Raw genomic sequence first — 72,089 nt, 5'->3', positions numbered from 1 at the left:
AAGTTGCCACGGTCAAGTCCTAGACCGTGCATGAAGATCGTGCCAATCGCCGAAAGTTTGCAGAAGTTGCCACGGTCAAGTCCTAGACCGTGACATTCAGGCCGTGTCAATCGCCGAAAGCTTGCAAAGTTCCTTCCAGCCAAGTGTTTGTTTGCCACGGTCAAGTGTAAACCATGGCATGAGGATCGTGTCATTCGTCGAGGGTGTGCAAACGTTGCCACGGCCAAGTGTGGACCATGGCATTCCATCGCGGCATGTTTAACTTAGTCATTCAGGGCTGTCTCGACCACTTCGCATTCCGGAGAGTGTAACTTCCATGAAACTTGTCCGAATTGAGTGATTCCGGTTGAAGACGACAGAGGACTCATTTATCTCCAACTTTGGTGAAGGAAGCTTCGATGCTTGGGAAGTGGAAGGCTTCCTGGAGGGTTCATCTTTGCAATGCATTTACACGATCAGAGAGAGCCGTCTATACATGTATCCATTCCGGAGACCGTATCTTCCTGCCCATAACTTCGAATTGAATGATCTCGGATGTTTTGGAAAGACGACTCAAATGTCTCTGATTCTCATGAAGGTCCCGGAAACTGAATCGGCCTGGAAGTACACCGTCCTTCGCATTCGTCAGAGCTCATCGGCTTGGTCCAAAACAGCAGCGAGACAGGGATTTCTTCCGACGAGCTTAACTCTCTGATCACGCGTCCGAATTCCATGATTCTACTTGCTATGAACCCGTGATCCAATCCTCTCCAACTTCTATGAAGCACCTGACATCTGAATCGGATCGGAAGGTTCCCCGGACAGGCAAATTCGGAAACGTGTCTGCACCCGGAGATTTTGGCCGAGAGATTCAATATCCGGTACGCGTTTTGGCCGATAAAGTCTACCCGCGGTACGTGAAAATGGCCGATAAAATCCTTCCTGGTACGTGAGAATGGCCGAGAAAACCTTAAACCCAATTTTACCACTTTTCAAGCTTTGATCATCATTCCACCTCCTGGATTTATCTTTTCAGCTCCAAATACACCTGATAAACACTCAAAACATGCAAAGACTCATTGGGACCTAATGCATCTCCTAAGTTCTAAAACAAACCCTAAGGACCTAAAATGCATGGAATAAAACATGATTTAGAATGAATTATGCAACCTAAATGATGCAAATTATGAACATATCAACTGGAAGACAAGGACTTAGACATATTAGAGGAGCACTTAGAAGACTTTACAAGAAGGTTCCAAGCCAGAGACGCCACATCCTCAAGCTCGGCCACCACAACCGCACAAGCGGCCAACCGGAACCCTTCACACCAAGGTAAGCTTTTCAATTATTATATTGTTCTTGCAGGTGATCTCAGCGCCCACAACGGCTAAGTACAACATCAAAACGCGTCAGTAGTTTAGTTTAAAGAGTCTTAAGCAAACTTTCCATTTTTGTATTAAATGAAACGATGAGTTTATGTTTTCGTAGACTAGGTTTGTTTCTTGTTATTTCCTTTAAAAGTCCTGTTGTTTTGAGTCTTTTTCTTTTCTTTGAGTCGAACCCTAGAATGTTCAAGCTGACGGACTATTTATAAAGTCCCACACGCAGCTTTGTCGTCACCAACCTTTTTCCCATTATCAATAAAAGAACGAACTTTCTTCTAAGTTTATTGAGAAGCGTCTTCTCATCTTGTTCATTGCTTTCTTGTGAGATTCAAGCAAGCGTGGGCTCCTACACCGTATCAGAGAGTCACCATCCCTCTGTGTCGTGTATTCAGTCCACCAACATACCATCTCTAGATCCCACACGAGAGGGCGACCGCCTGCGTGTCAGATCCCCATCTATCGATCATATACCGAGCCAAAGAGAGGGCGACCGCCTGCTTTGCCTCTCCACCACCTTGTTACCCGTGAGATCCCCCTGGTTCTTACATCAGAACTTCATCTTAGTTTTTAGGTTTTACTTTTATGCATTTGTAGAAGCTTTTCACGCTAAACACTGTTTTCAATAAGAGAAGTTTTTCTGCAGCTTTTGCTTCTTTACTTTATTGCTTTTTCATTCTTAAACCAATGATGATGTCAAGCTTAGCCATGTCTGAGTAGTCACCTTGTTGGGTGAAGGGACCATCAAAAGGGATCCCATGTTCGATGACATCTAGGTTTTTATGTTTAAGGATTTCAAGTTTTTAAATGATTTTAAATGTTTCTCCCATTCATCCCAATCTCAAAGCGGCGGTTCTTTGGATTGATCACCTAGAGGCCGATCCAAGGTTGAATCTGAGCCACGAGAGAGTTGTATCTGGATTACCTGAACTGGATTTTATGGACGTCCCCGTCATAGGAGAAAAAAGCTACCTACTGAGGTTACGTAAGCCGATAGTTATTCTGATCTGAAATGCATGATCTTATTCTGGCATGAGGGGGAGAGTTAATTGCCGAGATTAAGTGATTAGATGATTAGGGTGACGAGAGTTGGTTAATCTTTTAAATGTCTATCCTAGTTTCAGAATCATATAAAATCCTTACCTAGATTGCCTATGTCATAGATCATGAATCCTAGAGATGAACCCTAAAAGCCAGCGCCGTTTTTCATATAGTTTTCAATCGATTTTTCAAGCTTTTTAATTTCCTGCTTAGTTATTTAGATTCAATGACAACCAAAACCTCTTTTTAATCTAATTATGTCTACTATTGTTTTTGGCATCAGTTAGGAGTTCTCAATACACAAATCCCTGTGGATTGATCCCTAAGTACTACTGCGTTTGGTGTGCACTTGCAGCTTTGTTTAGGGTAAAACTTGTAGTTAAAACATTCGGTTAGGGCTGACGTGGAGGCGATTTGGGCGATTGAGAAGACGACTAGGGTTTAGGTTTCGTAGCTTGCAAGGCAGCGCTCCGCCGCCTCTCTCTTTTCCTGATGGAGGAGATGGCTTCGCCGGCGGCACCATGGAATCAGGAAATTAGTTCTGTTGAGTCGATTCAGGTTGAAACATGGGCAAACAAGATTCGACATAGAAGATCTCTTAAGAAGTACGATGTAGAGATTTCGATCAAAGATGGTGTGGGATCAGCGATGGTTCCTGAAGAGGTTATCAAGGATTCTTCGCCTTTATGGGAGGATTTTTTGATTGGAAGATTTCTGGCTACTGCTCCTCATGTAGCTAAATTCATACTATTGTTAACAAAATTTGGGCGAATGGTGACAAATCTCAGATGGTGGATATTCAAGTCATTAACTCAACGACGATGAAGTTCAAGATATCAAACCCGGAAACTCGTAATCGAATCTTGAGACGGGGATGTGGAATTTAGCGGAGATCCCTGTGGTCATGTCGAAGTGAAATCATTTCACAGAAGACAAGGCACCAAAGATTAAATCAGTACCACTGTGGGTTCATCTGCGCCATGTTCCGATGGACTTGTTCTCATGGAAGGGTTTAAGTTTCATAACTAGTGCAGTAGGGTAGCCGAATCATCTTCACCCTGAAACTGCTCAATGTGTTGATTTCAAAGTTGCAAAGGCTTCGTTAAAGCAGACCTTACAAAGGAATTGCCAAAAGAGTTGAATTTTGAGTTGAATGGAGAGGATAATCTGGTGGAGTTTAACTACCCATTGTTACCTCCTCGTTGCTCCATATGTGACAAGTGGGGACATCTGCAAACGGTTTGTCTCGCAAAAGGAAAGGCATCAACAGAGAAAGCAAGTTCACCTTCAAAGGTAAACCTTGCAAAGCCAGTGTTAGAGACCATGGTGGAGCGAGAACAGGTTCAGCAAGCTTTCAAAAAATCTGAAGAAGTGGTTCAGCAAGTGATCGAAAATCAAAATGCTGATAAGGGTGCAAGTGCAAGCACAAATAGTGACAAAGAGGAAGGGGAATGGCACACAGTCTCGCCGGCAAAAGCGGGCAGAAGTCCAAACATAAAAGATTCAGCTCTAAAATATGGGGAAGTTTCAGTAATGCCTTCGCGGTATGGACTTCTCAATATTGAAGGAGGTGAAGAGGATGGGGCAATTTCTGAAGGTATAGAGAGGACTGTGTTGGCAGAAACTTCAGTTTTGGAGGGAGTCGCGAAAACTGATACATCAACTTTGGATATCGGAAACACTGGAAACAGAGGAACAGAGAATGAAGGGGAAGTAGCAAAGCATGATAGTTCGAACATGAGTCACTTGATTGATCAGCTTCAGGAGAGTCAGGGTAAATAACATGAGTCTGAAATGTCATTGCGACAGACAAGTAAAGTGGGGAAAGAAAGTCGGAAGCCTCCGATAGACCCAAATTTTATTCCTCCTAGTGATTCGACAAGACGGTCTTCTCGGAAAAACGCTTAATGTCGGGTTTCTTTTGGAATATACGAGTTTCAACAAAAATTCTAAGCATACCGTAGTCCAAAAGTGGGTTAAGAAGCATTCTTTTCAATTTGGGTGTTTGTTGGAAACAAGAGTGAAGGAGAGGAAGGCAGATCAAATTGTTTATTCTGTTTTTAAAGATTGGTCTTTTATTTCAAACTATAGTTCTCACAGGCTGGGGAGGATTTGGATAGTTTGGAATTCTCAAGTGCGAGTAACTCCCTGCTTCACAAGTGGACAAATGGTTACTTGCTCTGTTCTGTTGAATGGCACAAATGTGGAGTTTTACGTGTCATTCATCAACACTCGCCGATGCTCAGAAACAAACCTTGGTTACTTGTTGGTGATTACAAGGAAATTCTTGATGGCAGTGAGCATTCAGGTTTTGAAACTTCTTCGCAAATTCCCACTGGAATGCGAGATTTTCAAGATTTGGTGCGCGACTGCTCCCTTATGGATATGACTTTTCATGGTCCACTTCATACTTGGTGTAACAAACGTGAGGAAGGATTAATCTACAAGAAATTGGATCGAGCTTTGGTGTCAACTGCTTGGCACACTTTATATCCTCAGGCTTATTGCGTGTTCGAACCAGGGGGTGCTCAGATCATTTGCGCGGTCGTATACATTTTTAGCCTCCTGCACCTAAATGTCGTAGGCCTTTTGAATTCAGAAATGCCCTCACCAGCTCACCGGGCTTTCTTCCTCTCATAGAAGCCGTATGGAGCAAAACAGAGCCTCTATTTAACTCCACCTCTGCTCTTTATCGCCTTGCTAAGAAATTGAAGGGTCTGAAGCGAGATATTCAGCAATTTAGTAAGGAGCATCTGGGTGATCTAGCAAAACGAACAGCTTTGGCATATGATGAGCTCTGCAAGTGTCAAGAGGAAACTTTGTCAAATCCGACACAGGAAAATGTGGGTAAAGAATCAGAAGCTTTTCAAAGGTGGAATCTTCTAGCTGATTTAGAAGAGCGATTTCTCAAACAAAAATCAAAAATTCATTGGGTGGAAGTTGGTGACAAAAATAATCGTTATTTTCATCAAGCTGCAAAGGTTCCCGAAGTGATTAATTCGATTCGCGAAATCAAGCGGGCCAATGGATCAATAGCGAACACGCAAGAGGATATTAAAGTGGAGGCAGAGGATTTCTTCAGAACTTTTCTCTCTTTTAAGCCGGATAATATTGTTGATGTCAACTTGAGAGATCTTCAGGATTTGTTGGGGTGGCAGTGTAATGAGACACATCGCACCATGCTGAGTAAAGAGGTCACCGAAGAGGAAGTGAGATGTGTTCTGTTCTCTATGGCAAGCAACAAGTCGCCCAGTTCGGATGGGTACACCTGGGAATTCTTCAATTCCACTTGGTCTGTCGTGGGAGAAGATTTTGTGGTGGCTATATGATCCTTTTTTGACAAAGGTTTTCTGCCTAATGGTTTTAATTCGACGATTCTTGCGCTTATCCCAAAAAAGGAGGATTCAACTACGATGAAAGATTACAGGCCAATCTCTTGCTGCAATGTGATATACAAGGTGATATCTAAATTGATAGCTAACAGGTTGAAGAGGGTTCTTCCAGAATTCATCGCACCAAACCAATCAGCTTTTGTTAAAGGGCGTCTGTTGATGGAGAATGTATTGCTTGCATCAGAACTAGTCAAAAACTACCATAAAGACACAATGTCATCGAGATGTGCCATCAAAATCGATATTGCGAAACCTTTCGATTCTGTCCAATGGCCGTTTCTTATGGCTACACTTCAAGCTTTGAACTTCCCGGAAAAGTTCATACACTGGATTCATCTCTGTGTTACAACGGCATCATTTTCTGTACAAGTAAATGGAGAACTTGCAGGTTTTTTAGAAGCGCGCGAGGGTTACGGCAAGGCTGCGCATTATCTCCTTACCTGTTTGTAACTTGTATGAACGTTCTCTCGAAGATGCTTGACAAAGCTGCCCGAGAACAGAAGCTAGGTTATCACCCGAGTTGTCAGAACTCCAAACTTACGCATCTCTGTTTCACGGACAATATTATGGTTTTCTCGGATGGTAAGAAACGATCTATAGAAGGAATTCTGGAGGTTTTCAAGGAGTTCGCTGAGGTCTCTGGGTTTAATATCTTCTACAGGTGTTTTTACTCCATTTTCAAAGGATTTCTATGTTTTCGGATTTTAAAAGACTTTTCAGGTAATTTGGGATAAAGAGGCACAAATTGAAACAAAATGACTCTTTTGGATAAATGCAGACCGTCAGAACTCTCATGGAGAGGCGAAGATGTTCTCAACGTCTGATCACCCTAAAAATTGGACAACTTATTGAAGAATCAACCAGCTTTCAAATGCACTTGGTTTGGAGACATTCTAACGGTTGGATCTCAAGGTATTCCATTTGCCCCGGAGACACTCGAAGACGGCCAACAAGTCACGCGACCGCGGCCACTAACCCATCCACCGCGGTCACGAGCTACACGACCGCGGCCAAGCCTCTATTTTCCGCGGCCACGTTACTCCCGATTGCGGCCGACCATCATCGATTAAAAGCCTATATTTCTGAAGCCCAAAGTCATTTCTCTGTCTCAATTCTGAAACCCTAGAGACCATGGAGTATTGAAGACTATAAATACTTGTCATTTAGGTCGTTATTAGACATCACCTTCATACTTTTATAAAAACCCTTTTTCTTCAGCCGTTTTATGCGATTTTTAGAGAAGATTGTTTAACTCTAAGTTCATCAATAGAGAATCTTTCTTTCATCTCTTTTCTTTACTGTTTTTGATTGCTTTTATTAAAACCATTGATGATGTCGACCTCAGCCATGTCTGAATAGATCCCGAGTTGGGCTTAGGGTTCCCAAAAGGGGCTCTCATAATCGATTAAGACATCTAGGTTTATACATCTGGGATTTTAACATTGTTCTTTGTTTATTCTCGTCCTTAATGCATGTATGATTAATTGATCACCTCGTATCTGATCTAGATAGTTAGTGTTGCGGAAGTTTTCATTAAGTATCCGACCTAGAATGATACAGTCTATTTTTCCGTAGGAGTGGAAACCTACCTGCAGCGAAATCGTGAGTACTGACGAGTCCTGTGCAGCTCTTGCGTTCTCTCCCTTCCAGGGCCAGAGTGGAAACCTACTGGTCAGGGTTGCAAGAAACAGTTGGTTATGATCACGACAGTGATGTAGTCATACCGCCGTACTCTAGCTCTAGAACCCTATATTTTGATATCCATCAATCCCAATCTATAATCCCTTGTGTTGAAACCGATTATGATCCCCGTAGAGTTCCCAAAAGCTCAGCGTTTTTACCCATAGTTTACAAACCAATCGATTTTTACTTGCTCTTTTAGATCTGCATTTTATTTGCCTTAGTTTTATATTCTGCTTGTTTCATTTGCTTTCATTCGATTTTCTACTTGTTTTGTAGGATAGATTTATTTGGTTTCTTAGTTTTAGTTCAATCTGTGACAAACAACCAACTCCCAAATCGATTTAGTCTAGACATAAAGTTAGAAACCGTAGAAGAATACCAGGCACACAAACCGTAGAAGGAGATCATGCTCGACAAGATGGAGAAGAGAATGAAATTCCTCCAAGAAATCCTCAAAACCGAGAGAGAGAAGAACGCGAAGAACTTGATGCACCTATCAATGCAGCCGATGGTAACAACCTGGAGATGCAGCCGAATGGGCGCATTAACCGCCCTGTTCAGCAAGCAAATCAACACCGAAGACAAGCCACGAACCATCGCATAGCTGATTTTGATGCACCCACTCAGAATTTTCAGAATTGATCCGCAATTCAAGTACCATTCGCGAACCGGAATGAGTTTTAAGTCAAGCCTCAAATCATCTCTTTGGTGAAACAAAACCAATTCCATGGAGTTCCTTCTAAACATCCAATGGACCATATCGAGCTCTTTGAAGAAATCTGCAGCATGATGAGGACAAACCAAGTTCCAGCATACTATTTAAAGTGTAAGTTGTTCCCTTTTTCATTAGCAGAAAAAGCTCACCGTTGGTTGAAATCTTTGCCGGCAGGATCGATCACTAATTGGGAAGAATGTAAAACTGCTTTTCTGAACCACTTCTATACTAAGTCAAGGTCGAACTTGCTGAGAACCAAGATCTGAAGCTTTCAGCAAGGACCGACTGAACCTTTCTATGAAACCTGGGAGTGTTTTAAAGAATATGAACGTGACTGCCCTCACCATGAATTTCCCGGATCAAGCCTGCTGATCACATTTTACAAAGGTTTGCAACTGCAATACAAAATTTTGCTTGATACAGCTAGCAATGGAGATTTTGGACAAAAGACGATAGCACAAAGAAGAGCCCTCATTGAAAATTTGGTTCAAGCCAATAGCAATGATTGTCCGGAATACAATCGATCGACAAAGCAAACCGGAAGAGACAACAAGGAGATAACCGAGTTGAAGAACATGATGAGCCAGCTTTTGAAAAGCAACAATCGCCCAATCCATGCTTGTGAGACCAACAATGGCGCAAAAGACAAAGGACCTTGTGATATCGATCACATTAATCCAGCCCTTCAAGAAGAAGAAGTGAGCTATGTAGGAGCACAAGCGCCATATCCAAATCGCTTCAACAATGGTTTCAACAACAACTTCCGGAATGCAAACTACAACAATCTCTCTTACCGCAATCCAAATGTGGAGAACCCTCAAGACCAACACTACCCACCGCAGCAGAGATCCTACCAAAACAAGTTCCAAGGTGGAAATTTTGGAGGGACAGGAGCTTATCAGCCGCGACAGCCATATCACTATCAAGATACGGGTTTTAACAATCAATTTGTACAACAGCAAGGAGTCACAACGAACCAGCTAGCTTCGCAAATCGGAAGACTTGAACAGTCCATCCAACAATTTGTTATGACAAACGAGAAAGCAGCTAAAGACATGAACGTGAAAGTTGACTGCATGTACAATGACCTGAACAGGAAGTTTGAAGCTTTATCTTCGCACGTCAAAAACCTAGACATCCAAGTTACCCAGACAGCCGACTATATGAAGAGACAAAATGGAGCTCTTCCCGGAAGAGTTGAAGATAACCCCAAGAGATTTTGCAATGCTATAACCACGCTGCCCGAAGAAGAAGCCAGAACCGATGGAAAGGATGAAGAAACCCCAGTCTTCGTACCACTTTACAAGGATGTCAATGCAAAGCTGCCACCATTCAAGGTACCTCAACGTTCCCTGTTTCAAAGGCTTACAAAACCGACGACCCGAAACATTTTGTTTTCCAATGTTTCATTTCAAGAATCAAGTTCACAGACTGTCTATGCGATTCTAAAGCCAATGTCAACATCATGTCAAAGACATTTGCCGAAAATTTGGGCATAAAACTTTAAGGACATCGACAGTCAAGGTTATCTTTGGAGATTCTTCTCAAATAGATACTGAAGGGGCGATTCATGATCTGCAAGTTCTAGTAGGGGACAAGATTGTTCCAGCAGATTTCCAATTTCTGGAAATGGATCAAGACAAGGAGAGACCACTCATATTCGGGAGACCATTTCTAGCTACTGTAGGAGCAGTAATCGACCATGCAAACTGGAATGCTGTCATCCTCAACGTAGACCGCATGAAGTTTTATCTAACTGTCCTAGACGATTTTCCAAGTAAAGGAAAACGGCCACAAGAGAAGGAAAACGAGAAGCCGAGAGCTTTTGCAAAGATCAAGATCATCATTCCACCAGATGCAACAGAGACTAGTGAGGACCAAATCAAGGAACTGATCGAGAACACAAAAAGAGTTTTAAACAACGTTAAAGTCTGGAAGAAGAGTAAAGGAAAGAAGCTGGCGCCTCAAGGAGAAGAAGTTAAACCTCCAGCGACCAGAAATGATAAAGGCACATCTAGTGGAGTGCCATTTCAATCAACCTGATCTTTCATGCCTAAGTCGAGCTAAACGACTTAAAACAAAAGCGCTTAATGGGAGGCAAGCCATTTAGGTACTCTTTCTTTTAGTTTTCTTTTTCTTTTTTACAATTTATGTTTTCTTTTTCTTTCTAGATTCAGGTACTCTTATAAAACAAAAACACAAAAAAAAAATCAGAAAAATAGAAAAACCGAAAAAGAAGGAAGGGTTTTTAGCTGCTCGGCCTAGTAAAAACCTGGACGAAGGCTGCAGGAAAATGGGCCGCGGTCGCGACCAACCGACCCGCGGCCAACGCACCTTCGACCGCGACACCGTGAATGTGACCGCGGCCGAGCCTATGTTTGTCGCGGTCGCGCGTCTCCTGACCACGGCCGTTGGTCATTGAGACGGAACCTCCATTTCCGTTGCTTTTCAGATGTTCCCGGTGATTCCCGACAATTCCTGGAACATTCTTGGAAAAGCCCGTCATTATAATTTGAATCAAGCTTTTGTTGTCCTTGTAAGATCTGCTGGAGAATAACACTGATCATGACCTTGCTGCTGAGGAGAATTCAGTTGAAGTTGTGGTTGACCAAATCCAGGAGGTGGGGGATTTTGTTGCTTGAAGCTGACTTGGTTTGTGAAGTTGTGCCCTTGGTTTTGAACTGCTGGGTGCTGAAAAGTGTGTTGGCCTTGGAAGTAACCGTGGAATTGATTCTTGGGTACAAAGCTCTTTGGTGACCTTGTTGAGAAGGGTATACTTGATTTTGGAGATTGGCTACATTGGTGCTTCTATAAGACAAGTTCTGGTTTTTGTTGAAGTTATTGTACCCTTGGAACTTGTTAGTGTAGCTCCTCTTGTGTAAGGCCCTCTTCATTGACATTGTCAAAACAATTCCTCTCATTAAACTCACCCACATATTTTATGGGCTGCTGAGTGGTCATTGCCAGCTTTGCTACCTTAACTTGCAATTCCTTTAAGTCCTTTTCCAGCCCTTGTTGTATACTAGAGGTTTCTCCTCTATAAATTCTGTCATAATCTTCCCCATAAGTGTCACTACTCATGGCTAAGTTCTTTACAAGTTCCATAGCAGCATTAATCTCCTTTGCAAGGAAGTTTCCATTGGATGCTGTATCCATCTGATTCCTGAACTTGGGGAGAGCACCTCTATATAGAGTGCTAAGAAGAGAAGTCTCAGAAAAACCATGATGAGGGCATTGGTTTGTATAGCTCTTTAATCTTTCCCATGTTTCCCCAAAACTTTCATTGTTGTGTTGGGTAAAGCTTGAGATTTGATTCCTCAACTTGGCTGTCCTTGATGTGGAGAAGAACATAGAGAGGAAGGATAGTTTACACTGCTCTCAAGTTTAAATTGATCCCCTAGGTAAGTTCTTTTTCCCACTGATGAGCTTTGTCTCCCAAGTTGAAAGGGAACCATCTTAACTTGAAGCTATCCTCTGAAACCCCATTAATCTTTATCAGATCACACACTCTGTCAAATGGATCCTCTAAATGAGGCATTTTTGAATAAATCAACTGGGGAAAGTGTGATTTAAGTCTGGGAGAAGATGTCTATCCATACTGATTTAATTTCTTTGTTTCTTATCTTTTTCTTGCAATTTTTAGTTTTTTCTATGCTTATTAAAAGACTTTTAGTGTTTTCAGGATTGTTGACACAAAACTATGATGAGTAAGACCCATGTGCTTCTAGACTTTACATCGTATTTTCTTTTCATGGTTAGTGCTAGACTAGGCGGTAGCTAGAGTACTTCCACTACGAACTCCCACCAGAGGACTTCTATTCATGGAGATTCTTTCTAACAGGATATACTAGATCATTTTACCTGGACTTAATCTTGACATATAATTTTCTCATCAATGGTTTTAGGAAGACATCGAGGACATTTTTACCCTATTTCACCATTCTTTGTTGTCCTAGATGGCCAGTTTATCTAGCTGGTACCATACCCTTTACCTAAACCTTTACGTTCGAACCTCATGCATTCTCTCTTAAGTTTGTATCGACAGATATGTGCAAAAACGACAAAGAGGAGGAACAACATAGTTTTCAGTCACTCAAGAGAAAGATTGAAGAAAATTGGGAAAGACGAGTATCAAGAATCCTATCAAGCCTAATGGTGCCTCAAGAAGCTCAATCATAAAGGTAAATTTTGTGCTCCCTAAGACTCTACATCTAAAGGCGGTTTCCCTTTTTAAAAAAAAAAAAATCAGAAAAAATGAAAGGAAAGGAAACCAAAAGCCTAAAAGAGTCTAGGATAGCCGAAATTATCTGAGCAAATGTTACAAGTATTCATCTATGGAGTTATGGATTTACAAACCTAGACAATAATATAAGTCTGGGGGAGTCATGAGGAGAACCTGAAGAAAGGAGATCAGAAATCTTAATCCATCCTCTCTTGCTGTTTTGCATAATATCTTGTCTCTCCAGTAAAAAGTAACCCTAAACCACCATGAACTTTACCCCTAAAAAAGCCATTTTGAATACTAGCCAAAATGAATGCTAAAAGATAGTTTACTGTAAAATAGGTCTAAATGTGTAGATTTTCGCATGACAGATTAATGGACTAGTTATGCTTGTATTTTACTGAGAATTTTCTAGTCTTTACCTGATTTGAGCATAATGATTGAATTTAGTTTAGAAGCATGGTCTCTGAGATTTTGTTAGTTCCTGCGGTTTTCAAACCTCTTTTTTGGAATTAAATCTTTTGTTTAGTTTGAGACAAACAAATGTTTAAGTCTGGAAAAGTTGATAACACCTCATTTTGACCATTTTTATGGAACACTTTCAATGTCTTATGCAAGTGTTTTCACTCAGTTTTAAAGGTTTTATAAGTGTTTTTCATGTTTTGGAGTTTTAAAAGACTTTTTAGGAAACTTGGATTCTTAGAGTGCATTTTGGAGCAAAAGTACATTTTTGGATAAATTCAGGCCGTCAGAAGTTTGGCAACCAAAAAAGACCTTATCACCGTTTGATCATCTCCAAATATAGAGACAAAATAGATGAGACAACTAGCTTTCCAACACACTTGGAATCAATGCAATCCAACAGTTAGATCTCTAGATATGATAACTAAGAGTTTTCACTCTTTAAAGAGGTTATCAATACCCCTGTCCTTGTAGTACAAGGGGTTATCAAACCAAACTTGTAGTGGAGACACTAATCTATGTTACTTGTGATCTTAAGTCAAGAGAGAATGATAAGGGTTTTAACTAAACTATTTAACAAGTAAATGAGCATGTAAATGAAACAAAAGATGAGATTTAAACTAAGTGAAGATGCAAATAACAAGCAAATGGTTCGGATGATGATAATATACGATAAAGGCAGAAGCTTTAGACATGATACTTGACTCGGGTGCTTCCAAGCTAAACTAATGGGTTAATGAATCATTTTATCAAGCGATTTCATTTGACTTTGAACTCAAGGCATGTTAATCTTCTCATGAAAGTATTAAACATCTAAACTGATCCTCGTTCATACCAAAATCCCTTTTGAGAAGCACGAATCAGTCAGCAATAAGATTCAGTTCAAAAAAGTCATTTAAGAGAACAAACTATCACTCTCGCGATGAAAGACTCTTAAACCCTTAACCGAGTGGTTCAGACATTTCTACAAACACTTTTGATGCGAGATATGTCTCAGATCTGAACCTCAAGTGATGTGCTTGGATCCAGCCTAGAGATCTCGTCGGTTAAGGAATGAAACATGCAAGACTAGACACCTAAACCCATTAATCTATCTTGAAAGCACCCTAATCTACCTATCTAAAGCTGCTTAAACGACTACTCACTGATCTTAACGAGCTCACTAAGTCCTTTGCAAGACGTGTAGCTAGTCATGATAAGGAGTTTAATGCTGGATGATAAAAAGAAATAAAGAAAGAACAAGATTCTGATGCAAAAACGAAATATCGGATTAGATTAATCAAGTTTCACAAAGAGGCCAGTTCTTAAGGCTAAAAGAAGATAAGAGATAAGATGATTAGGTTTTTGGTCCTAAAATGTATTTATAGCAAAAAGGAAAGTGTCGCGGGTCAGCCCGGAACAAACCGGGTACTGAGCCGCCTTCTTGGGTTGATGGGTGAGTGCCACGGTGTGTCGGAGAGTGAAGCCGAGGTCTTTATGTCGAGGAGTGCACATGAGTCAGGATCCGAATGATGATCTCGTGAAGAACACGTCAAGAACATGCATGAACCCTAGTCTTTGATCCATCTTCACGTGTGTGTTCTTGAGCCGTCCTGTTCTTGATTCTGGGTTTGTGACAAGGAACCTCGCCATAAAATGTCGCGGGGCTTGGTAGTCGAGGGGTTCGGGAGAACAGAGTCCGGCATGCACGCCGAGGCCATTACACCGAGGTGCACGTTCAACACTTAGTCGTTTCCAGCTTCATTTCTTACATGTGCATGCCTTGATCCCAATATACCGAGGCATCGGCACGAGGTCTGGTCCGAAATACTCCCGATATATGAGCGTTGACCTGAGCAATGTCGAGGTAATGATGCTGAGGCCTGAGAAAATACTTAGCGCGTATCGCAACTCCTTTAGGCTCGTATCGACCATATTGCCTTCCAGAAGCAGTAACTTTCAACACACGACTCCAATCGTTCTGAGACCAGTTCCATAGTCAAGATGACTCAATAAGCTAGAACTTTGGTGAAGAGATCGTCGGAGATTGGGAAGTGGAAGGCTTCCTGGATTTCACATCTTTGCACCGCATTGGAATCACCGGAAAATAAGCTTTTGGACCGATGTGAACTCCGGAGACCTTATCTTTCAAACCATTGCTCCGAATTGAGTGATTCCAAGCGTTCCGGAACGCCCATTCACAGATCTAAAACTTTGCTGAAGACCGGGAAAGCTGGTTCGGACCGGAAAGGCTCCGTCCGTCGTGATCTTTGAAATCCGCTGTTCGGTTCTTGGGTACGCGTAATGCTGGTGCATTCTCCGGAAGCCGTATCTTTCTCCTCACTGGTCCAACTTGGATGATTCCAACTGTTCCGGAATCTTTGCTTGATTATCTCCAACTTTGATGAAGACCCGCCAACTGATTCGGATCGGAAGGTTCCCGGATTGCTGATCTTTGAAACGCGCGGGCAAGGACAGGTTTTGGTCGAGAAAAGCTTCCCGCGGTAAGGAAAATGACCGAGGGCTATGTACCGCGGTAAGCTTTTTAGCCGTAAAATTCTCTCGCCTCGGCCGAAAACTTAACCCGTGGTAATTTGCACCCGATACTCGTCTTTGGTCGATTTTGGTCGATCGGTAAGGGTTTTGGCCGATAATGAGCGTCCGGTAAGCTTTTTGACCGAGGTTTCTGTCCAGCCGGTACGAGTTTTGCCCGAGAAATTCCTCCAAGCGGTTTTCACCATTTTTGACCTTTTTCTTCACCGTTTTCTTTTCTGCTCCTCTTATTAAGCTCCAAATGGCTCCCAAAGCACCTGATAAAGACTTCAAAACATGCAAAACTCTTTGGGACCTAATGGAAGCCCTAAATCCTATTTTGATGCCTAAAGACTCAATTTTCATGGGAAAACACATGATGAGGACTCTAAAATGCAATCTAAATGATGTAAAATATAGACATATCAACTCCTCCACACTTGTCCTTTGCTTGTCCTCAAGCGAAAAGAACAAATGAGAGAAAGAGGTTGTAGTGCAGATGGAGCTCATATTTCCTTTTTAGAGAGAAGTGATCACAATAAGAACCCGAATTCATGCTCAAATATGCAATGCAAAGCTATACTCAGATATTTTCCAACTAAAGCACGGAATCTCCACAAGTCATCATCACATTCAACTCTTAGTCCAAGGTGGCCTTACAATTCACAGACAAACATTGGCTCGAAAGAAAGATGGGTTCAAGGCGAGGGAACTGATCCATGATGCGGATTCAGCTACTTGAGAGCTAAGGAAGGAGGGTGGTAAAAACAACGATTCTAGCTCAAGTATGTATATCGGTATCCACAAGCCTATTCAAGCAATGCATCAAAAGATATTTTCATTTCAAGTTCAGGGTTATCACTTAGTTAGAGTTGAGTGTTATTCAAACTTGCTTCTCAGATTCAAATCGTTTCAAGCTTTACAAGCACAGAATGAGTTTCACAAGCATATTTAGTTCAATTTCTCAAGTGATTTACTCTCTAGGAAAAAATCTATCATTGCTCCTTGCATTGATGCAATCCTACATGATGCAACTAGACTCGATCTTAAAATGCGAGATGCAACTAGAATGATGCAATTTTATCATATGTATTAAGCTAAATGAGACTCAAGAATGCAAAAGTCAAATAAGAACAAAGATAACAAGATCAGAAAACACAAAGCTCCTCCCCCACACTTAAATAACACAGTCCCGTGTGTTATAAAAGCGTGTGAGAGAAGTAAAAAGATAAACTAAATGCAATATGGTATATACAAGATGCATATTGAGCAGGAGGGCGTGGACTGAAGTAAAAAGATAAACTAAATGCAATATGGTATATACAAGATGCATAAAGAGTTTGAAGTCAATACCTCAGTCTGAGAGATCTGATCCCAAGTAGTACGAGGGATTTGATGTTGAACAGTAGGGCGTGGACTGACGTGGTGGGCTGCTCTCCGATGGTTCAGGTAAGAAAGCCGTGGCAGGATCGATCCAGTCTTCTTTGCCTGGTGGAAACCCCGGGTTCCTCGCGTTCGAGCTTTCTCCAACCTCTTCTTGTGTAACCGGTGCGGTTGAGGTCGCCGAGTTCTTATCCGGTGAAGATGGTCTGGTGAGTTGCTTGACATTCTTTTTCAGGTGCCTTACACAGTCCACCAACGCGTGAATGGTCTTGTCTTGCCACTTACACCACTTTTGGAGGGTGTTCACTCGCGAATACAGCTTCTTGGTGTGGTATTCAGGCTCACCCCACACGTATGGATCAAAATGGTATCTGCCTGCTCCTGTCCTTCTCTCAGCATATCTCTGTTCCTCATTCTCACATCCGGCCGGGCCATTCTCGTTCGGAGGCTTGCTAGGTGCGGCCTTGGTGCATTTGTGCATTGGTGGGTCGAGAGATGGGTTGTACAACTGGTCCTTAAGAACATAGAAGGAGACATTACACTGTTTATCAAGCATGGTGAGGCCTCGGTTAGGCAGTAGAACCTGTGTCCCGTCTCTGTGCATCAGCGTGAAGTTGTAAACCCATTTGTCCCCGGATTTGCCTCCGAAGAAACCACTTTACTCAAGTATTGCTCATCAATGAGACTCGGCCTTGATGGTGAATCAGGTAATATGAACCCTTGAGCTCTCAAAATCTTAGTGACAATCCAACCGTTCTGAAGCCTCCTTGCTCCTTTCTTCTTTCGGTCGCACCATACATTGTGCCTGTAAGTAAGCATTTGAATCGCAAAAAACGCGCCTAGAGAGGGTATATGCATTGGCCCTTGGAACTCCTTCTTGTTCTTCATTTGAGTGATGACCGGCTTCAGTCCAAGTCCTAACAGTTCAAGCTCGGCCGTGTGAATAACACCAGGGTTATAGGTCGAGAAGACTGTAGAGGCTAAAACTCGGTTGGCGTATCTGATCGCAGGGTTTCTGATACAACTTGTCTTGCTCTTGCCTCCCAAGTAAGGTCCAAAAGCTATTGTTTCCCACAAGGCAGCCAACTCTTCTTTTGGGTACACAAACTTGTCGAGCGGCTCCCGTTCCTTTCAAAACCAAATATCTCATCAAGCTCCTTGAAACTAACCTTGTAGTGCACGTTTTCCATGTCAAACTCAATGTGGCCGAACCCTTTGCCATGTAAGCGCTTGGGATCTCTTTTGGGGTAGATGACAACCTCCAAAGTGGCAAGAAACTGTTGTGTGATCCCCTCGTAAGCAACATCGCTCATCATAAAGAACTCGGCCAAGCCCATGTTTTGAAAGATGAGGGTAACATCATCGAGTATTTCAAGATTCCTCAACAACTCCATATCAGGAAACCGACCTTGAGCCACCCTTATAGAGTTAAAATGGTCTAAATACTCCTCAGTAGTCGGGAAATGTTCTTCCTCGGGCTCGGGCTTCGGTTCCTTCTTGGCCTTCTTGCCACAATCGGTTTCATGAGGTACCAGGGCTCTCAGCTCATCTTCATCGTTTCAGTAGCTGCCTGCTTCCCATTCCTTCTTGATTCAAGGGCCGGTGCCGGAATGAGCTCGGCGTTCCTTGCTCGTTTAGCGGCTGGCTCGCCATCGGGTCTTGCTGAGGGTTTCTTGCTTGTTCCACCATTACGTGCCAAGGCAACGGCTTTTCCTTTCGTACCTCTTCTCTGGACCTCGCTTTTGTTCGTCTCATGAGCAGGAACGGTTCGTTCGCCGGTCATCTGCGAGGCAGATTCTCAAGGGAACCGTCAGAATCAAGTATATCGCTAAGAACATGTATCTCCGCGCGTTTCTCTAAAAGACCGGTTTTATGGCTCCTTCAAACAGCAAAGATATTAACAATAAGCTAGGACAACCGGAGAGAGTCAAGATATCTAGACAGTTCAGCTCAACAACTCAGTTCATCATTTAAGCCGATTCCAAGCGCATTTTTCCAAGAATTTTAAAAACTCAAGAACAAATAATTTTCAGTGCAAAGACCAGTTTTTCATGTGTCGTCTATCCTGATGGAATTTTTAAAATTGTTCCCAAAGCCCGATATGTTCTAAAAGAATCGATTCCACAGTTTACAAACATTAAAGCTCGCAAAGAATGAAGGAAAAAGATGAGTTCTTTAAGATGCAAAAATACCTTTGGGAATCCAAGATTCAAGCTCAGTGAGATGCTTATGCAGAATAGACAACACCCTAACGAGTCTAGAGCGCTTGGAATCACGTGAAATGAATGAGAAATGAGAGAGTTGTGTTCGCGAAATGCAGAGAAAAGAGTGAAGGAGGCAAACTCTGCGTTTTGGCTCGGGATGGAGGCTGGTATGGGCTGGAGCGCGCTTTCCAGCTGGCGTTTGGACTGTTGTGGGACTGGTCCCCCCCCCTCTGCTCTAACTCCAGCCGTTGACTGCGCCAAAAACCATCTTGACCGGGCGTTTAAATTCAAAATGCCGCGCAAAGCCTCCAATTGAACGCGGTATGGGAATGACGTGGGCCGTACGGTCTAAACCAATTTTTCTTGTGTTAACATGAGCGGCCTCAGCTTGTTCCACCCCGAGGGCACCAAGCCGAGTGGTTTGAGCTCATGCTAACGAGTAAATCTCCGTGGCCTTCACGTCTTTTCCTTAGACCGCTCAAAGCCTCATCTTCGATCTAAGTGTTCCTAGTGTTCTTGTTTTTGATCGTTCTTGAAACCGGGCACCTCGGCACGCTCCACCACGAGGGTATCATGCCGAGGTCACCTGTTTTAACAAAGAACACTTGGTGCTTGGGGGTTTAGACGGGCTGGCCTTGGTGTAAACTGGTCGCGGCCTCGGATCGAGGCTTTTGACCGTTTTAAGTGAGCATCGCCCCTCGGTATAATTATACCGAGGTGTTTACACCGTGAGCCTCCCTTACTCTTAGTTATTTCACTACAGCACTTCTCAGACACGGCCATGATGAAAATAAATCAAGGAGTTTAGCTGAGGTTCTCAAGCTTTTACTCGGTAAAAGGTGACCGCGGTATGAATATACCGAGGGTCGATACCGAGGCTATGAATACTCTTTGACTTAATTCATCAGGCTGTGTCTTTTTCAAGCCTTTTCTCATTTTCAGCCTCAAGGCTCACTGTCGAACTCCTGAAACACTTAACAAATCCTTCAAAAAGCTTCAAATAAAAAGAAAAAGAAGACGAAAAACGAAATATGTACAAGGATAAGCTTGGGGTGTCTCCCAAGAGCACTTTGTTTAACGTCTCTAAGTTTGACTTTTCATACCTTGTCAGGCTGATTCTGGTTCAAGAAGAGGAACTGAGGTAGCTCCCTCTCTTGTTTCTGATGCCAAGTAATGCTTTACCCTCTGACCGTTTACCACAAAGCCTTGTCCATCTTTTCCTTTTAACACGACGGCTCCTTAAGGCCTTCAAGAATTGTGAACGGACCGGACCACCTAGACCTCAGCTTCCCAGGGAATAGCTTAAGCCTTGAGTTAAACAACAGAACTTGGTCCCCTTCTTTGAACTCTCTCTTGTGTATCTTCTTGTCATGGAGCGCCTTGGTCCTTTCCTTGTTAATTTTAGAGCTTTCAAAAGCGTCTAAACGGATCTCCTCAAGCTCATGAAGCTGCAAACCCTCTTCTCTTGTGCGGTCTTGATGTCAAAGTTCAGAAGTTTTACTGCCCACAAGGCTTTGTATTCCAACTCAACCGGTAGATGGCAGCTTTTCCCATAGAGCAAGTTAAACGGTGAGGTTCCAATGGGGGTCTTGTACGCGGTTCTGTAAGCCCACAAAGCATCATCAAGTTTCTTGCTCCAATCTTTCCTAGATGAACTCACGGTTCTTTCTAAAATCGCCTTTATCTGTCGATTAGGAAACCTCCACTTGGCCGCTGGTTTGCGGATGATAAGGGGTGGCCACCTTGTGCTTCACTCCGTGCTTTTTCAAAAGACTCTCAAGAGTCTTGTTGATGAAATGGCTTCCCCCATCACTGATAACTACCCTTGGGACTCCAAACCGTGGGAAAATGATACTCTTGAAGAGTTTTACCACCACTTTTGAATCGTTGGTTGGAGATGCAACTGCTTCAACCCATTTACTCACATAGTCCACCGCGACAAGGATATACTGATTCCCATACGAGCTTACAAAGGGACCCATGAAGTCAATGCCCCAACAGTCAAAGACTTCTACTTCAAAGATTGGGTTTTGGGGCATCTCATTCCTCTTGGATATGTTACCGTGCCTTTGACAAGCTTCACACCTCGAGACTACATCTTGAGCGTCTTTGAACATAGTCGGCCACCAGAAACCGCTTTGTAAAACCTTGGCAACCGTCTTGAATGCACCTAAGTGACCACCATACGATGAACCGTGACATTCTTGTAGCACCGGATGGATCTCTTCTTCGGCCAAGCATCGCCTATAGAGATGGTCCTTGTTAAGCACGTAAAGATACGGCTCATCCCAATGATATCTCATCACATCTCTAAAGAACTTCTTCCTCTGATAAGTATCAAGATCCGGTGGCTCTAAACCGCAAGACAAGTAGTTCACAAGATCCGCAAACCATGGGAGGCTTCTTTCCTTGATCGTATTGGCTTCCTCTACTTCTAAGTAAGACCGGACCAACATGAGATGTTCCTCGGGTAAAGCATCATCAATGGGGACCCGCTCTGCCTTGAGAAATGATCTGCGGCTCCGTTTTCAATCCCCTTCTTATCAAGTATCTCCATGTCAAATTCTTGGAGCAATAAGACCCATCTCAACACCCTCGGCTTAGCATCCTTCTTAGACATCAGATACCTCAAGGCCGCGTGATCTGTGTAAACTGTGACCTTTGATCCCACTAGATAACTCCTGAATTTGTCAAATGCAAACACAATGGCAAGCATTTCCTTCTCGGTGGTGGCATACTTTTCTTGAGCCGAGTCCAAGGTGCGGCTCACATAGTAGATCACGTGGAGCTTCTTATCATTCTTCTGCCCCAAGACAGCTCCCACGGCATAGTCAGATGCATCAGTCATCACTTCGAATGGTAGAGACCAATCGGGAGCTTGTACTATCGGTGCACTGATCAAAGCCTCCTTGATTCTCTTAAACGCTTCCTCACAATCTTCATCAAAGACAAACTCCACTTCTTTGCACAATAGCCTAGTTAAGGGTCTAGCTATCTTGGAGAAATCTTTAATAAACCGCCTATAGAACCCTGCGTGGCCAAGGAAACTTCTTATTCCCTTTACAGAATTCGGAGCTTGTAGGTTCACCATCACCTCGATCTTAGCCTTGTCCACCTCAATACCCTTCTCTGATACCTTGTGTCCCAAGACAATACCTTCTTGGACCATGAAATGGCACTTCTCCCAGTTCAAGACAAGTTTATGCTCCTCACATCGCTTTAGAACCTGAGATAGATTAGCAAGACATTCGGAGAAAGAGGAGCCGTATACGGAGAAATCATCCATAAACACCTCAACTTTCTCTTCAATTAGATCAGAGAAAATGTGCATCATACATCTTTGAAAAGTGGCCGGTGCATTACACAAACCGAAAGGCATTCTCCTATAGGCATAAGTGCCATAAGGGCAAGTAAATGTCGTTTTCTCTTGATCTCGGGGGTCTATGGGTATTTGAAAGAACCCCGAGTATCCATCAAGAAAACAAAAATAAGGATGATTAGCTAGCCGTTCAAGCATTTGATCAATGAATGGTAAAGGAAAATGATCTTTTCTTGATGCAGAATTCAGTTTCCTATAGTCAATGCACATGCGATGGCCGGTTATAGTTCTTTGGGCTATGAGTTCATCCTTATCGTTTTTCACCACCGTGATCCCACCTTTCTTGGGCACAACGTGTACAGGAGATACCCACCGAGAGTCAGAGATTGGATATATTATCCCTGCCTCAAGGAGCTTTAGTATCTCCTTCTTAACTACCTCTTTAAGATTCGGGTTAAGGCGACGTTGGTGCTCAATAGAGGACATAGCTTGGTCCTCTAGGTGGATCCTGTGGGTGCATATATCAGGAGATATCTCTCTAATGTCAGCCAAGGAATACCCTATGGCTCTCCTGAATTTTCTTATTTGATTAAGCAATGCACGTTCTTCATGTTCAAGCAAGCTATCGTTTATGATCACGGGAAAAGTGGAGTTTAGACCCAAGAACGCATACCTGAGCCCTGTTGGTAGAGGCTTAAGCTCAACAGGGGCTGCATCAGCCTCATTCTAATCGGCAGCAAAGCTGCATTGACCCGGAACAGCTTCCTCGGCCTTTTCTTTGTTCTCGCGCGGTTCACCATCGGCCTCGGCACAAGCTGTCACGGCCATGATATCCCGAGGTGTCTCCTCTGTACCCTTGGACCCCTCGCTGTCTAAAATTTCGAGGCCACTCTTCTTGCGCTATAGAAACCTCGTCTCAGCTCCAAGTTCTTTCGGTTGGTCCAAAAGAAGCTTGTACACCTCGCTTTCATCGTTCAAGTACCCGTGCTCGCTTTGTTCCCGTGTCAAGACCACTTGTAACGGATCTTCTGCGTTTAACTCCTCTAGGAGCTCATAAGCTAGCTCCTCCATAACTTCCACATAGAAAACTTGACCTCCAATGGTCGGTTTCTTCATCATTTCCTTCACGTTGAACTTCATAGTCTCGGAACCGATGTGTAGTTCAATCATACCCCCTCTCACATCGATTATGGCCCCTGCGGTTGCTAAGAACGGTCGGCCCAAGATGATAGGGTCTAATGGTTCCTTGTCCATCTCAAGAACTATGAAGTCCGTGGGGATTTCTATCTCACCGATTCTCAATGGTAAATCCTCAAGCAACCTAACCGGTAGTCTAACCGATCTATCAGCTAATACAAGAGATATCTTGGCCGGCTTGTAGCTTTTGTATCCCAGTCTCTTGGCCACCGTGTAAGGCATTAAGCTCACAGAAGCTCCTAGATCACATAAGCAGTTTGAGAACTTCAAGTGACCTAAAGCACACGGTAAAGTAAAGCTGCCCGGATCGGATAGCTTTCTTGGTATAGATCTTCTTTGTATTATAGCGCTGCACTCATGGCTCAGTATTACCATACCCTGGAGCTCCTTTGTCTTGTTGAGGATAGCATCTTTTAGAAACTTTCCGAGCTGAGGTATAGCTAAGAAAGCGTCTATGATGGGTAAGGTAAGTTGCGTGTTCTCTAAGTGTTTCTCAAAGACCGCCTTGGCTTTGTCTATGATCTTCTTTTTGAAACGCCCTGGGAATGGTATCTTGGGTTGGTAAGGTGGTGGTGGAACGTATGGTTTTTCAAGCTCAGTTGTCTTTTCCACCTCTTTTCCTTTGTCTTTAACCGGTTCCTTCTCAAAAACCTCTTCTTTACGCGCATCATCTGAAGCTGCCTCCCCCTCTAATTGCTCATTGGCCTCAATGAGCTTTGTCTTAGGCGTTGGAGCTTGTAATTCTTTACCACTCCTCAATGTGATAGCGTTCACATATTCCTTGGGTTTTGGCTCCGGCTTACCTGGTAAAGCCGGGCCTCTTGATGATGTAGAGGCTTGGTTTTGCTTAAGCTCTCTGATGTCTTGCTGCATTGTTGTGTGCTGGCTCTCAACTCTCTGCTGACCCTGTAACAGTTGCTGTAAAATCCCACAGACATCGGTTCCCATCTGATTCTGACCTGTTCCCTGAATCTGTTGCTGATTACCCATCGGCTGCGGATTGAACCCTGGTGGAAACTTGTGTTGCTGCGGTTGCCTGTTGAAGTTGTTACCCTGAGCCGCTTGATTCTGTTGAGTGTAGCCTTGCTGTTGCCCACTGAACTGTTGCTTGGGTTGAAAGGTATTCTGAAAAGGAGCTTTTTGAGCATAGCTTTGTTGTTGTTGCTGTGCAGGGTACACCTGGTCTTGAGGGTTAGCTACATTCGGGTTTCTATAAGAGAGGTTTGAGTTATTGCTGTAGTTGTTTAACCGCTGATACCTCTGCTGATTCCCTATGTAGTTCAGCTCCTCTTGGGTTAGACCATCTTCATTAACATTGTCAAAACTTGGCCCTTGCTCATCAAACTCGCCTACAAAGTGTATTGGCTTTTGAGTCGCCATTAAAACTTTGTCAAGCTTGCTCTGAAGCTCTCCTATATCCTTCTTCATACGCTGTTCATCACTAGATCCCTCTGAACGGTTTGCTCTATCAAAGTCTTCTCCATACGTGTCGTTAGACATGGCTAGGTTTTCTACGAGTTCCATTGCCTCATTGATCTCTTTCCCAAGAAAATTTCAATTTGAAGCTGTATCGAGTTGGTTTCTGATCTTGGGGAGTGCACCTCGGTATAAAGTACTTAAGAGGGATGCCTCTGAGAAGCCGTGGTGCGGGCATTGGTTAGTATAGCTTCTAAACCGTTCCCAAGCCTCACTAAAGCTCTCGTTGTTGTGTTGCGTGAAACTTGAGATCTGATTCCTGAGCTTAGCCGTGCGTGATGTGGAAAAGAACTTTGATAAGAACGCCAGTTTGCACTGCTCCCATGTTTGTATAGAACCCCTCGGGAGGTTCTTTTCCCACTGGTGAGCTTTATCACCGAGGCTGAAAGGAAACAAACGTAGCTTGAAGCTATCTTCCGAGACGCCATTGATCTTGGTTAAGTCGCAAACTCGATCAAACTGATCTAGATGCTTGAGAGGATCTTCTCCGGCTAGACCGTGAAACTTCGAGTTCTGCACCATATTGAGCAGGGAAGCTTTAACTTCAAAGTTGTTATTCTGAACCGGTGGAGCTTGAATCCCGGCTCGATATTGGTGCGCATTAGCTCGGTCATTTTCTCCAACAAAGACCGGAGGAGGTTGTCTCTGAATGAACATGGTGGGCTTGTTGCTCGTTTCTATTAGCTTGTTGTTGGTTTTGCTGAGCAAGCCTCTCGTTTCTTTGAGCCTGTTGTTGGTTAACATAGGCTTGTTGTTCATTTCTTCCTGCCTGCGCCTGATTAGCCTGAGCCTGGTGCTCGGCTTCCTGAGCCTTTTGCTCGATCCTTTGCTGTTCTGCCATTCCAAGTCGTTCAAAGTGCCGTTCTCTCTCGCGAGCTCGCCTCTCAATCCTGTTGATGTTATTGTCGTATGGTAAAGGCGGTTCTGTGCTACGAGACCTGGTTTTCATGCACCTGAAATCAAAACAAGAACTTGCAAAAGAGTTAGTAAAACAAAAGAAAGTAACGTCTTGATCTTAAGAACAAATAAGAGAATAATGTTCCCACAAGTTGGCAACGGCGCCAATTGATAACTAAGAGTTTTCACTCTTTAAAGAGGTTATCAATACCCCTGTCCTTGTAGTACAAGGGGTTATCAAACCAAACTTGTAGTGGAGACACTAATCTATGTTACTTGTGATCTTAAGTCAAGAGAGAATGATAAGGGTTTTAACTAAACTATTTAACAAGTAAATGAGCATGCAAATGAAACAAATGATGAGATTTAAACTAAGTGAAGATGCAAATAACAAGCAAATGGTTCGGATGATGATAATATACGATAAAGGCAGAAGCTTTAGACAGGATACTTGACTCGGGTGCTTCCAAGCTAAACTAATGGGTTAATGAATCATTTTATCAAGCGATTTCATTTGACTTTGAACTCAAGGCATAATCTTCTCATGAAAGTATTAAACATCTAAACTGATCCTCTTTCATACCAAAATCCCTTTTGAGAAGCACGAATCAGTCAGCAATAAGATTCAGTTCAAAAATGTCATTTAAGAGAACAAACTATCACTCTCGCGATGAAAGACTCTAAAACCCTTAACCGAGTGGTTCAGACATTTCTACAAACACTTTTGATGCGAGATATGTCTCAGATCTGAACCTCAAGTTATGTGCTTGGATCCAGCCTAGAGATCTCGTCGGTTAAGGAATGAAACATGCAAGACTAGACACCTAAACCCATTAATCTATCTTGAAAGCACCCTAATCTACCTATCTAAAGCCGCTTAAACGACTACTCACTGATCATAACGAGCTCACTAAGTCCTTTGCAAGACGTGTAGCTAGTCATGATAAGGAGTTTAATGCTGGATGATAAAAAGAAATAAACAAAGAACAAGATTCTGATGCAAAAACGAAATATCGGATTAGATTAATCAAGTTTCAAAAAAGAGGCCAGTTCTTAAGGCTAAAAGAAGATAAGAGATAAGATGATTAGGTTTTTGGTCCTAAAATGTATTTATAGCAAAAGGGAAAGTGTCGCGGGTCAGCCCGGAACAAACCGGGTACTGAGCCGCCTTCTTGGGTTGATGGGTGAGTGCCACGGTGTGTCGGAGAGTGAAGCCGAGGTCTTTATGTCCAGGAGTGCACGTGAGTCAGGATCCGAATGATGATCTCGTGAAGAACACGTCAAGAACACGCATGAACCCTAGTCTTTGATCCATCTTCACGTGTGTGTTCTTGAGCCGTCCTGTTCTTGATTCTGGGTTAGTGACAAGGAACCTCGCCATAAAATGTAGCGGGGCTTGGTAGTCGAGGGGTTCGGGAGAACAGAGTCCGGCATGCACGCCGAGGCCATTACACCGAGGTGCACGTTCAACACTTAGTCGTTTCCAGCTTCATTTCTTACGTGTGCATGCCTTGATCCCAATATACCGAGGCATCGGCACGAGATCTAGTCCAAAATACTCCCGAGATATGAGCCTTGACCTGAGCAATGTCGAGGTAATGATGCCGAGGCCTGAGAAAATACTTAGCACGTATCGCAACTCGTTTAGGCTCGTATCGACCATATTGCCTTCCGGAAGCAGTAACTTTCAACACACGACTCCAATCGTTCTGAGACCAGTTCCATAGTCAAGATTCAATAAGCTAGAACTTTGGTGAAGAGATCGTCGGAGCTTGGGAAGTGGAAGGCTTCCTGGATTTCACATCTTTGCACCGCATTGGAATCACCGGAAAATAAGCCTTTGGACCGATGTGAACTCCGGAGACCTTATCTTTCAAACCATTGCTCCGAATTGAGTGATTCTAAGCGTTCCGGAAATTTTATTCACAGATCTCAAACTTTGCTGAAGACCGGGAAAGCTGGTTCGGACCGGAAAGGCTCCGTCCGTCGTGATCTTTGAAATCCGCTGTTCGGTTCTTGGGTACGCGTAATGCTGGTGCATCCTCCAGAAGCCGTATCTTTCTCCTCACTGGTCCGAATTGGATGATTCCAACTGTTGAGGAATCTTTGTTTGATTATCTCCAACTTTAATGAAGACCCCGCCAACTGATTCGGACCGGAAGGTTCCCGGATTGCTGATCTTTGAAATGCGCGGGCAAGGACAGGTTTTGGTCGAGAAAAGCTTCCCGCGGTAAGGAAAATGACCGAGGGCTATGTACCGCGGTAAGCTTTTTAGCCGTAAAATTCTCTCGCCTCGGCCAAAAACTTAACCCGTGGTAATTTGCACCGATACTCGTCTTTGGTCGATTTTGGTCGATGGGTAAGGGTTTTGGCCGATAATGAGCGTCCGGTAAGCTTTTTGACCGAGGTTTCTGTCCAGCCGGTACGAGTTTTGCCCGAGAAATTCCTCCAAGCGGTTTTCACCATTTTTGACCTTTTTCTTCACCGTTTTCTTTTCTGCTCCTCTTATTAAGCTCCAAATGGCTCCCAAAGCACCTGATAAAGACTTCAAAACATGCAAAACTCTTTGGGACCTAATGCAAGCCCTAAATCCTATTTTGATGCCTAAAGACTCAATTTTCATGGGAAAACACATGATGAGGACTCTAAAATGCAATCTAAATGATTTAAAATATAGACATATCAAGATATCATCAATGCACTGAAGGCCAATCAACACAGTCCAGGAAGGGACATGAGCTTTCACCCGCGAAAAAGCTTCTCCCCACCGCGGCTCAGCCCCCTCCACCCGCGGTGGACCTGTGTCCAAGCCTCAGTAGCCCAACTAAGGCCTATGACACTTTCTGCACTCATTTTACAAGTCCTAGATGCCCAGTAGAGGAGAAACACTATAAATACTCATTTTTATGTCTTTCGTAACCAAGCCTCTTTGATCTCTTTGAGAGAGAACTTCAGCATAGTTTTTAGGTTTTACTTTTATGCATTTTGATAGTAGGTTCTTAGCCTACCAAGGTTAATTAACCTCTTTTGTTGTAGCACTTGAGGGTCAATCCAAATGGAGATTATCTAGATACTATAACTATGAGGATCAATTCTTAATCCAAGTCTAAATAAACAAGTTGGTGATTCAGTGATCTAAAAACATAAAACAACAATAAGTAAGCAGTAATTAAGAATAAAACAAGCAAACAAGAGAAACAAAGCAAAGATTCAAATTCAAATAAAGATAAAGCTAAACCTCTAGATGTCATCATTGATCAGGATGCTTTCAATGTTTAATTCATAATGCTAAGCAAATAATGCAACACTTGCAATTCTTTAGTCTAGACTTCCAATTCAGATTAATTCATTCCCATGATAAAAATCCCTTTGTAACCAAATCAAAACTAATTCTCATTAGATGAATAAGAAATTAACAACCATAAGGTTCCAAGCCTAATATGACCAAACAGCCTCTTTGTGCATCAAAATAAGAGCTAAGTTAGACTGAATCTTATACAGAAATATAAAGCAAGCATCACATGATCTCAAAATCCAATCAACTTAGAACTCAAAGCAAGATCATTTCTTTCCAAAGAGAATGATCATTATATCAATCAGCATTTAAACCTAATTCTCATTAGTGGTAATGATGATCAATATGCATTAATAAACAGTTGTAACATGTCATTTATGCTTCAAACAAACATTCCTATGGCATTCAAAACATAAACCCTTAAGTTAGCTCATTCACGCATTTCATCAAACACTTTTGGTTCATGAAATGTCTATGAACCTAGATTTGATCTTCTCAAGGAAATCTGGCATTAGGAGCAGCTAACTAAAGAACAGAAATGAGAATCTAGGACCTAAACATCATTAATAAAACATCTAAGCACCGTAATCTATACACCTAGAATCTTAAAAGAAGACTACTCACTAATCATGATGAACACACCATTTCTTTTACAAGAGGTGATGTTAATCATGATTAGAAGCAAAAATAAGAAGAAGAGATGATAAGAAACAGCTTTAGATTGATTAAATCCTTCAGATGTCTCTTAACAAACTCGTTTTTGACTAAAGAGGAAAAGAAAACACAAAAGGGAATGAAAGATGTCTAGGGTTTTTCTCCCAAAAACTATTTCTACTAAGTGTTTTGGGCCGGGTCAGCCTAGGAAAAACTGGGTACTGACCTGGTTCAGTTGGGTCTTGTGACTGATTTGCGAGATGGTCACGCCCCTGCCCAAATTGCACACCCAAGTTGGTCTCATTTGCGAACACATGTGCTAGATGGTTCCACTTCAAGTCCAACTCGCACTCTAAAGTCGCACAACCTTGTGGACTTAGCCAAATTTGATTCTGGAAGTCTCTACCCTGGTCCGAACTGCCTTACCGCACAGCCATGTTGCAGCTTGATCTCAGAGGTTAAACCTTATGCTGCTACGAGTAAATCAAGTCGTACTCCCATGTCGCAGCATTTCCTGTTTCTCAGAACACTTTGCGTTTGCGGCAACATAACTTCTAGTATACTGGTCCAAATGACCTGATTAAAACTATAGAGGAAAGATAATTCAGTTACTTAGAACATTTCTGAAGATAAAAAGTGCATCCGGGGAGAGCAAGGGTTCCCGGAGGGCTGATCTTTGAAGTGCATTGCACGGGTCTAAATTGGCTTCTTGACATGTCCTTCTTCCGATTGCAATATCTTCGAGCTCACAATTCCGAGTCTCCTGATTCTAAGCGGGCTGGAAACTAGACTCAATGATCTCAAACTTTGATGCAAAAATGAATGAGAGACAGCTTTGTCTTTTGTTGGCCATATCTTTCAGTTCACTACTCTAAATGCATTGATTCCAACTGTTCTGGAACCTCTACTCGATTCTATTGATCTTTGCTGAAGACCTTGGAAGCTGAATCGGTCCGAAAAACCTTCTGGTAATGCAATCTTTGAAATGTATTAGCACATGAGATTTTTGGCCGAGGCATAAGCATGCAGTACGTGTTTTGGCTGAGAAGTCTTTGCTGCAGTATAAATTTTTGTTAAGAAACGTCTACCAGCGTTTCAGTGTTTTGCCGAGAGACCCCAAAATCCTTTTTTTCACAATTTTTGATCATTTGAACACCATTTCTCCACCTGGTCCACTTCTTCCACTCCAAATAAACTCCAAATAAACGTGTTTAACACTCCAAACCATGCAAAACTCCCATGGACCTAATGCAAGTTCCTAAGTCCTAAATTAATGCTTAAAGACCCAAAATGTATGCAAATGTGACATGATTTGGACTTAAATATGTACACTAAATGATGCATGTTATGAATATATCACATTTGTAGAAGCTTTTCACTCCAAACACTGTTTTCAATAAGAGAAGTTTTTCTGCAATTTTTTTTTCATTCTTAAACCAATGATGATGTCAAGCTCAGCCATGTCTGAGTATTCACCATGTTGGGTTAAGGGACCATCAAAGGGGATCCCATGTTTGAATGACATCTATGTTTAGGTTAAAGGATTTCAATTTTTTTAATGATTCTCCCATTCATCCCAATCTCAAAGCAGTTCTCTTGATTGATCACCTCGAGTCCGATCCAAGGTTGAATCCAAGCCACGAGAGTGTTGTATCTGGGTTACCAGAACTGCATCTTATGGTCGTCCCCGTCGTACCAGACGAAAGCTACCTACAGAGGTTACGTAAGCCGAGATGGATTCCGATATGAAATACATGATCTTATATCGGCATGAGGGCGAGAATTAATTGCCGAGATTAAGTGATTAGATGATTAGTGTCTATCCTAGTTTCAGAATCATAGAAAACCCTTACCTAGATTCCATGTGTCATAGATCATGAACCCTAGAGAAGAACCCTAAACCCAGCGCCGTTTTTCATATAGTTTTCAATCGATTTTTCAAGCTTTTTAATTTCTTGCTTAGTTATTTAGATCCAAAACCCCATTTTAATCTGATTAGGTCTACAATTGTTTTTAGCATCAGTCAGGAGTCCTCAACACACAAATCCATGTCAATTTGATCCCTAAGTACTACTGCATTTGGTGTGCACTTGCAGCCTTGTTTAGGGTAAAACTTGTAGTTTCCCACTGCACCCACATCAATAGTCGCTGTAAAAAATTCATTAGGCAACTTTTGCAACCCTAAGCAATAAGACTAAACACTTTCACAGCAATAAAACATTATTTTGATCTTGTGCTCTTGCGAGAAAACCCTAGAGATTTTGGATCCATCTAAGTTTCTTTACAAGTTTTGATTGTGCGAGTTTTGGTTCACACAATTTGGCGCCTACTGTGGGGAATCAAAATTTTTTTACGAAAAATTCATCGAACTTGAGATCTGAGGAACATGGTGACCGACGCACCTGGAAACAACAACAACAACAACGACCACAACATGGAGAAGGATGCTCATCAGGCGAACACGACGACAACTACTGTGAAGAACATGGATCGAGGAGCAGGGCAAGAGGAACGAGGCGATCACAGAACATCTCAGAAATCACGTTACCGGAAGGTTTTTCCGTCGGATTCAGCTGTCGGGGTCTTCATGAAAGTTGGCGATAATTGAGTCAAGAACCCAAAACAGTTCAAATCAGGGCATTTGGAGCAGTGAGCCAAGAAGATATGGCCACCGGAAGACGAACATGTCTCGCACTCATTCTGGAGAAACCCGATACGCCTCAAAGACGTCGTTACTGGGAAGCCTTCCTTTCGGATCTGGTTTACGGGGTCTTTATAGAAGTTTTAGACCACTGAGTCTAGTTTCCAGACCGCTTTTAATCGTTGGATTTGGAGTAGTAAGCAGAGAGTTAAGCTCACCGGAAGACACACCTGTCTCATCGCCACTTTAAACCGATCCGATGAGCTCCAAAGATTACGAGGGACGATGGACTTCCAGACAGATTCAGTTTACAGGGCCGTCATCAAGATTCCAGATATTTGACTCTTCATTCCAGAACGTTTGAGATCATTAAATTTGGATCTATGAGCAAGAAGATAACGTTTCCGGAATGGAGACATGTCTAGAACCTTCCACTTCCCAAGCGCCGATAGTTTCTTCACCAAAGTTTGATCTGGATGAGTGATATTTCTCATGAAACTGGTTTCAGGTCATTTGGAGTTACGAACTGAAAGTTACACAATACGGTAGAGAAGCTGGTCAATTCGGATTTTAAGAGATGCGACTGTATGCTAACTGTTGTGTCCTGCCTCGATATGAATACCACGACTTGCTATGACGAGGAGGCATGTTTACGAAGCTTTTAGCATAAACCTCAAGGTACCACCTCGGTCTTTCAACACCAAGTCTCCCTTTATGACCAAAATTATCCCAAAACGACTAAGTGTTGAAGTTGACCTTGGTGTGAACCCCTCGGCTTTACATGTCAGACCCCTATGTAACACAAACCTCGACTACCAAGCCCCTCGGTGTGTCATGCCGAGATCCTCATCTCTCCAACCCAGATCACAAACAAGTTCTCTTCACGTTCCAAGGCTTTAACCAGATCAAAGACAAGTTTCATGCATGTTCTTCAAGTGTTCATCAAAGTTTCAACCCAACACATGACCCCATGGTGTATGACCCTCGGTGTGGGACTTCTTCAGACGTCGAGGGGTGGCTCCAGCAACCCAGAAAGGACGGGTCAGTACCCAGTTTTTCCTGGGCTTACCCGGTCCATTGCCTTTTCTATAAATAGTTTTTCGAGACTAAAACCCTAGTTAGCCTTTATCTAATCCTTGATCTTATCTTTTAATTTGTTTTCTCTTTGTTTTTCTCTCCTTCTTAGTGTAAAAACGAGTTTGATCAAGAGATATCCAGCAGATTTAATCAACTTAAGGCTGTTTCTTATCATCTCATCATCTCATCTCTGCTTCGAATCATGATTAACATCACCTCTTGCAAAGGAAATGGTGTGTTCATCATGATTAGTGAGTAGTCATCTTTTAAGCTTCTAGGTGTGTAGGTTAGGGTGTTTAGATGTTTGATTTGTGATGTTTAGGGTCTAGATTCTCATTTCCTTTCATTAGTTAGCTGCACTTAATGCTAGATCTTTTCATATCACTCTAATCTAGACCTTAGTCATTTCTCCACCCACAAGGTGTTTGATGAAATGTCTGAATGAGCTAAGCTAAGGGTTTATGGCTTTTTCATCATGAGAATGATTTGTTAAATGCATGAATGACATATTAGAACTGTTCCTTAATGCTCACTGATTAGTATTTCACAAATGATGATTTGGATTGAAAATGGATTAGTGTAGAGTTAATGCCTTCATGAGAGGATTAGTCTAGTTTAGCGTTCTAAGTTAATTTGTTTTGAGATCATGTGAATACTTGTTGCTTCTTTCTGTGTAAGATTCGTTCCTCTCTTAAGTAGAAACCGTTTGGTCATAATTAGACTTCATACTCTATGCTTGTTGATTGCTTGATCTTGCTTAAGGTGAATAAATCTTGATTAAGCGGTTTGCAAATGGATTATTGTCATGGGAATGAGTTAATCTATCTCTGAAGTCTAGACTAAAGAGTAACAAGTATTGCATTATGTTCTTAGCATCATGAATCAACATTGATAGCACCCTAATCAATGATCACATCTAGAGGTTTATCTTTTATCATTTGATTAATCATCATCATCGTTTGCAGCTTGCTTGTTTTAGTTCATTGATCATTGCTTAATTGTTTCTTGTTTATGCTTACTTTGTTACTTGTTACCAAAAACATCTTTGATCACTTGACTTAAGAACTTATCTTACAAACTAGTGCTTAACTACCACACATAAGGATTGACACCCTCTATACTACTTTGACAATGGGATTGATAACACTTTTAAGAGCCTAAAAACTCTAGTTATCAATTGGCGCCGTTGCCATATTATGTGGGGATTGTTAGCATTAGTTTCTGATATAGTTTTGAAGATCAAGTTTAGTTTTTTTTACTGATTCCCTTTTAAGTTCTGTGTTTGTTTTCAGATGTATGATCACAAGAGCTCAAGCAAGAAGACAAAGAGAAAGCGCTGCTTACTTGGAAAGATTGGTAATGGATCAGCAAGTTGGGATTGCGCACCAGGCTCAAGAAGCTGCTCACGGTCAAGGAGCTGGTATTGGAGCTAATGGGAACAGAAATCAGGTTCCACATGATCAAGTCCATCAGGGACAAGCTCAGGGTAATCAGAACAAAGACGGGCCTCAGGTTAATCAACCGGCGTCAAGAGCCTCCACTGATCTATGTAGGAGATAATGACCGAGCCAATACACACCAATACTGAGCAGTGATTCAAGCACCACCGGTTCAAAACAATAATTTTGAAGTGAAGGCTTCTTTGCTCAACAGGGTGCAGAACTCTAAGTTCCATGGCTTGCCAATGGAGGACCCTTTGGAGCATTAGGATCAATTTGACAGGGTTTGTGATCTAACTAAGATCATTGGTGTATCTGAAGACAGCTTCAAGCTCAGATTGTTCCCATTCAGTTTAGGAGACAAGGCACACCAATGGGAGAAGAACTTACCTAGAGGTTCAATACAGACTTGGCAACAATGCAAGTTAGCATTCTTGTCTAAATTCTTCTCAACTTCTCGAACAGCCAAGCTAAGGAACAAGATTTCAAGCTTCACTCAGCATTCTAATGAGACTTTTGGAGAAGCTTGGGACAGGTTTGGAAGCTATACAACTCAGTGCCCACATCATGGCTTTTCAGAAGCCTCTCTCCTTAGCACTTTGTATAGAGGAGCTGTGCCCAAGATCAGGACTCAGTTGGACACAGCATCAAATGGAAATTTTTTGGCAAAAGAAATCAATTCAGCTATGGAACTTGTTGAGATCCTAGCAATGAGCCAAGACACTTATGGGGAAGACTATGACCGAAGTTATAGAGGAGAAGGTTCTAGTAAACAAACAAGAGCTGGAGAAGGATCTAGAGGAGTTCAAAGTTAAGTTTGCAAAGCTGGTAATGACCACACAGCTACCTATAAACTATGTGGTTGAAGAGAAGAGTTGCTTTACTAATGTCAATGAAGCTGGTCTTACTCAAGAGAAGTTGCACTTCATTGGGAACCAGAATAAGCTTCAAGGGTACCCTCCTCAAGGCTTTGCTCAAAAGAATCAGTACCAAGGCAACTTCCACGGTCAACAATCTTATCAGCCACCAGCTGTTCAGGCACAAAGGAACAGCTTCACAAACCAAGTCAGCTTTCAGCAACAAAGGCCTCCACCTCTTGGATTCGATCAGCCACAGTTTCAGCAGGTATCTATGCCACAGCAAGGTCCTGATATCGGTATTGTTCTCCAACAGCTCTTAAAAGGACAACAAAAGCTTGATTCTAAGTGTTTTGACCTGAATTCTAAAATAGAGACACTAGGCTCTGAACTTAAGACTCTGAGAAAGAACAAGGTCATCTGCTCTTCAGAAACTCTGGTCTCTCTTCCTGGAAAAGCTTTTCAAAAACCCCAAAGATTATTGCAATGCCATCTACTCAGATGATGATCACTCAGCTGCTGTTCAAGATATTGAACACCTCCTTTATGGTAATGTCTCTGATGGGTCCATCCCTAACATTGTCGAAGAGGACGCCATTATAGAGGAATTTATGAGCTTGTTACATGATCTTAATGAGGACATTGAGAAAGAAAGTGGGGGAGCCGCCTGTGTTTTTGTTGAGAAATGGAACAATGCAGGGACTGTTGAAGCAAAGGACCAGCCGGTTGCTCAAGAACAGCCAAAGGATGATGCCTCCAGCCTAGATTCACCAAAGATAAAGCCTACATCACTCCCAAAGCTGGGTAATCCAGGGAAATTTACTATCTCCTGCACTCTTGGGATGTTCAGAGTTCAGAATGCCTTGTGTAATTCAGGCTCAAGTGTAAATGTGATGTCTCCTAACATGATGGAGAGACTTGGGATCAAGAACTTAAAGGAGTATCCTTCTTCCATCACTTTTGGCGATTCTTACTCAAAGAAACCTCATGGGCTGATAGAGAACTATCCATTGAAGGTTGGTGAGTGCATAGTTCCAACTGATTTCATAGTCATGAAGATGAAAAAGACAAATGAGCTTCCACTTTTGCTTGGGACTTCATTCCTTAACACAACTGGTGCAAGGATTGACTTTGATACTCAAAGAGTGGTGCTTACAAAGGTGGATAAGGACGTCTCTTACCCTGTTAAGCCTCCTTTAGATGAATTTTGTGGATCAGTTGTTCAAGAGATAGAAGAGCCAAAGGTGCTTGAGATGCATTATGTGGGAAGTGTTGGCATTTTAGGAGGAATTCAACCCCTTTCAGCTGTGGAGAAAGGAGAACAAGCCCACATCAACTATGGTCATAAGGATGGGAGATTAGAAGATATCTTCTTCACATGGTCTCCTTCACTTAGTGAGCTAAAGATGATCAACAGCAAAGGTGAAAGATCTGATTCAAAAGAAAAGAACCTTGAACCTGAATTTTCTTCTCAACATTTTACTCTCACTCCTTGAGAATGTGATGATGGATCCAAAAAGTATAAGCTGGATTGCAATGGGAAATCAGGGTTATTTGCTGAACTCAGGACAGGTCTCACAAAGGAAATCTTTGACAAGGATCCTGATGGAATTCAAGAGCTGATGCAAAAAGGTCTCAAGGTGGAGGTTTAAGCACAAGGGTCTGAGGGTACTCAAAGGAAACAGACCTCAGCACTCATGATCAAGACAATTGAAATGCTCAAGAGCATCAGTGCTCATCGTCACCCAACCTAAGAAAAGTTTTGCAAAGTCAAAACTTAGTGACTTTAAATAAAGTGCTCTCTTGGGAGACACCCCAAGCTTATCCTTGTACATTTATCTTTTTATACTCTTCTTTAGTGTTTTTAGAATGTTTGATGGATTTCCTATGTGATCTCAGGTTCTAGAAAGTGTTCTTGCTCAATGGTTTGAAGGAACAAGTGAAGAGAGGAGTTTAAAGCTGGCGGCCTTATGATTTAAAGGAGCAGTGAACTTGAGACCTAGGCCAGGCACCTCATGATGATCATTACCGAGGTCTCAAGTTTGCTCTTCCAGGGACCAAGTGCTGAGTGATGCCTCGGGAGAGTCCAAGCCGAGGTGTACTTTAGTCCAATATGGAGGTGCCCTTGCAACAACCCAAAAACAAGGCACCCTCGGCATCACTACCTCGGCATGGCTAAGCAGAGGGGTCCCCGCACGAGCATGAACAAAAAGGGACGCTTGAGAGACTTGAGTCCAAGCAGAGGGTTCAAAGCACCAGCATCCTCCTCTATGGTCAACGCCTCCATTCCATCAAAAACAAGGCTGGTAACACTCCAAACTCTTTGTACATATGCATCTTGTTCTTCATTATTCATTTTGCATCTTTCATGCTTTTGCTTTTCTCTCCTCTCTTATGCTTTTATAACACAAGGGACTGTGTTATTTAAGTGTGGGGGAGGGGTTTAGTGTCTACTAATCATGTTTTCTCTGTTCTTATTTTCTCTTTTGCATTTTAAGTCTCATGTAGTTGCATTTAAGTGCATATAAAAAAAACCAGAAAAATCAAAAAATCAGAAAAATTTTCACAAAAATAATGCTCATTCTAGTTGCATTCACATTTTTAGGATTGAGTCTAGCTGCATCATATAGGTTGCATCATTGCACGGGAGTAATGATAGATTTTTTTCCTTGAGAGAACATCATTTTGAGAATTTGGATTTCCAGGCTTGTTGATTCTTTTGTGCCTGCGAGACTTGAAAAGATTTGTATTTGTGAAACAAGTTTGAATTTGATCTCAGCTCTAATAAGTGAAAACCATTGAACCTAACTTTTAATTATCTTGTGATGCATTGTTTGAGTGAGCATTGTGGATTCTCATATACATACTTGAGCTAGAACCCGTTTTTACCACTCTTTTCCTTAGCTAAAGTAGCTGAATCTGCATTTGCATCAGTTCTCCACACCCTGAACCCATCCTTCTTTCAAGCCAAAAGCATTTCGTGTGTGCATTGTGAGGCCACCTTGGATCAAACTTAACAGAAAGTGTAATGTTTAGAGCGACAAGGGCAAGTCTCATGAGTGTCTAGTTCCAACATCAAGAACTATTAGGTCTAGGCTGTGAATAAGTGTGGGGGAGAGGTCGTTTTGTGTGAGAGTTTTGAGAGAAAAGATCTTTGAGAGAGGAAAGAGAAAGAGTGTAAAAATGAGAGTGATGAGAAGTGAAGTTTTGAAAAGAAAAGAAATCGGTCTTGGGTCTTGTGTTTTTAAAAGAAAGAAAGCTATAAGTGTCTAAAAGAAGGTATCTAACCTCTAAGTGAAAAGAAAAGAAAGGAAAAAAGGCTAAAACGGCTCAAGTGTTTTAAAAAGAGAAAGTGAGAGGTTAGATATCCAAAGTTGTGAAAAAAAGAGCTGTGTGTGAAAGGAACATCCCAAGCCGAGAGTCTAAAAGAAAAGAAAACCCCTTTTTGAGAGGTGAAAGTGAGTGAAAAGAGAGTTGTGAGGTTCATTGTGAGAGTGTGTGGGCTAGAGTGTCTTTAGGTAAGGGAAGTGAGCTGAGATTTGCTTTTGTATGTGCCCATTGCCCTTTACCTTTAGCATTCTGCCGAAGCTTTGATCAATCATAGAGAGATCCTTAATTGCTTTGAACCTTGCTTGTGCATTTTCATTTGAATGGGATCATTTTCATCTCATAGCCTCACCCTTAGCCAAGCATTTCTCACTTGAACTTGCATCACTAGATTCACTTGGTAAACACTTAATGAATGTCAAAGAGCCGTGTGATAAGAAGAGCTTGTGGAGATTACTGTTGAATTTTGAGCATCAAAGTAGAGTCTTGCATTGCATGAAGAGTTGGCAACTTGGAATCTGAATCTCTTTATGGTTGCTTCTCTCACCAAAGGAATTGTGAACTCCCAATGCATTCAACCTCTCTCTCTCATTTGTTCTTTTTGCTTGAGGACAAGCAAAGGATAAGTGTGGGGGAGTTGATATATTCAAAAATTGCATCATTTAGTGTACATATTTTAGTCCAAATCATGTCTTATTTGCATACATTTTAGGTCCTTAGGCATTGTTTTAGGACTCAGGAGATTGCATTAGGTCCAAGAGAGTTTTGCATGTTTTGGAATGTTATTCAGGTGCTTTTGGAGCTTATTTGGAGTGGAGGATGTGATTCAGATGAAGAAATGGAGCTGAATGATCAAAAATGGTGTAGTGGAGCAATTTTGAGTTTCTCGGAAAAATGCAGTACTGATGGTTGAAGATTCTCGGCCAAAATCCTTCCTGCGGGTAGATCTCTCAGCCAAAAACACGTACTGGCGATTAAGTTTCTCGGCCAAAAATATCGGGTGCAGATACATCTCAGAAATCATGTTACCGGAAAGTTTCTCGGTCTTCCTGAAAGTTGGCGATAATTGAGTCCAGAACCCAAAACAGTTCGAATCAGGGTATTTGGAGCAGTGAGCCGAAAGATATGGGCACCGGAAGAGGAACATGTCTCGCACTCATTCTGGAGAAACCCGATATGCCTCAAAGACGTCGTTATTGGGAAGCCTTTCTTTCCAATCTGGTTTACGGGGTCTTCATAGAAGTTTTGGAGCACTGAGTCTAGTTTCCAGAACGCTTGGAATCATTGGATGTGGAGTAGTAAGCAGAGAGTTAAGCTCACCGGAAGACACACCTGTCTCGTCGCCACTTTAAACCGATCTGATGAGCTCCAAAGATTTTGAGGGACGATGCACTTTCAGACTGATTCAGTTTACAGGGCCTTAATCAGGATTCATTATATTTGAGTCCTAATTCCAGAACGTTTGAGATCATTCAATTTGGAGCTATGAGCAAGAAGATAACGTTTCCGGAATGGACACATGTCTAGAAGCCTCTTTCTGATCGTGTCAATGCATTGCAAAGATGAGCCCTCCGGGGAACCTTCCACTTCCCAAGAGCCGATAGTTTCTTTGTCAAAGGTTGAGCTGGAGGAGTGATCTTTCTCATGAAACTGGTTTCAGGTCATTTGGAGTTACAAGATGAAAATTACACTAAACGGAAGAGAAGCTGGTCAATTCAGGTTTTACATGCCGGACCCCTATGTAACACAAACCTGGACTACCAAGCCCCTCGGTGTGTCATGCTGAGATCCTCATCTCTCCAACCCAGATCACAAACAAGTTCTCTTCACGTTCCAAGGCTTTAACCAGATCAAAGACAAGTTTCATGCATGTTGTTCAAGTGTTCATCAAAGTTTCAACCCAGCACATGACCCCCTGGTGTATGACCCTTGGTGCAGGACTTCTTCAGATGTCGAGTGATAAACTCACATTTTGTCATGTTTAGGATTGCATTTTTGTCCAAATATTGAGTCTCATGCATACATTTAGGTAGTTTTACATATATTTGTCTTTGCTTTTGTCTTTAGTTAAGAATTGCATTAGGTCCTAGAGAGTTTTGCACTTTTGGAGTGTTTACAGGTCATTTGGAGCTAATTGGGAGCAATTGGGACAAAAGACATGGAGAGACCATCACCTTATGTGCATCAGACTTGGACAAGTGTTATGGAGCCGACAATCCCTCAATTTTATCACCTGAGAAGGAGGGCGTTCACCAGGATTCAGCCTCCGGAGTCTTCATAAAGAATCAAGAGATTCAAGTCTAGTTTCCAGAACACTTTAGATCGTCCTATTTGGAGTTTTGAGCTGAACGTTACGGCGATAAGAAGCAGTACATGTCTCGGAGCGGATAAAGGACCAAAGCAACGCGCATCAAAGAACCAGTAGAACGGAGCCCTTGCCGACGTCATCTGAACCCGAACCCTTCATCAAAGTTGGCGATGATAAAGTCACGGTCCCAGAACAGGTCGAATCATTGGATTTGGATTCGTGAGGTGAGAGTTAAGGAAGGCGAGAGACATACATATCAGCCAGACGTCTAAGAGTAGATAAGGTGCTAAGTGTCATGATTTGACACGGTGATAATGCCATGGCCTGAGCTTGGCCGTGGCAAAATATGACAACTCTTGGGATTTGACATGGTCTTGAAGCACGGCCTTGAACAAGACCACGGCATGCAATGAAGATCTTTGACACGCCCATAATGTCATGGTCGGGATTTGACATGGTCTTGAAACACGGCCTGATGTTTGGCCGTGGCAATCACCGAATCATCAACACCTTGCCACGTCCAACATGAAACGGTCCAGATCAAGAACGTGGCAATCCAAGAAGTTTATCACCCAAACCCAGAAAAGAAGAGACGTGGCCACTAGCCATGGTATAAATAAAGCCATGGCAACCTTGATCATGAAGAATCTGTCCAAGAACTTTGACACTGTCAGTTTGCCACGATCTGGCCAAGCATCATCTGACCGTGGCAAACCACACCACTATCCATCAAAGCCGGGTCAGGACCCAGTTTGTCCTGGGCTGACCCGGTCCGCAAGAGACACTATATATGCTTTTTAGGGTTTTTTCCAAGGGGGAGCTTGGTTTTCTCTCTAGTTTTCTTTCCTTTTTAGTGTAAAAACGAGTTTGTTAAGAGATATCTCAAGGATTTAATCAATCTAAGTCTGTTTCTTATCATCTCATCTTCTTATCTTTGCTTCTAATCATGATTAACATCACCTCTTGCAAAGGAAATGGTGTGTTCATCATGATTAGTGAGTAGTCTTCTTTTAAGCTTCTAGGTGTGTAGATTAGGGTGCTTAGATGTAGATTAATGATTGTTTAAGCTTAGATTCTCTTATCCTTTCCTTAGTTAGCTGATCCTAATGCTAGATCTCTCATTATAAGCTTGATCTAGAACTTAGGCATTTCTCCATCCACAAGGTGTTTGATGAAATGCTTGAATGAGCTAACTTAAGGGTTTATGCCTTTTTCATCATGGGAATGATTGTTAAATGCATGAATGACATATTAGAACTGTTTCTTAATGCTCATTGATTCATATTTCACAAATGATGATTTGGTTTGAAAATGGATTAGTGTAGAGGTTAGTGCCTTCATGAGAGGATTAATCTAGATTAGAGTTCTATGTTAATTGGAATTTGAGATCATGTGATGTTTGCTTTATCTTTCTGTATAAGATTCAGTCTTTCTTAGCTCTTATTTTGATGCACAAAGAGGCTGTCTGGTCATTTTAGACTTGGAACCTTATGCTTGTTGATTGTATATTCATCTAATGGGAATTAGTCTTGAACTGGTAATTAACAAAGGGATTTTGTCATGAGAATGAATTAATCTGATTTGGAAGTCTAGACTAAAGAATTGCAAGTGTTGCATTGTTTGCTTAGCATCATGAATTCACATTTAAAGCACCCTGATCAATGATCACATCTAGAGGTTTAGCTTTCTCTTTATTTGAATTTGAGTGTTTGTTTAGTTTCTCTTGCTTGTTTAATTCTTAATTACTGCTTGTTCTTGTTTGCTTTATGTTTTTAGATCACCTTGTTACCAACTCATCTGCTTATTAGACTTGAATTAAGATAGCTCCTCATAGTTCTAGTGTCTAGAATCTCTCCATTTGGATTGATACCTCAAGTGCTACAATGACATGAGTAGTTGAGGAATTGATCAAGGATTGAAAAATTCCTACTATCATTGAGGGGTGGCTCCAGCAACCCAGAAAGGGCGGGTCAGTACCCAGTTTGTCCGGGGATGACCCGGCCCAATGCCTTTTCTATAAATAGTTTTTAGAGACTAAAACCCTAGTTAGCCTTTATCTAATCTTTGATCTTATCTTCTAATTTGTTTTCTCTTTGTTTTTCTCTCCTTCTTAGTGTAAAAACGAGTTTGATCAAGAGATATCCAGCAGATTTAATAATCTTAAGGCTGTTTCTTATCATCTCATCATCTCATCTCTGCTTCTAATCATGATTAACATCACCTCTTGCAAAGGAAATGGTGTGTTCTTCATGATTAGTGAGTAGTCATCTTTTAAGCTTCTAGGTATGTAGATTAGGGTGCTTAGATGTTTGATTTGTGATGTTTAGGGTCTAGATTATCATTTCCATTCATTAGTTAGCTGCTCTTAATGCTAGATCTTTGCATATCACTCTGATCTAGACCTTAGTCATTTCTCCACCCACAAGGTGTTTGATGAAATGTTTGAATGAGCTAAGCTAAGGGTTTATGCCTTTTCATCATGGGAATGATTTGTTAAATGCATGAATGACATATTAGAACTGTTTCTTAATGCTCACTGATTCATATTTCACAAATGATGATTTGGTTTGAAAATTGATTAGTCTAGAGGCTAATGCCTTCATGAGAGTGATGTGTTCGTGTCAACTACGTGAGGGAACAAGTTTTACCCTTAACAAAACAAATGAAAGCCGCAAGTGCACAGCTAATCAGTTGTAGTATTTAGGGATCGAATCCACAGAGATTTGTGTGCCCTGGTATTCTTCTACGGTTTTTAACTTTATGTCTAGACTAAATTGGTTTTAAAGGTTGGTTGTTTTTCTTGCGAATTAAACTAAAACAAAAGAAAGCAAATAAATCTATCCTAAAAAGCAGGTAAGAAAATCGAATGGAATGCAATTAGAATAGGCAAATATCGAATGAAAGGCTAATAGGGCAAGTAAGATATCGCATGAAAGGTAAATAAAGCAAGTAAATAATGAACTAAGAAAATTGAATGCAGGTCTAAAAAGTAAGTAAAAATCGATGGAATTGTAAACTATGGCTAAAACGCTGAGCTTTCGGGAACTCTAAGGGATCATAATCGGTTTTAACACTAAGGTAGATAGATTGGGATTGACAGATAACGATATATGGGTTCTAGAGCTAGAGTACGGCGGTATGACTACGTCACTGTCGTGATCATAACCAACTGTTTCTCGCAACCCTGACCAGTAGGTTTCCACTCTGGCCCTGGAAGGGAGAGAACGCAAGAGCTGCACAAGACTCGTCAATACTCACGATCTCGCCGCAGGTAGTTTCCACTCCTACGGAAAAATCGCATGTTTCTTTCTAGGGCTGATACTTAATGAAAACTTTCGCAACACTAACTATCTAGATCAGATACTAGGTGATCAATCAACCATACATGCAATAAGAACAAGAATAAACAGAGAACAGGTCGAAATCCCAGATCTATAAACCTAGATGTCTTAATCGATTATGAGAGCCCCTTTCGGGAACCCTAAGCCCAACTCGGGATCTACTCAGACATGGCTGAGTTCGACATCATCATTGGTTTTAATAAGAGTAATGAAAAACAGTTGGGCTTCAGATAAGTGGGCTTTAACTCGGAGATTGATTGCCGCGGTCGGGAGTGCTGTGACCGCGGCAATTGGCTTGTTGGCCGCGGTCAGGAAGCTTCTGACCGCGGCAAATAGCTTGTTGGCCGCGGTCGGGTGAGTTACTGACTGACTTCGAGTGGCTCCGGGGCTAATGGAATATCTTGAGATCCAACTGTTGGAATGTCTCCAAACCAAGTGCATTTGAAAGCTGGTTGATTCTTCTATAAGTTTTCCAATTTTGAGGGTGATCAGACGGTGAGAAGGTCTTCGTCTCTCCATGAGAGTTCTGACGGTCTGCATTTATCCAAAAGAGTCTTTTTGTTCCATTTTGTGCCTCTTTATCCCAAATTACCTGAAAAGTCTTTTAAAATCCGGAAACATAGAAATCTTTTGAAAACCTTTGAAAATGGAGTAAAAACACCTGTAAAAGATATTAAAATAATCCATAAAAATGGTCAAAATCTGGTGTTATCAACTCCCCCAGACTTAGTCTTTTGTTTGTCCTCAAACAAAACAAAGGCTAATCTCGGCGAGAGGTTTGAAAACGCAGGAACTAAACAAAATCTCAGAGACCAAACTTCTAGACCAATATCAATCAGTATGCATCAATCGGGAATAGCCTAGAAAATTCTCACTAGCAATACAGGCATAACTAGTCCGTTAATCCGTCATGCAGAAATCTATGCACTAAGATCTAACTTCCAGTCAACTAGCTCTTAACATTCATTAAAAATCTCGGTGGTTCTCATCAAAGAAAATCTAGGCAAGGCAATCTAGGCTAGGTGTCAAGAAGGATTATTTCGGGGGTAGGGCTTAAAGTGTTTAAGGGTTACCTGAAGATCTGGAGAATGCAGGATATTATGCAAAACCGCAAGATATGGTGAAGCTGTTGGTATCCACAGTTTTCAGTCACTTTCTTCTTGACATAGATTCATGGTCTTCTTCCTCAGGTTCTCTCCAAACTCCCCCAGACTTAGATTTTTGTAAATCTTTCAAAACAATAGCTCCTTAAACGAATAGTGGTTGCTCATTGCCCCACAAATTTCGACAATCTAAGACTCATTAGGCTTTTTGTTCCCTTTTCTCTTTTCACGTTTTTTTCTTTTTTTTTTTTTTTTTTTTAGAGAAAGGGAACACCTTTAGATATAGAGTCTTAGAGAGCACGAATTTACCAGTTAATATATGTCTTGTAAAGCTTTATTATGTTTCTGATACTCTTCCTTCCCAATTCCATTCAGTCTCCTTTGTGAGTGACTGAAAACTGCGTTGCTCCTCTTCTCTCCGTCGTTTTTGCACATATCTGCTGATATAAACTAAAGAGAGAATGCATGAGGATTGAAAACAAGGGTTTTGGGTTTAGGGTATGGTACCAGATAAAGATAAACTGGTCATCTAGGACGACAAATAGTGGTAAAAGTGATGGTAAAAGACGTCCTAGATGTGTATGTCGATGCCTGCCTAAAATCAATGATGAGAAAATTAGATATCAATATTAAGTCCAAATAAAATGAGCTAGTATATCCTGTCAGAAAGAATCTCCATGAATAGAAGTCCTCTAGTGGGAGTTCGTAGTGCAAGTACTCTAGCTACCGCCTAGTTTAGTGCTAACCACAAATGAGCTATCATGCATAGTGTAGAAGCGTGCAGGTCTAAATCATCATAGTTTTGCGTCAAACATTCCTGAAAAATACTTAATGTCGAATAGGTTACATATTAAAATTTAAAAAGGTACTTGAAATTTAAAAAAAAAAGCAAGAAAATGATTAGTACGGATAGGCATCCTCCCCCAGACTTAAATCACACTGTCCCCAGTATGAAAAAGTTGGTGAGAAGATGGTGAATAAAAGCAAAATAAAATAAAATAAGATAAAGGAAAAGAAAATGATTATAGAACCGTGATGGTAGTGAAGTGCTGATCAATCATTCATCATCCGAAGTGTTGTCTGCGAAATGGTGCTGCTCCTGTAAGAAGGTGACAACGCGCTCAAAGCGTCGTCCCTGTCTCTCAACTCTGCGCTCGAGATCGGAATGAGTGTGTGATGACGTAGATGATGAGGTGTGGCCAGTCGAAATAGATGGCTGAAAATGAACACGGGCTGCAGCTGCATCACGCTTTGCCTTAGCCACTATGTATTGGCCAATGGTGAATGGTAGACGAGGTACAGATGGCAGAAAATCATCGGATACCGGAGTCCATCGTGGGCGTCCTCCGTTGCACAATCTCGGGATAGACACTGAAGGTAAGCGGACTCGGTGCTCCGCGTTGCCAGTGCAATACTTGTAACCAAACTTGTCTGGATCGAAAGCGGCACGAGAGATAGTGTGATCGCGAGAGAGATAAAGTAGATCATACCAGACATCGGGAAGTGGCTCGTCAGATGAGAAATCGAATCCTACAGTCTGTAGTATCGCTGTAATAGCACTCCCGATAGTTGGAGTAGCGTCCTAGCAACCATGTAAATCATGCTTCACCTTTACCATATTTTGCGCTATGATCCATGCAAAGCAAGCAAGTCGTGGGTCATCCATAAACGGAATTTGAAGTGTAATGAGCTCAGTCTTCAAAACACCTCCCATGTTTGCTCTAGAGAAGATCGTGTGTGCTAAGAGTTTGTGCACAACTCTCACTGTTGGGTGGCTAAGAAGGGCTGACTTCGATCTCCCACTGTCATAGGTTCCATGACCCATCTCTCTCCACAGGTTAAGATCAGGTTCATCTTTAAGGTAAATGCCATCAGTGTATGGAAGCTTAAGAGCTTCACAAACCTCGGAAATGGTGAGAGAATAAGGCTGTCCGCGGATAGAGAATGACAAGATGCCATCTGATGCTCTGGGGTTCCTCCTCTTCGTGTGGTGGAGTGTAATGGTCGCTAAAAGCTCACGGACTAGGTCAGGATAAGTCGGAAGGTTCATCTCCATGTAGGGTCTCAGCTTAAGTGCATCGATGTACCAGATCACATCCTCTCTGATTCCAAGCATCTCGAGTGTATGATAATCAATGCAAGGCGTGGGTTTGATGTTCAGCTTCTTGAAACGCCTTCCATAGTCCACTCTCGGGTTTGTCTCCCTCCCAATGTATCGAATATGTGGTGGCTCGGGAGGTGCTCGTGTTTCTCTTGAGTGCTGGAGCAATCTCATCACATAACTTCTTCTTCTCGGTCTGGCTTGGTTTAGCATGTACTCTCCGAGAGTAGCATCATTGGGAATGTCCTTGGAGCTGTCACCAGTGCGACGGCTTCTTCGGGATCTGGTTTGTTCCATTTTTCTGCAAAACAAAATGGTTCTTGGAAAAAGAATGAATTTGGATGCTGATTTTAACACATTAAGATCTGTTATACTAATACTAGCATAAATATATTAATTTAAACCATGAGCAAACAAAATCGGTTTTAAATCAGAGAAATCAAGTAGTTCATGATTAAATTCAGATTTTTGATGTTCTTAACATAGAAATCTTCTAAAAATCTGTTTTGATGAGCAATTTCCATGTAAATTCTAAAGATTACCCAATACTAATCATTAATCACACAAGACTAAATCAAATTCATCAATTTTTCTGTTGCAAATTCGATTTTTATTAAGCATGTAGAACCCAAATTTCAAAAATCTCAATTTCTCTTAAGCTAGGTGCTAAAATCGATTTTTAGATAACCTAAATAGATAATCTATCATTCTTAAGCTATTTCCACCATCAATAGACCAAAATTTTGGGTTTTTAAAGAAAACCCTAAATTCAAAATCGAGTAAGAATGGTGAGTTTGAGGTTCATACCTTGCTGGAAAGAGAGAATTGATGGCAGAATTGAAATCAGCTTTGAAAAAGAGTGAGGTTTGAGCCAAAAATCTCTTAAAAAGCTTAAGAATTGAAAAATGTGTTCTTTCTCCTAAACCTCTAAGTCTTTTGGAAGAGAAGAGAAGAAAGAGTTTTGATCCAAAAAGTTTGTTTCTTTTCTTTAAAAAGCGTTTTTGAAGCAAAAACGGAAAATTTCTGGAAATTTTTAAGTTTACGGGAATTTACCTTTTCTTGTTTGCACATTAGGAAAGTTTAAAACTTACAGAGGATCTTTTCGGGTTTTACCGGGAACATTTCGGGAAGCACCGGGAATCACCGGGAATGACCAGGCAAACACCGGGAAATCACCAGGTAAACACCAGGCAACACCGGGAAATCACCAGGTAAACATCAGGCAACACCGGGAAGCGGCAGAAATCCGCGGTGTCACCTCAACGACCAACGGCTGCGGTCAGGAGACGCGCGACCGCGGTGGCTGAGGGCTCGGCCGCGGTCACATTTTCGGCGCCGCGGTCGATGCACCCTTGGCCGTGGGTCGAACGGTCACGACCGCGGCTCTTCCTCCTGCGGCCTATTGTCCAATCTTCTCGTCTTTGCCGGGCCGAGCAGCTAAAAACCTACCTTTTCTTCTTGGTTTTTCTAATTTTCTGATTTTTTGTGTTTTTGTTTTATAAAATACTTAAAATTTAAAAAGAAAAAGAAAGCATAAGTTGTAAAAAGGAAAAGAAAACTAAAAGAAAGAGTACCTAAATGGGTTGCCTTCCATTAAGCGCTTTTGTTTTAAGTCGTTTAGCTCGACGTAAGCATGAGGAATCAGGCTGATTTGAATGGCACTCCACTTGATGTGCCTTTATCACTTCCGGTTGCTGGAGGTTTTACTTCTTCTCCTTGAAGAGCCGTCTTCTTCCCTTTATTCTTCTTTCGGACTTTAATGTTGTTGAAAACCCTTTTTGTATTTTCGATCAGCTCCTGGACTAGTTTCTGTTGCATCTGGTGGAATGATGATCTTGATCTTTGCAAAAGCTTTCGGCTTCTCCTTTTCTTTCTCTTTTAGCCTGTTTCCTTTGCTTGGAAATTCATCTAAGATAGTAGGATAGTACCTTTTTCAGTCCACATTGAGGAAAACAGCATGCCGGTTTGTGTGATCGATTATTGCTCCTACTGTAGCTAGGAATGGTCTCCCAAAAATGAGTGGCCTCTCCTTGTCTTTATCCATCTCCAGGACTTGGAAATCTGCTGGAACAATCTTATCTCCCACTAGAACTTGTAGATCATGAATCGCCCCTTCAGTATCTTTTTGAGATGAATCTCCAAAGATAACCTTAACTGTCGATGTCCTTAAGGTTTTTATGCCCAATTTTTCGGCAAATGTCTTAGACATGATGTTGACATTGGCTCGGGAATCGCACAAGCAGTCTGTAAACTTGATTCCTGAAATGAAACACTGGAAAACAAAACGTTCCGGATCATCGGCTTTGGTAAGCCTTTGAAACGGTGATCGTTCAGGTACCTTAAACGGTGGCTGCTTGGGATCGATATCCTTGTACAGTGGTACAAAGATTGGGGTTTCTTCTTTCTTTCCATCGGTTCCGGCCTCTTCTTCGGGCAATGTGGTTATGGCGTTGCAAAACTTCTTAGGGTTATCTTCAACTCTTCCTGGAAGAACTCCACTTTGCCTCTTCATAGAGTCAGCTGTTTGGGCGACTTGCACATCTAACTTTTTTACGTGCGAAGATAAAGATTCAAACTTACCATTCAGATCATTGTACATGCAGTCCACTTTCCCGTTCATGTCTGTAGATGCTTTTTCGTTCGTCATAACAAGCTGTGGGATTGACTGTTCAAGTCTACCGATTTGTGAAGCTAGCTGGTTCGTCGTGACTCCCTGCTGTTGTACAAATTGATTGTTAAAACCCGTACCTTGGTAGTTATATGGCTGTCGCGGTTGATATGGTACTATTCCTCCAAAGTTTCCACCTTGAAACTTGTTTTGGAAGGATTTTTGCTGAGGTGGGTAGTACTGATCTTGAGGATTCTCCACATTTGGATTGCGGTAAGAGAGATTGTTGTAATTTGCATTCCGGAAGTTGTTGTTGAAGTTGTTGTTGGAGCGATTTTGGTATGGCACCAGTGCTCCTACGTAGTTCACATCTTCTTCTTGAAATGCTTGATTAATGTGATCGATATCACTAGGTCCTTCCTCTTCTGCGCCATTGTTGGTTTCACAGGCATGGATCAGGCGATTGTTGCTCTTCAGAAGCTGGCTCACCATGTTCTTTAACTCGGTTATCTCCTTGTTGTCTGTTCCGGCTTGCTTCATCGATCGATCGTATTCAGGACAGTCATTGCTATTGGCTTGAGCCAAATTTTCGATGAGAGCTCTTCCTTGGGTTATCGTCTTTTGCCCAAAATCTCCATTGCTAGCTGTATCAAGTGAAAGTTTGTATTTTGGTTGCAAACCTTGGTAAAATGTGCTCAGTAGGCTTGATCCATGAAATCCATGGTGAGGGCAATCACGTTCATACTCCTTAAAACGTTCCCAAGCTTCATAGAAAGATTCAGTTGGCCCTTGTTGAAAGGTTGAGATCTTCGTTCTCAAATTGTTCGACCTTGACTTAGTGTAGAAGTGGTTTAGGAAAGCAGTTCTACATTCTTCCCAATTTGTAATCGATCCTGCAGGCAAAGACTTCAACCAACAGTGAGCTTTATCTGCTAATGAAAAAGGGAACAACTTACACTTTAAATAGTCAGGTGGAACTTGGTTTGTTCTCATCATGCTGCAAATATCTTCAAAAAGCTCGATATGGTCCATTGGGTGCTCAGAAGGAACTCCATGGAACTGGTTTTGCTTCACCAATGAGATGATTTGAGGCTTGACTTCAAACTCATTCCGGTTTGGAAATGGTACTTGAATCGCAGATCGATTCTGAAAATTTTGAGTATGTGCATCAAAATCAGCTATGCGATGGTTCCTGGCTTGTCTTCGTTGTTGATTTGCTGGCGGAATGGGGCGGTGAATGCGTTCATTCTGCTGCATTGCTGGGTGCTCACCATCGGCTGCATTGATGGGTGGATCAAGGTCTTCACGTCCTTCTCTCTCTTGGTTCTGGTGGTTTCATGGAAGAACCTCATCCTCCTCTCCATCTTGTCGAGCATGATCACCTTCTATGTGATCATTCTCTTCATTTTCTCCATGTTCAGACCCGTCTTGGTCCATATTTAAATTTCGAATAATAGGATCTCCAGGCTGGTCGTCGTTGGCCATTCCTTGCGTTCGTCTAAGTCTTCGAAGTTCTCTTTCGTGTCTGTCTATCTCATCTAGAAGTGGAATGTCTCCTGCAGGTCTACGCCTGGTATTCATGCAATTCAGAGAAAAACAAAAGAAGGGAAAGATAGTTCAGAAAAACTTTAAGAAAGAACTAGAGATCAGGTGTCTAGAACAGAAGTTAAAACAAGAAAAATAGCAAAAGGCAGCAAAACAAATCCCCGGCAACGGCGCCAAAAACTTGATGTGTTCGTGTTAACTACGTGAGGGAACAAGTTTTACCCTTAACAAAACAAATGAAAGCCGCAAGTGGACAGCTAATCAGTTGTAGTATTTAGGGATCGAATCCACAGAGATTTGTGTGCCTGGTATTCTTCTACGGTCTTTAACTTTATGTCTAGACTAAATTGGTTTTAAAGGTTGGTTGTTTTTCTTACGAATTAAACTAAAACAAAAGAAAGAAAATAAATCTATCCTAAAAAGCAGGTAAGAAAATCGAATGGAATGCAATTAGAATAGGCAAATATCGAATGAAAGGCTAATAAGGCAAGTAAGATATCGCATGAAAGGTAAATAAAGCAAGTAAATAATGAACTAAGAAAATTGAAATGCAGGTCTAAGAAAGTAAGTAAAAATCGATGGAATTGTAAACTATGGCTAAAAACGCTGAGCTTTCGGGAACTCTAAGGGATCATAATCGGATTTAACACTAAGGTAGATAGATTGGGATTGACAGATGACGATATATGGGTTCTAGAGCTAGAGTACGGCGGTATGACTACGTCACTGTCGTGATCATAACCAACTGTTTCTCGCAACCCTGACCAGTAGGTTTCCACTCTGGCCCTGGAAGGGAGAGAACGCAAGAGCTGCACAAGACTCGTCAATACTCACGATCTCGCCGCAGGTAGTTTTCCACTCCTACGGAAAAATCACCTGTTTCATTCTAGGGCTGATACTTAATGAAAACTTTCGCAACACTAACTATCTAGATCAGATACTAGGTGATCAATCAAGCATACATGCAATAAGAACAAGAATAAACAGAGAACAGGTCGAAATCCCAGATCTATAAACCTAGATGTCTTAATCGATAATAAGAGCCCCTTTCGGGAACCCTAAGCCCAACTCGGGATCTACTCAGACATGGCTGAGTTCGACATCATCATTGGTTTTAATAACAGTAATGAAAAATAGTAAAGAAAAGAGATAAAGAAAGCTTCTCTATTGAAGAACTCGGACTTGAACAACCTAAATGACATGTATTTGTAGGCTCCAATACTCCATGGTCTCTAGGGTTCCGGAATTGAGGCTGAGAATGACTTTAGGCTTCAGATAAGTGGGCTTTAACTCGGAGATTGATTGGCGCGCTCATGAGTGCTGTGACCGCGGCAATTGGCTTGTAGGCCGCGGTCAGGAAGCTTCTGACCGCGGCAAATAGCTTGTTGGCCGCGGTCGGGTGAGTTTCTGACCGACTTCGAGTGGCTCCGGGGCTAATGGAATATCTTGAGATCCAACCGTTGGAATGTCTCCAAACCAAGTGCATTTGAAAGCTGGTTGATTCTTCTATAAGTTGTCCAATTTTGAGGGTGATCAGACGGTGAGAAGGTCTTCGTCTCTCCATGAGAGTTCTGACGGTCTGAATTTATCCAAAAGAGTCTTTTTGTTCCATTTTGTGCCTCTTTATCCCAGATTACCTGAAAAGTCTTTTAAAATCCGGAATAATAAAAATCCTTTGAAAACCTTTGAAAATGGAGTAAAAACACCTGTAAAAGATATTAAAATGATCCATAAAAATGGTCAAAATCCGGTGTTATCAGAGAGGAATAAACTAGTTTAGAGTTCTAAGTTAATTGGTTTTGAGTTCATGTGAATACTTGTTGCTTCTTTCTTTGTAAGATTCGGTCCTCTCTTAAGTAGAAACCGTTATGGTCATAATTAGACTTGATACTCTATGCTTGCTGATTGCTTGATCTTGCTTAACGTGAATTAATCTTGATTAAACGGTTTGCAAAAGGATTATTGTCATGGTAATGAATTAATCTTTCTTTGAAGTCTAGACTAAAGAGTAACAAGTATTGCATTATGTTCTTAGCATCATGAATCAACATTGAAAGCACCCTAATCAATGATCACATCTAGAGGTTTATCTTTTATCATTTGCTTAATCATCATCGTCGTTTTCAGCTTGGTTTTTTTAGTTCATTGATCATTGCTTGTTTGTTTCTTGTTTATGCTTACTTTGTTACTTGTTACCAAACTCATCTTTGATCACTTGACTTAAGAACTTATCTTACAAACTAGTGCTTAACTACCCTTTATACTCTTTGGATTGACACCCTTTATACTCTTTGACAAGGGGATTGATAACCTTTTTAAGAGCCTAAAAACTCTAGTTATCACTTTTATACGATGATTTTATGACGGCTTTTGACCGTCCTAGATTTTACAATGATTTTATGACAAAATGTCTTTTACGATGATGCATTTACGACAGTTTTGAAACCGGCGCAAGTGCGTCGTAATAGGGGTTTAACAATGATTTTACAACAGTTTCGACCGTTGTAAAAGGGTGTTTTTCTTGTAGTGCTGCCTTGCTTCCTGAATGATCTCCTGGGTCTTCTGACTTGGTTTACTTCCTCTCTGGGCTTAGGTCTTTAATGTGGAGTGCTGAACTTTGCTCTCCAAGTCCTTGCATAATAGGCAAAGAACGTAAAAAGATGAAATATACGTAGGGTTTTTCACCCTAAAATGTATTTATAGTGTTAAGCTCAGACCGGGTCAGTCCAGGACAAACTAGGTACTAACCCGACTTTATTAGGTCATGACAGGTGTCCCTCGGGTCAATGTCTAGTTTTCCAAGTCGAGGCCTCCTTGTCGAGGCACTGAAATCTGTGTTAATAGCATGAAGAACATGAAGAACATGTGATGCCTCGGCTTGGTTCTTCTCGAGGCATATGAGCTGAGGCAGGTTTGTTCTTGAACTGAGAAGTCAAAAAGAGGAGGCCTCGAGGTAGTGTAGGTGTGGCCTGAAGTCGAGGCATTTCACATTTAGTTTCGGGACCTGCCTCGAGTTTAACACTCACCCGCGGCCGGAACTCTAGGTCTTGGACATTTACTTTGGGAATTCGGCTTCGACTTGTATGTGAGTCATGGCCTTTGTGTTTACGCATGCCCTAGGGGTGTTGAGAAGCCATGCCTCGAGTTGGATTGGGTCCTGGCTGATAACACCGTATTTGTACCCATTTTCATTAATGTTTTCTTATGCTATTTCAAATGTTTTAACTAGTTTTAAGTGGTTTTATCATGGTTTCCCTATATTTGTAGTTTAAAGACTCTTTTCAAGTTAACAATTTTGGACTGTCACATGTTTCACATCCGATGAAGGCCTTCTCACCGTCTGATCAAGCTCAAATTTAGACACAAGATATAGGAGCCAATCAGATTTCTAATGCAAATGGGTTGGACGCAATCCAAAGATTGGATCATAAACTATACCAAATTGACTGAAGATATGTTTTGCAGTCTTGCAAAAGAAGCATGCGAAGGAATGAAGTTTGGACATCATAGGCAAACCACCGCGGTCCAGGAGCTCGTGACCGTTGTGAACACTATCCTGGCCGCACCTCAAAGCCCTCCAACCGCGGTGAACCATCATTTACAGCCCTGGAGGGACTTCATTCTGCGACAAGCCCATTTTCGGGGGGGGGGGGGGGTTTGGTTTTGGTGTCACTAAATCTAAATGCAAATGAAATAAAAAAGTTATAAAACATTAAGAACTAAACGCTGGGTCTAAAGGGTTTTTCCAAGAGTTCATGAACTGATCTAAAGACAAACAAATCAATGAAGGTAATCATCCAGTGAGGATCCCGAAGTGGAATAAGCGTGTGTATGACTAGCCGACTCTCGCCACCCTAATCAACTAATCACCCAACTCGGCAATTAACTCGGCAAATAGCTAGAGTGGAGGTTCAATTGTGGCGGGCAGCTTAACCGAGGTTTCGTACTATTTTGCACCTAAAGTACGAACACGCAAAAGAACTACCTGTCGATATGAAGATGGCGGAGTTGGCCAAACATATGCAATTGATGGTGTACCTAAAATATTCTTGCCGATTGAACGTCTTAGTGGAAAAGTAAAGGAAGTTTGGTGGTCTAATGAAAAATATTATCACAGCGCACATACGTACATCGTGCTAAACTGCGAAGAGTTGGCGTCGTACCAGTGGTATAATATATAAACTAAGTTATATATATATATATATATATATAAATATTAATTAAGTTTCTTTAACATTATATATATGTACTTTTGGCATGCAGCACATTCGTTAATGAGGTAAAAGAATGCATCTCTGGTGTTTCTGAAACTGAAATCAATGATCGTAAATATCAACACTTTGCGCAGTGGTTGAAAGCACAAGTAAGTATAATTATATGTATATTGTTGTTATAGGATGCATGTGACAATATGACATTACAAATTAAATAAACAAAAATTCATTTTTTATTATATAGGTAGACCCAAATGATCAAGATGAATATCCAATATGGTTCCATGAGTTACTCTTAGGTCCGATAACCAAAATAACGACTGCACCCATGTATTTCACTCGGGTTATGTCTTTCATACATACGGAGTTTGTGTGAAGGGTAAGATTATTATGGAGTTTTGCAATAAATAATTGAAGTGGAGTATCCTGGTTTGTTAAGGATGAAAACTGTTCTCTTTAAATGTGATTGGTTTGTATCTGATTGGTTATTTACTATTTCACAAATGTTTTTGATGGGTTATCTTATTTTGAATAAAATGTATTCATTCTGATAAAAACTAGAAATTTGAAAAAAAATCATACATATTTGCAAGTTCATGCATGTTTTAATAAATGTTAAGTAAAATTTTATGAATTGTATAGGATGATGGAAAACATTGTTACCTCATTCACCAAATCAATCATTTGAGACTAAGTAATGTCCTCATTCCAATATCTCAATTTAAAAGCAGCTTAAGAAGTTGATCAATGCAATTTTCCTTTTCAGAAATTTGGGGTTTGATGATTTTTTTTTAAATCGTCGTAATTTCGTTGTAAACGAAATTACGACGATTGTTCTTCCACCGTTGCAATATTACAACGAAATTACGACGATTGTTCTTCCAACCGTTGCAATATTACAACGAAATTACGACGATTGTTCTTCCAAACGTTGCAATATCGTCTTAAAATTTCATCGAAGTTATGACATAATCTCAGTCATGTGTTTCCCAGATCCGAGGTACGAGGTAATAAATGACTGCACATTACGACGGATTTACGATGAAACCGTCGTAATGTTCACGTGGTGTGAGTTTGCCACGTGCCGTTTCATGCATTGGGTCGTTTATATTATGACAGTTTTACGACGACCGCAAAAACTATATAAGGGACGCGGATTTCCTTCATTCTTCGCTCATTTCTCATTTCTCACTCTCTCGTTAAAATTTCTAAATTCTCTCTCTCTCACTCTCTCTAGAATTTCCAGCCTCTTCAAATTTTTGTAAGTTTTCTTTTATGCCTTTTAATTTATGTTTTAATTTATAGGTTTTGGAATTAGATAGGTTTGGAATTAGATAGGTTCAGTCTTAGATAGTTTAGAATTTTGGAAAATTTCATTTTTGTTATATATAATATTTTTTAAGTTAATTTTAAGGATTGCGATGGGTCCCCGAAGATTTCACTATCGAATCCTTTTGGCTCCAGTAAATGGTAGCTGTCCATCGGCCTCTGCTACAGAGTCCATCATCCCGGAGTCTTTGGAAACGCAGGCTGCCGTATCTCAAAGCCCGGGATCTCAACCGGGTTTTGTTACGCCGCCACCTCCACCAACACCACCACCAGCAGCAGCATCAGCCCCAATACTGACTCCACCGTATGCACAATATACGGTTGAGAATCTTCTACAGCAGCCGGGACGTGGCGGGATGAAGAAACTTGATCCGAACCGACCTCCAGGGACGTTTTGGTACGTTTTTTTCTTTCAAAATTAAACAAATATATATACAATTTATATAATAATAAATTAGATATCTAACATATATATTTAAACGTTGTAGGTTTGGAACCGACTATTGCGTCGGTCGGAGCATCTCCGATGTCTTCAAGGGGTTCTTCGTACAACCCCATACAAGCTTTAGGAAGCTGGACCGGGTCACTTACGACACTTGGTTGAAGTGTTTCGCGGTAAGTTTATAAATATATGTTGATTTATTTTAACATAATTTACATTAATTTTACAAATTTAAATATATTTCTAACTAACTTTTTCCATATAGCAAAAATGGCATTGGGAACTTTCTGCGTAGGGCGTGTCAAGTCGGCGTTTAGAGAGAAGGTCAAGCAGTGCCTCAACAACACCATTTCCAACTGGAAGAGGAAGTGGGAGGTTGGCGAAAACAAGGAAAAACTGGCGCCTATGGCTGATACTGTCTGGGAGGGTCTAGTGAAGAAATGGCTAGATCCGTATTCCCAGTCCATTGCCGCCAAGTGTTCGGGATCCAGGTTTTTTTTTTAAATAATTTAAATTCATATGTTATGGATATATATAATAATTATAATTTTTATTAATATAAACTAACAAAAAAAATTTTCAAGAATGCTAGAGATGATGCGGGACAGCCAAAAAACGTCCCACACACGTCCGGTCAGGTCCTTTTTGTCGGGAGACGTCTGATGATAGTAAGTTTAATTAACAGGTTTTTTCTAACATTTTTATTAATATTGTCCAATTGATTTTTTAGGTTGAAGACAACGGGGGAGAACTTCCTCCTTTGTCGTAGGTCTTCGCCGAGACCCACAAGAAGAAGAACAGCGAATTCACAGATCCTCAGGCTGATGCAATCTACAACGCGGCCTGTGCGAGGATCGAGGAGTGGCAAACGCAGCTCTCGCAGAAGGTGCCTCCGACGTCTCCCGGAGGTAGCTCAGTCGAATCCTCACCGACCTTGACGGTGGCGGAGATGGACAAGATCTTCGAAGAGGTAAGTTTTAATTAATTTTTCCCCATTTAACGTCTTCAAATATAGGTGTTTTACTTATATTTTCAACATTTTTCCAGGTTGTCCCTCGGAAGAAGGGCAGGGTTTTAGGGATGGGATCCATCCATGATACCCCGATTGCTTCTGCGACTGGTCATGTCCGTGCAGAGGATCCAGTGGTTATTCGACAGGTGTTCTAGAAGCTGCAGACGCAATACGAGACAAAGATCGACCAGTTGTACGGTCTCTTCGCTATTTCGGGCGCCGACAACCCGTTGCTCGCGGCACAGTTGGATAGGTTGCGGGCAGCTAGAGTTTTCATCGCATCTTCTTCATCTTCTAGGAAGCAACCACCGGTGTAGACGAACGAGGAGATGTTCCGGTCTCTCGGGGTTGATCCTCCTAGAGCCGGGGACAACACGCCAGAAAGCTCCAACCAAAGAGCTGGCAAGGAACCTGTGGAACAAGACGGGGAGCAGGATGATGCGGGGATAGACGACATTAGTGTAGATTTAAGTCTTTGATAGGTTTTTTTGTAAATAATGTAATTTTTATTATTTTGAATTTTAATTAAATTTAAAAAATATATATATTTTTTAATTATATATTTTTTATTTTAATTAAAATTTCAATTCAGATTAAATATTTTTTTTATTTTTATTTTAACAAAACGTAGTATAATCGTTGTAAAACTATTTATCATTATTATTATAATATATCATTGTAAAATCATTGTTATATTACGACAGTTTTACGTCGAACAGAACAAAAAAAATACGACGCAATTACGACGATATGTTTGTCGTACAATATACGACGCACATACGCGGGTTAGTTACGATGGTGTTACAACAAATACGATGGAAAAAAAATCGAGGCAAATCAAAGTAAATTCGACGTAAATATTACGATGTTTTTACGACGTCTTTTTGATATATTCATAAATTGCATCATTTAGTGTACATATTTTAGTCCAAATCATGTCTTATTTGCATACATTTTAGGTCCTTAGGCATTGTTTTAGGACTTAGGAGATTGCATTAGGTCCAAGAGAGTTTTGCATGTTTTGCAGTGTTATTCAGGTGCTTCTGGAGCTTATTTGGAGTGGAGGATGTGATTCAGATGAAAAAATGGAGTTGAAATGATCAAAAATGGTGTAGAGGAGCAATTTTGAGTTTCTCGGCAAAATGCTGTACTGATGGTTGAAGATTCTCGGCCAAAATCCTTCCTGCGGGTAGATCTCTCGGCTAAAAACACGGACTGGCGGTTAAGTTTCTCGGCCAAAATCTCGGGTGCAGATACATCTCAGAAATCACGTTACTGGAAGGTCTTTCCGTCGGATTCAGCTGTCGGGGTCTTCATGAAAGTTGGCGATAATTGAGTCAAGAACCCAAAACACTTCAAATCAGGGCATTTGGAGCAGTGAGCAAAAAAGATATGGCCACCGGAAGATGAACATGTCTCGCACTTATTCCTGAGAAACCCGATCCACCTCAAAGACGTCGTTACTGGGAAGCCTCCCCTTCGGATCTGGTTTACGGGGTCTTTATAGAAGTTTTAGACCACTGAGTCTAGTTTCCAGACCGCTTGGAATCATTGGATTTGGAGTAGTAAGCAGAGAGTTAAGCTCACCGGAAGACACACCTGTCTCGTCGCCACTTTAAACTGATCCGATGAGCTCCAAAGATTACGAGGGACGATGGATTTCCAGACAGATTCAGTTTACAGGGCCGTCATCAAGATTCTAGATATTTGACTCCTTATTCCAGAACGTTTGAGATCATTCAATTTGGAGCTATGAGCAAGAAGATAACGTTTCCGGAATGGACACATGTCTAGAAGCCTCTCTCTGATCGTGTCAATGCATTGCAAAGATGAGCCCTCCGGGGAACCTTCCACTTCCCAAGGGCCGATAGTTTCTTCACCAAAATTTGATCTGGATGAGTGATATTTCACATGAAACTGGTTTCAGGTCATTTGGAGTTACGAACTGAAAGTTACACTATACGGTAGAGAAGCTGGTCAATTCGGATTTTAAGAGATACGACTGTATGCTAAGTGTTGTGCCCTGCCTCGATGTGAATACCACGACTTGCTATGACGAGGAGGCATGTTTACGAAGCTTTTAGCATAAACCTCGAGGTAGCACCTCGTTCTTTCAACACCAAGGCTCCCTTTATGACTAAAATTATCCCAAAATGAAGTGTTGAAGCTGACCTTGGTGTGAACCCCTCGGCTTTTCATGTCGGACCCCTTTGTAACACAAACCTTGACTACCAAGCCCCTCGGTGTGTCATGCCGAGATCCTCATCTCTCCAACCCAGATCACAAACAAGTTCTCTTCACGTTCCAAGGCTTTAACCACATCAAAGACTAGTTTCATGCATGTTTTTCAAGTGTTCTGATAACACCGTATTTTGACCACTTTTATGGATCGTGTTGAAATACTTTTTCTATGTTATTAATTGCTTTCAAGTACTTTTATTACGTTTTTCTAGTATTTGTAGTTCCAAGACTCTTTTCAGGTAACTTAGGAAAAAGCTTAACAAAATGGATAGAAAACCAGATTTCAGCTCAGAGTCAAACCGTCAGAAGTTCACCCTTGATTGAAGGCCTTCTCACCGTCTGATCCAGCTCAAATTTGGAGATCTTAAAGACGCAAGTATCAGCTTTCCAGCACACTTTACATCTTGGCAATCCAACGGTTCAATCAAAAGATACGCGAAGAGCAAGATGTCCCGTAAACCAGCCAGCAAGCATTTCCACCCGCGGGCAACATGTCATTTCCCGCGGTCAGAAGCACCGCGACCGCGGCCAGCAACCCATTCCCGCGGTCGCACTCATCCCGACCGCGGCCAGCCAACTCTGAGCCCGAAGGCCCATTTCCGAAACCCGTATCAATTTCCCAGCCTCAATTCCGGAACCCTAGACACCAGAGAGTATTGGAGACTATAAATACATGTCATTTAGGTCGTTTTTTAAGAGAGAAGGAGAGAGATGAAATACTTTACAGAAATTTTACTTTAAGCTTTGTTTTTAGGTTTTAGGGAGAGAGAGATTTGTCTCTTGAACCCTTGTTCTTTCTTTTTCAATTTTTGGTTTCTATTCTACTTTTCAATACTATGTTTTTGATTTCGTTTATTATGTCTGAGTAGTTTTATTGTTGGGACTAAGGGATTTTCGATGGGGATTTATATGTTCGATGAGGATTCCATGAGCTTTTGAGCTGAATCTTAGAACTTTTTCTTCTGAATTCGTTTTTACTGCATGAGAGTAGCGTCATGAACTACAATCTGATCCAGATACTTGGTGACACGAAAGTGTTCATCCGGTGTCAGATCTAGTTTGGGAGAGCAAAACAAACATAGGAGTGGAAACCTACCTATGGGCGATTTGTGAATGCTGACGAGTCTTAAACATAATGCATCTCTTCTTTTCCAGGGCCAGAGTGGAAACCTACTGGTCAGGGTTGAGAGAGATAGTTGTCTATGATCACGACAGTGGCGTATTCATACGTCCGTGACTCCAATTCGAAAAGTTTAAGCTAAGATCTTATCAATTTTACTCTCTAGCAATGTTTTGAATCGTTCGTACCCCTGGGAAAACTTCCCTGAAGCCCAGCACTTTCTTCCTTATAGATTCACACCATTTTTATTTCAAGCTTTAGTTCAATATTCTCATTCCTTTTTAATCGATTTTCATTTAAGCAATTAGATTAGCCGTTTTTCCTGTTTTTACCCGTTTTCGTTAAGTTTAGTTATTAGGTCATTTTAATTCCCGTATCTTCTCTTTAAGATTCATTTTTACATTTTAAACACACCACCAAAACTCTCACAAAACCGTTTGGTTCTAGACTTCCTTACTTTATATTTCTTTCGAAGGCTTTTGCAGGAAAGATCCTCCTTCCCTGTGGATTCGATCCCTAAGTACTACAATCGATCAGCTGTGCACTTGCGGCTATTGATTTCATTTAGGGTAAAACTTGACAACCCTCGACAACACACGACACATCAAGGTTTTGGCGCCGTTGCCAGGGAAGGCACACATTTTCTTTTCCGAAAAATCCCAAGAAAGGTTGGTAAATCGACTCTAGAACCCCTTTTTCTGCATATTTCCATTTTTCGGTTCTTTGTTTCCATTTCAGAAGATATGGATCCCATAAATCGAAATACACACTATGAGGAAGGTTTCTATAACACTCCTCAAGCCACCAGACGCAGAGAGAAGCAGTACTTACGCGATCTCTACGAAGAAATTCGAACCGAAGACTACAGAACGTTCCAGAACGAACCCTACGTACCTCCAATGGCTAACCCTAGACATCCTGCTCGTCGTCTGCCTCACTAAGATGAAAACGTCCAACTCATTCACCGATTGAGTCGAATAGAGATGGTGGTCATGCACTTAATCGACGCTCATGCAACATCTAGAGCCGGCCTTCGCGAGAAAATTGACAACATGTCAACTCACTTTAACAAAAAGCTTGAAGATCTTTCTGCTCAAGTTAAAACCATCAAGACTCAAGCAAACAAGGATGCTGAGACTATCAAGGAGAGGATAGAAGCAGTCGAAGGACGAGTTGGAGAAAACGAAGTTAGCATTCGCAAAGCTAGCAGAAACATCCGCACCTTAGAGGTCAAGCTCGACGAAACAGAAGAAAATATTAACGACCATAACAACCAAACCTACTCCTACGTGGAAGAGATTTGGGATGGAGTACACAAGGTTCAAGACAAAGCATAGGAAATCGACTCAATCGTGGACAAAGTAGTCTATACTCTTGATGAAGTCGAAGAGAAGGTCGAAAAGCTTATGCAAGGACGTGAAACGAATGGTTCGACGCTTCCCATCAAAGATCTTAGCCTAAAGGAGGAGGAAACAGAGTTAGAAGATCCAGAAATCAGTTTAGATGGCAAAGGAGAAGATGAAACAGAGAAAACAACTCGGAGTCTCCCTCCCGCGGTCGGAACTCTCGCGATCGCGGCCAACAACCCTCCAGCCGCGGTCGTGAGCCTCCTGACCGCGGCAAAACACTCCCCATCCGCGGTCGTGCAGCCTCCACCCGCGGCAAATGCTCCGTCAGATACGTTTCAGCCCCTTTCTATTCTTACAGGTCAATGCTCATTTGATACATCTGCTGGGATGGTCAAAACCCCTCTTCATGAGCAAACGGTGTATGCTATCAGCTCCAAAACATCTCAAGAAGAAAATGAGGTACTTCCTTGCAACATAGTTTTAGCATATGAGGATGAATATGAAGGGCAGTACCTCGAAGATGAAGACTATCGTCTGTTTATAGAAGGAGGCAATCCAGACAAAATGGTGGAATTAGGAGCACCAATCTCCAGAGAAAGGCTCATTGAATTCAACAAGTTTGTGAAATCGATCCCTCTTTACACAGGTTTCGATGATATATGGCATCTTGGTTGTTTGCAAGTTTTCTTTAGGTACAGCAAGGAGACAAAGGAGGATATCAGAACCTACTTTGGGAGGGCTAGACGTCTGACTTTTCCCAGAACATCACCTGATGCTGCAACCTATTCAATCCACCTTCAAAGACCGGAAGAGTGCAGCCACTACACCAACAAAATCAGCAAGGAAAAGCTCGACGAATTCAATGATGTGGTTCGAAATTTGCCTGAAGGAATCACCTTTGCCAGAGCTTGTAAGGACTTCATGAGAGCAAAGAATCAATCCCTGAGATAGAAGACGTGTTCAATCATGCCAGAAGAGGTAAACCTGTTCGAACACTTCACAAAATCGAAGGTGTAGGTCAGTTTCTTATCTCTTGTTCTATTAGAGGAGAAATGTTTAAAAACATCCTATGTGATTCTGGAGCTTGTCTTAACATGATGTCCAAGGCAATTGCTTTGAGACTTGGTATTATACACCTGCGCAGGACTAGAGCAAAAATTAGTCTAGCTGATGATTCCAATGCAACACCTCAAGATATAGCTCATGAAATTCCTTTGAGAATAGGAGACTTTACTGTACCTGTCGACTTCTACATTGTCGAGACGAGAGATGCAACATATCCAGTGATTCTCGGATGGTCTTTTCTAGCAACTTTTGGAGCTATAATGGACTGGCCAAACCGGAGGATTTCACTTGCTAATATCGAGAAAGATGGCTTCACAGAAGCTGTCCCATACAACAGCAAAGCAGGAAAACGTTCTGCACCAGAAGAGTTTGAAGAAGAACTTTGGAGTGACGAAGAACCTGCTAGGCAAAGCAATGAGATGTCAAAAAAGACTTGTCTCAGGACAAGGTCTTCTTCATTGGACTAAGCCATGTCCAACACCAAAAGTCGAGCTAAACGACTTAAAACAGAAGCGCTTAATGGGAGGCAACCCCATATATATGCACCCCAAACCATTTTTACCATCATCAACAAGTGTGCTAGCTTTTTTGTTAGCTGTACCATAAAATCCCTCTGGTACTTATTTTTGAGATTGAGTTCTTAAAAAAGGTTTAAAAAAAAAGAGTTATAATTTAGACTTTGTGGTAAAGAAAGTTTTTCTTTATCATAAATGTCTGAAAATTATAACTATAATAATTATAGAAAGTGGATGTATAAACGGATCGATGAAGAGACGGGTAATTTCTCGGATAAGTTTAAAGCCGGGGTGGAGCAATTCATGAACTTTTCAAATAATCAGTCCATAACGCAAAGTAATGGGGGTAAATTTTACTGCCCTTGTAGTAAGTGCAAAAACAACAAGTTTTTGTCAGGGAGAAAAATTGGAGTCATCTATATAGTAAAGGGTTCATGCCAGATTATTATGTTTGGTATAAGCATGGAGAAGAAATCACTATGGATTCTGGAAATAGTTATGTTAATACAACTCAGTTAAGTGGGAGTGAAGTTCTAATGAATAATGTAGTTGAAGATAGATATGCGGATATGGTGAATGATGCATTTTGAGATTATTATCATCCAGATGATAGTGATTGTCTAGATGAAAGTAAGGAAAATGTACAAGAACCCGTACGCAACCATCCCCAAAAGTTTTACGACTTGTTAGAAGCTGGAAAAAAACCATTATATGATGATTGTCATGAAAGTCACTCGCAGTTATCCTTAGCTGCTCGGTTTATGAAAAATAAGGCAGATTATAACATGAGTGAAAAGTGTGTGGATTCATGGGCCTCATTGTTTTCAGAGTATTTACCAGACGGAAATCAAGCAACCAGTTCTCATTACGAGACAGAGAAATTGATGGGAAATCTGGGCCTTCCCTTTCATAAAATTGATGTTTGTATCAACAATTGTATGATCTTCTGGAAAGAGGATGAACATTGGGAGAAATGTAAATTTTGCCAAGCACCAAGATATAAGCCTAACAAAGGACGGCGATCACAAAATAAAATACCATATAGCCGTATGTGGTATCTGCCTATAGCCGATAGATTGAAGAGAATGTATTAGAACGATAAGACAGCAGCGGCAATGAGATGGCATGCTGAACACCATGCAAAAGAGGGAGAAATGTCACATCCCTCTAATGCTGCAGAGTGGAAATATTTTCAAGATCTACATCCACAGTTTGCCGAAGAACCCCATAATGTTTATCTTGGATTATGTACAGATGCGTTCAATCCATTTGGCATGTCTCGTAATCATTCATTATGGCCTGTGATATTGACCCCTTATAATTTACCCCCTGGTATGTGCATGAAGAAAAGAGTATTTGTTCCTTACGATATTGAATTCTAGGCCAAATCATCCACGAGCCAGTCTTGTATCTCCCTCCGACCTCTTATCGATGATTAAAGGATCTGTTGTCTACAGGAGTCAATGCATATGATGTGTGCTTGAAACAAAATTTCAATTTGAAAGCCTTGCTGCTCTGGACGATAAGTGACTTTCCGGCGTACGGTATGTTATCTGGATGTACCACTCATGGAAAATTATCTTGTCCAATTTGCATGGAAGATACAAAGGCTTTTTATCTCCTAAATGAAAGGAAGACATGTTTGTTTGATTGTCACAGAAGGTTTTTTTCACAGGGTCATCCATTAAGAAAGAATAGAAAAGACTTTTTGAAGGGTAAACAAGCCATGAATGACTATCCACCAGAATCTTTGACTGCTGAGCAAATTAATTCTGAGCGGATAGAATCTTTGAATCCTGGGAAAACATCTGAGTACAGTGGAAATGGTCATGAAAAAAAAAACCTGGTTACGGAAAGTGGCATAATTGGCACAAAGAAAGTATATTTTGGGAGTTGCCATATTGGAGGGACCTTAATCTCCGACATAATCTTGATGTGATACATATAGAAAAGAATTTTTTTGACAACATCATGAATACTCTTATGAGTGTGGGGGGTAAATCGAAAGACACAATCAAGTCAATACTGGATATAGAACGATTCTGTGATCGGGCACACTTGCATGTTAATGCAAATGGTGCAGCTCCTTTTCCTGTATACACATTAGAAGAAGCTGACAAGAAAATATTACTGGAATGTGTGAAAGCAGTACAATTTCCAGATGGTTATGCATCCGACTTAGCTAGTTGTGCTGATATAGAGAAGGGAAAACTTTCTGGTATGAAGAGTCATTATTGCGATGTTTTTATGGAACGACTACTTCCATTTATCTTTAAGAACTCCTAGACCGGAATGTCCATCTTGCATTATCAGGTAACTACTGTTTTACGCAATCATAGTTTGATTATAAAATATACTATTAAAGGGTGAACTAAGCATTTTGGTTTAAATATTGTAGGGGTTGGAGTATTTTTTCGTGACTTATGTTCTAGAACTTTGCACAAAAACCGCGTCCAAATGATAAAACAAAACATAGTCTTAAATTCTTAATCCTATGCAATTTGGAAAAAATCTTTCCACCATCATTTTTTGATGTCATGGAGCACTTGCCTATACATCTCCCCTACGAAGCTGAATTAGGGGGACCTGTACAGTATAGGTGGATGTATCCTTTTGATAGATTTTTCAAAAAGTTGAAAGCAAAAGCAAAGAACAAACGATATGCTTCAGGATCGATTGTTGAGTCGTATATCAATGACGAGATCGCTTATTTCACAGAACACTATTTTACCGCACATATACAAACAAGATCAATGTGTTCTGTCCACATTAAATTTATAGACTTAATATACTATATTTTGAAATCATGGTGATCAATCAAAATTCATCTCATTTGGGCAGGTTAACAAGATTCAATGAAGGTGAAGTCCCCGTATTTGACGTTCCGGGAGTTCCAGATATGTTTACTCATGTCGGTCGTCCAAGTGGACAAATGCACGAGATATGGCTATCAGAAGTAGACCATCAAATAGCACATGCATACATTTTGCGAAATTGCGTATATTTTCAGCCTTTTGAGCGGTATATTTTAGTTTTCATTTTTTAGTTTATGTTTTAATAGAATATATATGATTTATCATATAAAACATATATCGGTCTTATATAGGATATTTGAAGATTTTATATGCGCCAAATATCCAGATCTCTCTGAAAAAGATCTCTCCGCAAAACGGGCTGACATATATCCATCCTGGGTCAAAGATTACGTATGTCTAACTCTAATTCATAACTCTATTTTAATTTGACAACCATATATATAATGTTCGTTCATATATATATATATATATATATATATATATATGCAGGTTACTTAGTAGAACACCACAAATCCTTTTGCTATTTGGGTTCAAGACATAGTGCACGGACCCGTGAACAAGGCTAAAACATGGCCCATCTATTTTACCCGAAGATATTTGTTTCATACGCAGAATCATGGTGTGGGACGAAAAACATGTAACTATGGGATAAGTGTAAAAAGAGAAAATTATACAGATGCGTCTGATGAAGCTGATTTCTACGGAATCTTAACTGATATCATACAACTTGAGTATGAGGGGATGACAAATCTGAAAATTACACTATTTAAATGTAACTGGTATGACCCAGTTATCGGTAGAGGCACTCGAAGGAACAATGGCGGCATTGTAGATGTTAATTCTTCGCGAAGATACAATAAGTACGAACCATTTATAATAGGTACGTATGTATACCCTAACTTAAAAAAATGGAGATATGAGTTCCTCAATGACCTTTTTTGTTGATATTGCACAACATCTCAAGCAGATCAAATTTGTTATATCCCATATCCATAACGGAAAAAACCAAAGCAATTGTGGCTAAACGTGGTAAAAGTGAATCCAGGAGGAAATATTTATGGAGAATATGAAGAGAAAAAACCAACTCTTTTGCATCAAATAAATGATGATGCTGTAATGCTGACTACAATTGAAGATCTCGTAGTAGAGAATCGAGTACTCGGATCAAAACCCCATAAATCTTGATTTTGATGTCGAAGATGCAGAACCGGAAGATGAATTTCTGTGTAATTTATCGTCATGTGTTGATGATGATGAAGATGAAGATGAGCCTTACTAATTTGATTAAATTAATATGTAATATTTTCTTGTAAAATAAATATTTATGTTATATATTCTTCATTTAAGTTAATAGTTAGATATAGTTATCTTAGCAAATGTAATCCAATAAAAAATTTCCCCTCAAATTTTTAAAACCCCCAAAATTACCTCCTTATATTTTTAAACTCACAAAAATTTCTCTCTCAAAATTTAAAACTCACCAAAATTTCCCCCATAAATATTTTAAACCCAAAATTTTCCCCCTCTAAATTTGGCCCGATTTTTTCACATGCCCAAAATCTAAATGCTGGCCCAAAACTAGACCCGATACATCCCGATTCTCTTCATTCCGCGACTAAACCCTAATCCCCAAATTCCCTTCTCTTCTCCAATCGATCTCCTTCTCCAATCCATATTCTTCTCCAATCCATCTTCTTCTCCACTCCATCTTCTTCTCCGATCGATTTCCTTCTGCAGTCGATCGATCTCCTTCTAAACCCTAAACCTTTTTCATTCGATTCAATCTCCTACAAAACCCTAATCCACCAAAAATCGATTCAACTCCATCGCTCGTCGTAGAAACAAGAGAGGTGGAAAAAGAGGCGGTGCGAGTACATCGAATGCGAGAACGCTGAACCCTCTGCCAACCCGATATGAGTTCACTCCGGCGAACAGTAAGCAATCGCCACCACCTCTTCAACCGACGAAGCCACCATCAATCTCTGTTAGAGATTATCCCCCACCCATGCAATTATTCGATAGCTCTTCTCCACCGCTTCAATATCAATCCTCGGCACCACCTCACCGTCACTCCTCTCCACCGCTCCAGCATCACTCCTCTGCCCTGGTTCAACATCGCTCCTCTGCAACACTTCAACCTCGCTCCTCTGCATCTAGTCAACCACGAACGTCGGCTAACTCTCAACACCAACACCAACCGTCACTGAGTGAGGAACAAACCTCTCCACCGGCTCAACCAACCTACTCTCACTCGCATGAAGGTCACCACGATGGTGAAGAAGCTCTATTCCCACCCAATCTCGCGGATGACCATCAGAGGATTCTTAATGCATTTCTCAATCAGCCTGGCAGGGAAGCTTTTACGGCTGTCCTTTCTCCCATACCGAAGCCAAATACAACATGGTATGCCTTTTCATTCTTATCTGATTTTTCTTACTTTAGATGTTTGTGTAGCTTTGTTTGATTATTGTGTGGATTAGATGTGTACCTTTGTTTGATTATCGTGTGGAGTAGATGTGTAGCTTGTGTTTGATTATTGTGTGGATTAAATTTTTAGCTGATGTTGTGGACTTACTAATTTTCTTTCACTGGTTGTGTATCTTATGTTCTCGACTTAGTATTATTTAGCTTAGATTTAGTGCTTGTGTTTGTTATCGTGTGGACTTAGATGTTTAGCTTATGTTGTGGACTTATTACTTTTATTTCACCGGTTGTGTATCTTATGTTGTGGACTTAGTATTATTTAGCTTAGGTTTAGTGCTTGTGTGCTTGTTTTTGTTATCGTGTGGACTTAGCTTGTTCTGTGCTTTGGCTTGTTATTTTTTGATACTTGTCTCTTGTTTGCTTTATTTGGTTTAATTGGTAACTTCTTCCTTGTTTTTTACTGAGTGTGTAGGTTTGGCCGTGACAAGTCAAAACTGACCCGAAAGATTACCAAAATCTTTACATATAAGTTTGATGGTCCATTCTATAGTTGGACCTGTGTGCCTCGAGACAGACAAGAACGGTATATCATTGAATTTGCGGTAAAGTTTTCTGTTCATATGAGTCCTTAATGTGTCATATGGTTTTTTTTTTATTGCTCACTAACATCCTCTTCTCTTTATTTCGTAGAAAACACACACATGGGACCCCTTAGTAACCGGTGTGGTTCAAGAAAAATTCGAGTTCATCTGTCTAAACCGGATGAAAGATATGGTGAGTAAGGCAAAGACTTCTGGAGACCAACCGAATTGGATTGGAGATACACTCTGGAAACAGTTGAATGAATAATGGGACACTGAAGAAGCTAAGGAGAAGAGTGCAACCACTTCTGCTAATCGGATGTCTGACCATAAGGGTCTTGGTCCTCACGTCCACTTCTCACGCCAGAAGTCCTACCTACAAATCCAATAAGAAATGGTAAGTATCTTTACTAATCACTCAGTTTAAACATTCCATCTTTTCTCTGTTTTCTTCACATTGTTATTGTTTTTCATTCAGGAAGAAGAGTTGGGAAGACCTGTGAGTCTTGGTGAAGTATTCATCAAGACTCATACCAAATCAGATGGGACATTTGTAGACCGAAAGTCCAAGTCTGTGGCTGAAGCATACAAGAAGAACCTGGAAGCCAAGTTGGCTGACCTCGGGATTGACTCAGAGACTTCTGATGGTACTTCACCGGCTGTGGAGCTATCCGTAGAAGATGAGAATGAGCTATTTCTGCAGGTAAAACCTTGTTTTTTGTTTGTGTTTTGCTTTACAATGTTTTATGATTCTTTGGATTTTAAGAAGTTGACATCTTCATTTCGTTTTTGCAGTCTACTTGCACAAATGAAAGAGGA

General features: G+C 41.2%; 5 non-coding genes across 5 annotated transcripts; 3 read left to right on the top strand and 2 right to left on the bottom strand.

Annotated features, from left to right (window-relative positions):
• Positions 1-8,438: 8,438 nt before the first annotated feature.
• LOC112082550 lies at positions 8,439-8,547 on the bottom strand. The gene has a single exon (XR_002897218.1). It is a non-coding gene; the product is annotated as a small nucleolar RNA R71 (small nucleolar RNA).
• A 2,865-nt stretch (positions 8,548-11,412) lies between these two features.
• LOC112082452 lies at positions 11,413-11,519 on the top strand. The gene has a single exon (XR_002897126.1). It is a non-coding gene; the product is annotated as a small nucleolar RNA R71 (small nucleolar RNA).
• Positions 11,520-25,129: 13,610 nt separating this feature from the next.
• Positions 25,130-25,236, top strand: LOC112082591. The gene has a single exon (XR_002897257.1). It is a non-coding gene; the product is annotated as a small nucleolar RNA R71 (small nucleolar RNA).
• A 10,203-nt stretch (positions 25,237-35,439) lies between these two features.
• On the bottom strand, positions 35,440-35,546 carry LOC112082488. The gene has a single exon (XR_002897162.1). It is a non-coding gene; the product is annotated as a small nucleolar RNA R71 (small nucleolar RNA).
• Positions 35,547-51,332: 15,786 nt separating this feature from the next.
• On the top strand, positions 51,333-51,439 carry LOC112082486. Its single transcript, XR_002897159.1, has one exon. It is a non-coding gene; the product is annotated as a small nucleolar RNA R71 (small nucleolar RNA).
• Positions 51,440-72,089: the final 20,650 nt, after the last annotated feature.

This window comes from Eutrema salsugineum, unplaced genomic scaffold (genome assembly GCF_000478725.1).
Source record: "Eutrema salsugineum unplaced genomic scaffold, Eutsalg1_0 scaffold_1, whole genome shotgun sequence".
Taxonomy (NCBI): Eukaryota; Viridiplantae; Streptophyta; class Magnoliopsida; order Brassicales; family Brassicaceae; genus Eutrema; species Eutrema salsugineum.
The sequence above is the reverse complement of the archived record's forward strand: the minus strand, read 5'-3'. Positions and strand labels throughout refer to the sequence as shown.